This window comes from Quercus robur, chromosome 7 (genome assembly GCF_932294415.1).
Source record: "Quercus robur chromosome 7, dhQueRobu3.1, whole genome shotgun sequence".
Lineage (NCBI taxonomy): Eukaryota > Viridiplantae > Streptophyta > Magnoliopsida > Fagales > Fagaceae > Quercus > Quercus robur.
Window position 1 is genome coordinate 28,686,846 of NC_065540.1, and position 54,349 is coordinate 28,741,194.

Genomic DNA, 54,349 nt, shown 5'->3' on the forward strand with positions numbered 1-54,349 from the left:
TTTGATGTTAAGTATAATGGAATTTAACATTGAAAACCCAAATTATCCCTCATTCCAAACAAGATTAACACTATTACAAGCCGTTGGAGTTTTATTTTCTGTTACTCTATTCTAATCAGTTCTAACAGAGCATAATTTAGTTTGATCTAATCTAGCCTAGAGTGAGTGGAAATACCTGTATATGTACATCAGATCATTAGTGAAGAAAATACAATTTTTCTAATTCTTTTTCATCCATTGAATTCTCTCAAATCCACTAGTTTCTCATTGAATCTTTCATCGATTTCCTTTCATGGTATTAAAGCTAAATATGTCCTCCTTTTCATCAACCTCTACAACTCAGGCTAACAACTCAATCAATAATCCACCTACTCAAAACACCATTTTGTTAGTCTAAAGTGGCAAATGTGATCGATGGTCATCGCATAGGGGTAAATTGGTTTTTTAATATTAAATCCATTTAAACTTAACAGCAAAATTTATGGTAAGGTGTTAAGTGTAACATACTTTTTAAATTTCAGGGTTGATCGTGTGTTTCAATAGTTAATGGCAAACCTTGATGATTGTTGTGGCAACAACTTTTGTTACCTTTTCACTATAGTGAATTACTAATGTGTCATTGTAATTATATGTTGCAATAGTTACCCCTAGATTATTCAATTTGCATAGATGTTTTTTATTAAAAAAATATGTTCACTTTAAGAAAATGCATTAAAAATTTTGATGCGTGATAGGTTTCCAGAGGGGGGAAAATGTTATTGTCATTTTCCAGTGGATATTCTGGTACAATATAATTCTATGTCATGTCCAAATAATTTTAGGGAAGAAATTCATTAGTGGTTTTTTGAAAATTGATAATTATGTCGCTCTCTTTGAGGGGTTAAGATACTCATGCACGCTTTAGTCCATCACCTAGTCTTTTCTGATAAATTTATCCACTACTACCAACTTTTCTGGCAAACTATAATGATTAACATAATTAACATGAAAAGGTGCAATGTATTTTTAAGTCACATACATAAAAACATCATAATAATTAATAAATACTGAAATCTAAGTCACAAGAGTTTAAGATTATATCCTCTTTCATAAAATTAATTACAATTTTTCCCCCAAATAAGTTGGTCAAAACTATATCATGTTGTTTGCATTTTTACTTCTTTAATAATCTTCTATCAAAATTGCTAAGCAACTTAAAAACACAATTATAAAAATTAACGGAATTTTTTTTTTTTGGCATTTAATATTATTTTTGGAAAATTTTAGTTAGTTTTCAAGTTTGCAAAACTATCTAGTAAACTACCATCTTGATGCTCTGAATCTCGAGTTCAATGATGGAACTCGAATCTCTAAGACTCGAGTTGCAAGTGGTGGTAATTTGATGTAAAAGAAAAAATCCACATGGAAAAAAGCCAAATCTTCTCCTTATTCGCTCTATAGAACTCAAGTTTAAGAGACTTCAATTCCATGTGGATAAATTGTTCCACATCAGCTGTGTGCCAGCACTGGAACTCGAGTGTTAAAAGCTCGGGTTTTGTCACCGAACTCAAGTCTCAAAGACTTGAAATGCTAGTTTACAAAATAGTTTCAAAAACTTGAAAACTAATGAAATTGTTAGAAATTGATGCTAAATGCCAAAAAAAGCCCCAAAATTAACGTGCATGGGTGATTTTAATCAGGTACTTTTTGCTAGAATAATTCAGTAACTATATGTTTTTAAACATTGCTAGAGCTATGATTTCAATTGAGTGGCTAAAACATAAACACAAAAAATTCTTGAATATCCAAACTAGCATCCTTTTAATATTAACAAATGAAAAGAAAAATGATAGTTTCTTATTACATTACAATGCAATTACTATCAAAATGGAATTCAACGTTCTTAATATTGTGGTTGACTTACTCATAATCCACAAATCAAATAAAATTTGTGTTTGCAATCTAATCATATGTCCAATAATATTATAACAAAAAGACTAATTATTATTGCTAAGTAAAAAAGAAAACAATAAAATAAAATGTTTATGCTAACTAGATGGTAGAGTGAATGTCATTTTAGTCCTTAACCATTTAAATGTGCCATTTTAGTTCTTAACATTTTGTTTTGTGTCAAAATAGCCATTTCCATTAAGTAGCGGATGGAAAAGTTTGAGGTAACACATGAAAAGATTAAAACAATATGTTTATGTTGATTGGATGTCAAAGTGGATGACCCATGGAATTTATTAAAAAAAAAAGAAGCTAAAATTTGTTTAAAAATTTTCACTTGTATCCATGTGAGGGGATCAAAAAAATCACACTCTCAAAGCAACAAAACTAAAGAAAGTGTCATACAAGGATATCAAAGCAAAAATGGGGATTGAAAAATGTCCCACTGGATAACAAGGCAAATCGAATGAGAGATTTGCTCTCAAGCTTCTACTCTCTTGTTCCTTCAATGGCAATGACAGAGGCAGGAAAAGAAGCCATTTGGCCTAGTGGACTAATTAATGAGCTTGGTTTCAAGCAAAATAGCATGGTGCTATATTGTGATAGTTAGAGTGCAATTCATTTGGCGAAAAATCAGGTATATCGTGCAATAACAAAGCATATTGTTGTGTGGTATCATAAGATCAGAGAATGAGTTTCGTATAGTGATATTTCTTTGTCAAAGATTCACACTAGTGAGAATGTCTTTGATATATTGACAAAGCTAGTTCCAATAGATAAGTTCAAGCACTACTTGGACTTGATTGGGGTTTGCAGCTCGTGATAGCCCTTAGGGGCCAAGGTGGGGGCAATGGAGGTGTTTTACTCATGTAGCTTGATCAATTCAAGCCAAGGTGAAGATTTGTTAACGTGGGCCTGTGTGACTTAAATTGCCAAGCCTAGCCACATTAGTGATAAAATACAATTTGAAGAAGGAAACCCACACTAGCCGACTTAACATATATCTATATATGTTGTTATGTGCACCAATAAGTAGTATTCCAAAAACCTACAGCAGCCACGTAAAGAATAGAAAGGTAGCCACTAGTCTTGTGTCTTTGTGAGAAAGTGCTAGGGTGTATTTGGATTTTAGGTTTCTTGAGAGTGTTCATGTGCACTATTATATCTACCTATTTTTTATAGCAAAATTTTTCTCTATTGCCACTCATGGATGTAGGCAATTTGCCCAACCATGTGAATACTAGTGTTCTTATTATGTGTTGTTGTTATTAATTTCTAGTTTTACTGTTAATCTGTTATTGATTTGAGTTAAGGGGTGATACTTGCACAACGCTCTTCAATAAAGTTTTTTTATTCATTAAAAAATTAGAATATTTGAAAAAATTAAAATAATAAATAAATTTCATGGAGTTTTAAAAATATCAAGTTTAAATAAAAGATTTCTAAAAAAGAGTTCATTCAATTTACCTTACTATATAAGTCTTCCATATGGGAGGAAGATAAGAGAGTTGAGGTTGAATTATTTTTTGTTGTAAACATTGTGAGGTTCTCTTGAAAGAGTGAGAGATTCTCTAGTTAATTAGTGATCGGTATCCATAGTTAAATGAGTATTTAACTACGAGTTATTTTAGAATTACGACTAATTTCAAACCCATTTTCACAACTATTCTATATAGTAGATTGTCACTTTTAATGAACCCACCACTTTTTTTTTCTACCACTCACAATTAGCTTCAAATAATTGTGAAATTTTGTGTAAAATTGGTTGTAATCCTAGAATTTTTTCATCTAAGTAAATCATTAGAGAGTTGAGTAAACCCTTCCCCTCAAGTAAGCTATTCATTAAAGGCTATTTTGAATAGAATGGTGTAGGGCGCAAGAATTCAGATAAAGTACTTGTGCCACATGTCGTATCCATGGCCGAGAAACCCATTATCATGCCGAGGAGGCCACACGTTTGAACAGTAAGGCTGCGTCAATGGCACATTGCTAGAAGAGGTCCTGCTATTGAGAAAAAGCTTCGGAAAGGGAGTTAGCCTTGACATGACTGGAGGGATGGTGATTGCCCCCACATTCAATGCATCCCACCAAATCTCCTGACTACATTTATGTGGAGAAGACCCTTAAATAGTGTTGTCTTGGCCGCCGCAACTCACAAGGGGTTTGGGAAGGTGTCTGATGGGACAAGCACTCGAGTGGTTGACTGGACAATCAACAAATGGAGGGCTAAGATCGCCTGAAGGGAGCTATATAATGTGAGAGACCCTCCAAAGGGCAGGGGGACACAAAATCTGTAGAGAAAACACTATAGTATTAAGAAAAGTAACTGTAATCAAAACTAAGAGAAATATATTCAAGAACTACTCTCCTCAGACATTATCGAGGAAGAATTTTTGTGCACCACATTTGTCTATTTATTGTTTTTCTTTGCTCTCTTACCATCCTTAGCCCATTAAGGGCGTCGTCCACTTCGTTGAAAACTAGCTTTTTAGCCCACTCTCTACAAATTTATTGTATTGGGCTCTTTGGGCTTTACTCCATTCATCTTTTGGACCTAAGAGCTAAAGTCCGCCCTTATAATTGGCGCCGTGTGTGAGGAAGCTTGAGCTTCAGTGAGTTCGATGTCCAACCATGGCAGGATCAGGGCAAGATCGGGAGGAGTCTATTAGTTCCCAACATTAGGATCAGTTCTTCAACCTTGAACGGAAAAGGGATCGTGAGGCTAGTGTGCACACCACGCATACTAGCAAGAGCCAGTCTCGAGGGGGGAGTCACATTTCCCACGAGGAGTATACCAGAAGCTTGCAGCTGGAGATTGACCGTCTTCACAGGAGGCTGCACCACGAGCAACAAAGAAGGACTCCCTTAAATTCTAACCCTTCCTCTAAGGATGAGCAGGATGGTAGCTACAAGCCCCAGTCTAAGACTCCTTCCAGTGAGTCTTTTTCATACGATGAAGACAATCACTATGAGTGGAGGAGTAAGAGTCTGCCACACAAAGGTCTAGACAATGACACTATGACCAGGGCAGTTAATTAGATCTCCAAATCACCGTTTACGCGTAGAATTGAAAGGGGAAAACTTCCCTAGCATTTTACTCAGCCAACTTTCACCATGTATAATGGAAGAACGAATCCCATGGAGCATGTAAGCCACTTCAACCAGAGAATGGCTATGCACTCCAAGAGCGAGGCCCTAGTGTGTAAGGTGTTCCCATCCAGCTTGGGGCCTGTGGCAATAACATGGTTTGACGGCCTAAAGGAAGGCTCTATCAACTCCTTTAAAGAACTTACTCGGGAGTTCGGAGCCCATTTTATGACTTTCAGCAAGGTTCCTCGACCTTTGAACTCTTTGCTGTCCAGGGCAATGCGGGAGGGGGAGACCTTGAAAACGTACTCCAACAAGTACTTGGAGATTTTCAATGAAATAGATGGGGACTTTGATGAAATGGATATAAGAACCTTCAAGATCGGCCTGCCAACCGAGCATGATCTGAGAAAGTCTTTGATCAGGAAACCGGTCAAGAGTGTGCATAGGCTCATGGATCGCATTGATTAGTATAAGTGGGTCGAGGAGGACCAGCAACAAGGAAAGGGGAAGGCTAAAGTGGTCTCTCAAGACAAAAGGGATCTCAAGTCGAACAGGTACAATAACAGCCGACCTTGGAGAGATTTTGTGAGGCACTCTAGATCAAATACTACTCAGGTAGTCAGTACTGTGTTCTGAGAAACAGTACACCAAATCCTAAAAAAAAAAAAAAAAATCAAGAACGAACCATACTTTCAATGGCCAAACAGGGGGAGATCCCATAAAGCGCAACGAAAGTTTTCATTGCTAGTACCTCCAAGAACGAAGGCACACTACCGAGGATTGTAAGACTTTGTGGACCAACTTAGAGCAATTAGTTAAGGTGGGAAAGTTGAAGCAATTCCTACATCAGCCCAACAAACAAGGCAGTCAGGCAAGATCAGGGGCTCAGAGGGACGCTTTCACAAAGGTCGCCTTTGGGTACAATCAGTGTCATCCTGCCTGCCCCAGGAAGGACTGGTTCTCAACCATCCAGGATGATGTTTATGGCTCAGCAACCTGCCGATGGCTCATCCCCTAATCCGAAGAGGAGTAGAGTGGAGGTTCAACCAGCATTAAGCTTTTCTTACAAAGACAAAGTGGGGACCTTGCAGCCACACGATGATACCCTAGTAGTTACCCTCAGGATTGAAGGGTATGATGTGAAGAAGGTGCTGGCAGATCAAGGCAGCGGTGCAAAGATCATGTACCCTGACCTATTTAAGGGACTGAAGCTGAGGTCCGAGGACCTGACACGCTACGATTCCCCTCTAATAGGGTTTGACGGTAAGATCATCTTTCCAAAAGGCCAAATCTGACTACTTGTTCAAACAGGGACAGAGGTTGTGGAAGTGAACTTCATCGTAGTAGACACCTATTCCCCCTACACTGCCATTGTGGCAAGGCCTTTGCTTCACGCCATGGGAGTTGTACCTTTCACCCTGCACCTAAAGGTGAAATATCCGTCTAGAGGACAGGTTAAAGAACTGGTGGGGAGCCAATCCATGGCCAGGCAATGTATGGTGGCCACAATTAAACATCAGACCGGGGGAGAGTCCTCGGCATCCGCGACGAGGGACTTAAAGCAATCAAAGGTGCCGGAGTTTTCTACGGGGACAATGGCAAAAGGGGCTAAGTGTAAGCAACTGGAAAGAGTTGTTATTGGCAACAACGACCAGAAATTCTTCTAGGCTGGAGTTTAGCTACCTCCTTAGAAGAAGGAAGAGCTGATAGATTTTCTCAGAAAAAATATCGATGTATTTGCATGGAACGCTTACGAGGCCCCTAGGGTAGATCTGGACTTCATTTTTCACCATTTAAACATCAATCCCTCTATCCCTCTCCAAAAGGCAGCAACCTCGGCGCTCATCCAAAGAACATTTTGACGCTATTAGGGAAGAAGTGCTCAATCTTAAGCGGGCTGGGGCCATAAAGGAGGTGTTTTACCCAAAGTGGTTGGCCAACACGATGGTGGTGAAGAAGAAAAGTGGGAAATGACGGGTGTGTGTGGACTTCATGGATTTAAATAAGGCTTACCCAAAGGATCCTCTATCCCTGCCTCTGATAGATCAGTTGGTGGATACAACCGCAAGTCATCTTCGGATGAACTTCTTGGATGCTTTTCAGGGATATCACCAGATACCCTTAACTCTGGGTTATTAGGAGAAGACTTCCTTCGTTATGCCCACTGGGAATTATCATTACAAAGTGATGCCCTTTGGGCTGAAAAACGCGGGATCTACTTATCAGAGGATAATGACCAGGGTATTCGAACCACAACTGGACAAGAGCATTGAAGTCTACATAGATGATATGGTGGTAAAAAGTAAGGTGGGGTCCGAGCACATAAATGATCTCGGAAATATTTTCAAGATACTAAGGAGACACAAACTGCGCCTCAACGCCACTAAATGTTCTTTTGGAATGGGCTCTGGCAAGTTTCTAGGATATATGGTGACCCACCGCGAAATTGAAGTTAACCCAAATCAGATTAGGGAAATCCACAACTTGCAGCCTCCTCGGAATCCCAAAGAGGTCCAAAAATTAACAGGAATGATTGCCGCTTTAAATCGATTCATTTCTCGGTTAGCAGACAGGTGTAGGCCCTTGTTCCAGTTGCTGCATAAGTGGAAGGGATTCGAATGGACAGAGGAGTGTTCCTCGGCCTTCCAGCAATTGAAAGAATATCTTTCTCAGCCACCTATTATGTCCAAACCCGAGGAGGATGAGGTTTTATTCACTTACATTGCTATAGCCTCACATGCGTTGAGTTTGGTGCTGGTGCGATATAAGAATGGGGTGCAGAGGCTAGTTTATTACGTGAGCAAATCATTACATGAGGCAAAGGTTCGCTATTTACCACTAGAGAAGGCCATCCTAGCAGTAGTGCATGCTACTCGGAAGCTCCCGCATTACTTTCAGGCTCATATTGTTATGGTTCTAACCCAACTCCCTCTCCGATCACTGCTTCGAAAAGCTGACTACATGGGGAGGGTTGCAAAATGGGCAACAATCCTAGGAGCCTTTGATATTAAATACATGCCTCGCACCTCTATAAAGGGTCAGGTCCTCGCCAATTTAACGGCTGAGTTTGCTGAGCCTTCATTCAAAGAAAACGGTGGGGGCCGAGCATGGATGGAAAATCAGTTAGGTTGATCTCCTTACAGGAACCTATACCTTAAAAGGTGTATGTTGATGGCGTGGCAAACCAAAGGGGATCAGGAGTGGGGCTAATTGTGGTATCTCCTAAAATGATTATCATTGAGAAATCCTTAAGATTGGGCTTCTTGGCTACAAATAATGAAGCTGAGTACGAGACTTTATTGGTAGGAATGGCCATGGTTCAGAAAATGGGAGAAAGAACAGTAGAGATGTTCTCAGATTCGAGGTTAGTCATAGGCCAAGTAAAGGGAGAACTAGAGGGCAGGGATATGATAATGTAGGAGTATCTGAACTAGGCTAGGCACTTGTAGTCAAGATTTGACTCTTTTTCCTTACACCAAATCCCTAGAAGCAAAAACACACATGTTGATTCCCTTGCCACTCTTGCAACCTCCTCGGCGCAGAGCCTACCTCGGGTTATCTTGGTCGAGGATCTATACAACCCTGCCGAGGCAAAGAGGGAGAAGGTCCAGATTCATCAACTAAGGGTGGGGCCTAGTTGAATGGATCCTATTGTCCTATTCCTTAAGGATGATATCTTGCCCAAGGAGAAGGGGGAGGTTGACAAGGTGTGGAGAAAGGCTCCTTGATTTTGGCTGTCCGATGACTAAAAACTATACAAGCGCTCTTTCTCAAGGCCGTATTTGCTATGCATCCACCCCGAAGCAGTGGAGCTACTCCTGGAAGAGTTGCACGAAGAAATTTGTGGGAGCCATACAGGTGACAAATCCTTATCTCACTGGACCCTTACTCAGGGATATTAGTGGCCCAATATGCAAAGAAAGGCGCAAAAGTACGTGAAGAAGTATGACCAATGTCAGAGATTTGCTCCTAACATCCATCATCCCGGGCGCGTTCTTAACCCTCTATCTAGCCCATGGCCTTTTACTTAGTGGGGCTTGGACATTGTGGGGCCTTTCCCCAAAGCTAGGAATGGCAACGGGTCGGGTTCGGGCCAAGTTTTTTTATACCCGAACCCGACCAGCAAGCCTATACCCGTAACCCAAACCCGACCCGTTTAATAAACGGGTTTTTTTGTTAGATCCAAACCTGCCCCGTCAGAGCTTGCAGGGCCCGCAGGCCCTTGCCCAAAATCACAAACAAAGAAATCGATACAAACCCCAAATCACAAATTATCACAGAATAACATTTTCTTGGCATCCAAACGGATGCCAAGATCTAACAAACCAATCTATACAAAAAAATTCAACAAATCCCAAAAATTTTGCAAATCTAAAAATCCCACCAACAAAACACAAAAAAAAAACCCAACAAATTTGGCTCATAAAAAGAAAACCCAAACCCAAATTTTACTCACAAGACTTATTATTTGGTTTGTTTTTGTGTAGGCTTGGTTGTGCTAGGTTAGCTGGCTTGGTGTCTTTAGCTACTGTCGGTGGAGATGGAGGTTATGGTTGTGATGGTGATGGTGAGGTCCACGATGGGACTTAAGGAAGGTTGGGACTCTTCTAAGAATCGGAGAAGATGACTCGATTAAGATCAGACGGTGGAGAGCAATGAACACTAAGTCGACTCGAGCAAGTGGTGAACGGATCAACCACCATAGATTCCAAAATCAGCATTGTTCTTGGTTGCTTGAGGGAGGGCTTGCGTGGGGCTCGATCGCTTGAGTTGAGATTGAGAGTGAGAGTGGAAACTGGAAACTGAGTAAGGTTGAGGCATGAGTGGCAAAGAGGGGTAGCTGCTTACTACAAAGAGTGAGGGTAGAATGAGAGAAGACTGAAACTTAGGGTTAGATATAGGGTAATATATATAGTTAGGTTTTTTGGTAATTTTAGCTAAACTAAGCAGGTCGGGTCGAGTCGAGTCGGGTCTAGGTTCAGGCTAGGCTTTTTCCAAAACCCGGACCTGCTTTAGATTTTTTTTTTTAAACTCAAACCCGACCCTATTCTTTATCAGGATGGGTAAAATCCGACCCATTAAGGTCGGACCGGGCCGAGTACCCGCAAGTCGAGCAGAAATTGCCATCCCTACCCAAAGCAACAGAAAACAGGAGATGGCTTTTGGTCGGCACTAATTATTTTACCAAATGGGTTAAAGCTGAGACACTAGGAAACATCAGGGACGTGGATGCCAAAAGGTTTGTATGGAAGAACATTGTCACTTAGTTTAGGATCCCTCATACCCTCATCTCAGACAACGGACTTCAGTTTAATAGCAAGGCTTTCAGAAGGTACTATTGTGATATGGGTATTCCACTCTAGTCTACCCCCAGGGGAATGGACAGGCCGAGGCTATCAATAAGGTTATAGTGAACGGAGTCAAGAAGCAGTTGGATAATATGCAAAGGGCAAATGGGTGGACAAGCTTCCACATGTCCTCTGGACATATTGGACCATCTCTCGTAGGTCGACGGGGGAAACCCCCTTTTCAATGACCTATAGGGCCGAGGCTGTGATTCCTCTGGAGATTGGATTCCTAATGTTGAGGACTAGCTTATTCACTCCAGACAGTAATGATAACCTACTAGAAAAGAGCCTGGACCTATTGAGGAGTGAAGAAAAAATGACATGGTTCAATTAGCATATTATCAGCAAAAACTCAAACAAAGGTATGACTCCGGTGTGAAGTTAAGACCGTTGAACCAAGGGGACTTAGTATTGAGGAAGGTGGTGGGCACTTCGAAAAACTCAGCATGGGGGAAGTTAGGGCCCAATTGGGAAAGACCATACCATATCACCTCGGTAGCAGGCGTATGAGCATACTTCCTAGAAGATCTAGATGAAAAAGTCGTGTCGCGACCTTAGAATATAAATAACCTGTGAAGGTACTATTATTAATGAAAGGCAACTCTGCCATGTTTTTATTTATGACATTATGTGTTGTGTCTATTGCTTGTTTGAATATTAAACAGAATCTTAGTTATGCCTGGCTCCTTGGACCACATACCTTGGGTAAATTAGTATTCTTGGTTATCTCTCTAAGTATTAAACATAACCTTGGTTATGCCTAACTCCTCGTACCACATGCCTTGGGTAAATTAACACTCTTCATTATTTCTCATATCACATGCCTTGGGTAAATTAACACTCTCCATTATTTCTCTAAGTATTAAACAGAACCTTGATTATGTCTGGCTCCTCGAACTACGTGCCTTAGGTAAATTAATACTTCACATTATTTTTAAGTGTTAAACAGAACCTTGGCCATGCTTGGCTCCTCAGACCACATGCTTTGGGTAAATTAACACTCTCCATTATTTCTCTAAATATTAAACAGAACCTTAATTATGCCTGGCTCCTCGGATCATATGTCTTGGGTAAATTAATACTCCACATTACTTCTAAGTATTAAACAGAACATTAGCCATGCCTGGCTCCTCGGACCACATGCCTTGAGTAAATTAATACTTCACATTACTTCTCTAAGTATTAAACAAGAACCTTGGTTATGCTTGGCTCCTCGGACCACATGCCTTGGGTAAAGTAATACTTCCCATTATTTCTCTAAGTGTTATGTTTCTCTTAAAGAACTTAGACCCCCCCTGTTGATTGCACAGTTTTCAATACTAGCGCATAACCATTTTTCTCACTGTTTATTCGCGTCTAATACATTTGAATTAGCAACAAATCATTATTGTTATCTTTTGTTAAAGTCTAGGTATTCACCTTAAAGGCATCATCAATCTCAAGTCTCATTAGAGGGCAAAACGATAACTACACCAACCGTAAATAAATATTGCAAGGAAATAAAGATCCATAAAGCAAAAATTGATATCTTTTCATTGAACAAAAGAGGGGTACACTATACATAATGGCAAACCACCACAATAGAAGGAAAGGTACAAAAAACGGGGGAGTAGAGTAAAAAAAAAAGGATCCTAAAACTACGCCTTGGCTCGGGGAGGGTCATCTTTAGGATCAGCTGCCTTGGACCTGGGATCAGCTGCCTTAGACTTGGGCTCAGCATCCTTGGCCTTAGAAACGGCATTCTTGATCGTGAGAGCAGCCTCTGTACTCTTGGCCTCTGGTAGGGGCTTGACCACTTTGCCCTTGCCCTTGTCCTCAGGCCGAGGACCATCCTAGCTAGCCCCCTTGCCCTTGGCCGCCTCAACCTCCTAGCCTTGGTCACCAGCCTTACCAGGTGTAGACACCCCATTTTACAACTTGTATTTAACCAACCGGTAGATCTTCAGATTTGTGATACAGAACAAATCCTGATGCTCTAACGATCATAATGGTATGTCATAGGTTTTGATCAGACCACCTGATCAAAAGTTATCATACAAACAATTTTCAATGATCATGACTCATCTACACGATGGGCCTAATCACGTCCTATTCTAAATACTTAATTTTGATTGGTTCTCACAAGAATTAATTTAAAATTAATCAAGTGTGATTTTTGATTGGATTTCATTTTATTTCATTTTTTTTTTAAAGAAAATAATAAAAAAAATGTTTTTCTTTATGGCATCTTATCTGCTCTTTTGAAAAAATTCCGGAGATATGATCCATGAAAAATTCAAAAAAAAAAAAAAAAAAATTCTCAAAAAACGTCATTATCTTCAGCTGTAACTTGAATCACATTTTTGGTCAGAAAAACGTTGAAATTTGGATTTCTCTATTTCTATAAAAGTTGTAGAGAATTAAATTTCCTTTCAAAAAACATCAATCCCGAATCAATTGGAATTTTGAGCAGCAAGTTATGGCCAAAATACGAAACAGGTGCAGAAGACAACATAAATTCAGCATTATCTTCAATTTTCTCTCAAAATTCCAAATGAGTTCAACGTCAAATCTGTTCAAGCCTATCTAATAGACTTATCCTTTCCCTTTGCTTCAGAAGAAATATTTTTGAAAAATAAATTGGGTAAAGAAACAGATACAGCCTATGAAAAAATTCAAAAATGCTCAAAATACGTTACTATTTTCAGCAGCAATTTGAAAACACATTTTTGGCATGGATAACGTTGAAATTTGGCTTTCTCTATTTCTGAAGAAGTTGTAGATAATTGAATTTACTTTCAAAAAACACCCATCTTGAATCAATTGGAATTTTGAGCGGAAAATTGGAGCCAAAATACGAAGCAGGTGCAGCATCATTTCAAAATTTGAATGGGGATCAGCACCAAATCCGTCCCCAGCTCATTTAAACAGGTTATCTCCTCCCTTAGCTGCAGAAGAAAGCTAATAACTTAGCTTTAAAGCTAAGCCATCCCTTCCCCTACAAATAGAGAAGACCTCTTCCATTCTCTGGACCCCGAATTCCCTCTAGGGAGCTAGTGAGAAAGCAGAAAAGAAAAGCTGTTAAGCAACCATTGTTCTTACTTTGGTTGTAGTTTAGTAATTCCTTGCTTTCTCCCTAGCCCTTTAACTGATCACTTCCCCCCTTTTAATTTATGCTTGTAAGTAGTTAATTGTGTTTTTTTAATTCTTTATACATGCTAGAATAAATGCTTACAAATCATTATTCACTTCTTTTATGCTATGCTTGGATGAACATGCCTATATGTCTTATTGATTTTCTCTTACATGCTTAGATGAACATTTCTAGGTGATACACAATTTTCTCTTGAATGCTTAGATGAACACTTCTAGGCTAATACACAATTTTCTTTTGAATGCTTAGATGAGCACTTCTAGGCTAAGACACAACTTTCTCTTTAATACTTAGATGAACATGTCTAGGTAGTTGTTTTACTTTTTTTAAATGCTTGAACAAACATGTCAAAGTATTTTGATTTTGTCTAGATAAACATGTCTAGGGTTTTTCCTTTACTTCTCTTCATAATTGCTTGGATGATCAAATATGCTTAAAGGTTTTATTTTTATTTGTTTCTCTTTGCAATTATGTTGATGACAAATAACATGATAATTTTGTTTTTCCTTCACATGCTTAGATGAACATGTCTAGGCTAGGAATTCTTTATTTATATTGATCTCTTGGATGAACATGCCATTACCTTCATTTTTTTTAAATTATTATCTAACAAGTTTTATTTTTTATTTTTTATTTTTTTTGTTTCTCTTTATGTCAAATTCCCCTAACACGTATTTATTTACAATTCCTGCAAATCACATGTTTATATGACATATTCTTTGTATTTGTTTGACATGACATGATATTGGCCACCTTAACCTAGGAGACCGGTTTTACCGGGCGAGATGGGTGCTTAATCCCTTCCCATCTCGTAAATTAGCCTCCAAACCAAGATCAAGGGTTCTAGACAATTTTTTTGTATATACAATTTTACCCTTTTTAGAATGTAACTAGGAAATAAAGCAATGTAATTTACTTTTCTTAGATTGTACCTAGGACAAAAAGCATTGTAAATTTTTGTTACAAAATTCGATGTAAATTGTCATATACATTAATACAACAGAAGTATTTTTCATTAAAGGTTTTCTTGTTTTTCCTTTTTAAATTAAATAAGTGGCGACTCCATGTAAAACCCTCAATCTAGGGGGGAGCACATTTTTTACACCAGGCCCTTTGGAGACTTCAAAAGGAGGAAGAAAGGCCTAGGTGGTGGAGGGTTGTTCAGAGGAGGGTAGGGCAAGAGCAGCGGAAGGAGGGAGCACAGTTGGAACTTCACGGATGTCCTAGGGGTAGAAGATGTTCTCAACACTCCTCCATTCAGAGGCAGCAAGGACTCTTGCCCGGTTGAGCGCCTCTGCCCACACTTCTTTGTAGTAGTCCCTACAAACCTCCGCCAGCTCCTCTGCCAACCGGATCTCAGTTTCTTGCACCCCATAGTCATAGAATGCCTGCTCCAAAGCCTCTGCAGCTTCCTTAGCCGTCCAAGCAGCTTCCTTGGCTCTCTGCAGCTTTGCTTTCAGCTCTAGGACCTGCTATTTTGCTGTGGCCAGCTCTATCTCAGTGTGATAGAGCTTTTTGCGTTGATCCTCAACCTAGTCCTAGCATTTTGCAAACTGGCCTTAGCACTCTTCTGCGCCCTCTCCTCTACTGTCAGCTTCACCGTGAGCTCCTTGTTCTTTTGTTCAATAGCATCCAGGGCCTTGTTGGTCTCAGCGTGAAGGTTAGCCTCAACCCTAGCCTCATTCCTGGCATCCTTGACCCACTCCTCGACCACAAAAACCTCTTGGATAGCCTGCACATAAACAATAGAAGAATACATTAAAAAAAATAAAAATAAAAATAAAATAAAAAAAGAAGAAGAAGAAAGGAAAACACTCTCAGTGAAGCGTGCCAAGGAACTTACTAGGGCTAGATCCCTCTTCAAGGACAGGAAGAGGTCTGGCTGCCTCAGGTGCTTCAAAGCATCCATATCTTTAGGCAACAAGAGAGGACACTCCAGAGCCTCAACCACGTAATGGGCGTGGCCTCTCTTGAACTCCCTAATGGAGGAGCTCTAGGGTACCGCTGCCCTATCCAACTCCAACCGAGGATTCCAAGTTGGATGGCAAACGTCGACCAAGTGGTCAGCCTCCTTACTCTCCACCAAGGAGGCCCGCCCTTTGTCTTCGGCCATTTTCTGCTGCTTGGGCTCCTTTTGGGGGGACCACCTCCCCCTCCTCGGCTATCTCCTTCCTCTTCCTTTTCAAGTTGGGGATAGGGAGCAGGCTAACTGTAGGAAAAGAGGAGAGGGGGAGAGCAAGCAGAGGTTGGGACCCTAAGGTGCCATTATTCCTCTCCACGAGGAGCTCCTTCAGGCCTTTTTTCCTGTTCAATATCATTTCCTCTTCGTCCTCCGAGCTGTTGTCTATGCGAGCGATGACAAGACCAGGGGTGCGAACACCTGAAAATCTTTCAAGCTCGTCTTTTGAGACTGAGACTTGAACCACCAATTCTCCTGGCTCCTCTCCCTCTTCTTCGAGGCAGAATTGGTCTATCTCGGCCTCAAGTGACAGGCACGAGGAGGCTGTCTCTTCCCTTGGAGCCGCTACCTCACGAGGGGAACAGTGGAAGGGCAGCTCAACTGGCGGGAGATCTTCTCGGGCTAGAAAACCGGGCACTGAGATGTCTATCCGAGCTAGCCGAGGATCGCCTACTCTTATCGTGTGGCCCACGTCCTAGAACTTATCTGACAAGGGCTCGAAGTCGAGGATGAGGTAGACAACTCACAATTTCCTGTCTTCACTCACAAACACTTTAGACTTCAGCACCTTGTTAAGGCCCGCGACGTTGACGAGGTTGAGGCTAGGAGCTACGTGTCTTTTATCTACAAAAACATCTGAGAAGCAAAACCACGGTCAGGACAACGAAGCCATCCATCAAAAGTAAACAGAATACTAAAGAAAGAAGAAAGTGATGAAATCACAAAGCTAATGCCCATGTTCAAAAAAAAAAGGAGACCTAAACCTAAGGTACCCCACCTGGCTCTTCCTCCCAGACTGGGCAGTGAAGACCGTCATGCCATTCGCCCAAGGCTATCAGGAATTCATCCTTCATACCCTTATTGGATTTGGAGAGGCACGAAATGAGCCTAACAACCGAGGATCTAGACTTAAGATAATGCCCTGCGTCTCCAAGCAGGTGGCACTCGTACATTCAAACGACGTCGTGCCAGGTGAGGTTTAGGCCCATATGCTTGTTGAGAGCATACACACTACCCAGAATCCTAAAGAGGTTAGGCGCACACTGGTGGGGGCACAACCTATGGGCGATTAAGTAATCTCTGGTTACTCTATCCATGGGAAGTGTCAACCCCCCTTCTATGAAGGCGATCATGGGAATGACCACCTTCCCCTTATTCCTATGGGTAAGCACCTGATCCAGAGTATAGTACCGCAGGGATACTCCCTGGGGAATGTGGTACTTAGCCCTAAATCCCTCCATACCGGTGGGAGAGTCTACGAGGTGAGCAAATCTACCCATCTAAGCAAGCTAAGGTGAAGTAAAAGAAATTTTTAAGGAAAGGAAATAGAGAACAAAAGGCCGAGGAGATTGGCTAAGGAGAAAGAAACCTAAAGGTGAAAGAACTTACGAGAATAAGCACAAGAACTGCCTCCGGGACTTCTTAAAGGTTTGAAAACTTTTTCTTTGAAAGATCTGGAAGACTTAGAAATTTGGAAAGTCTTGAAGGTTTGAGAGTTTAGGAAGTCTAGAGAGCTCAAAGATTTGTAAAGTAGGGAAAATGACTCCCCCAGGCGCCTTATATAGAGGGTGGAACTGGGTGGGAGTTATCCCACCCAAAATTTGAGGAAAAATGCGAGCCATAGGATCTCCATCTCACTGTAGGATGTGGGAACAGAGTGCCGCCTGGAGCATTTAATGAGACGTTGCAGACTTCGAAGCGCCAGAACAGTTGCGAGACACGCGAAATGGCACTTTCACGTGTGGAAGTCAAAGAAACGTGTGTAATTAGGATGCCAAAGTCAAAACCCCATTTTTCTCCTCAAAAAAAAAAAAAAAAGGTTTTGAGGGGCTATTATTGTAACGGCCCCATCCCAACTGTGTAGATATTGTCCACTTTGGGGTCTATACCCCTCATGGTTTTGTTCTTCCCCAGGTTGCGCTGGAGAAAAGGCCTCTACACATTGAAGGGAGGTCATTCCTTATAAACACATTTTCAAGTGCTTCCCTAGGCGATGTGGGATTCCATGAATTGCAAGACCCCCCTTTTTGGGTCACTACAATCCACCCCCCTTACGGGCACACGCGTCCTCGCATGTGGGGCCCACACTTCCGACTAGGGCATGGCTCTGATACCATCTGTAACGGCCCCATCTCAACTGTGTAGATATTGTCCACTTTGGGGTCTATACCCCTCATGGTTTTGTTCTTCCCCAGGTTGCGCTGGAGAAAAGGCCTCTACACATTGAAGGGAGGTCATTCCTTATAAACACATTCTCAAGTGCTTCCCTAAGCGATGTGGGATTCCATGAATTGCAAGACCCCCCTTTTTGGGTCACTACAATTATAGGGCACAAGAATTCAAATAAAGTACATGTGCCACGTGTCATATCCATGGCCTAGAAGCTCATTATCGTGCCAAGGAGGCCACACACTCGAATAGTAAGGCTGCGTTAGTGGCACACTACCAGAGGAGGTCCTGATGTTGAGAAAAAATTTCGAAGAGGGGGTTAGCTCTGACATGACTAGAGGGATGGTGGTTGCCCCCACATTCAATACATCCCACCAAACTTCCTAGCTACATTTACGTGGAGAAGACCCCTGAACAGTACTGCTTTAGCCGCCGCAACTCACAAGGGGTTTGGAAAGGTGTCTGATGAGACAAGCACTCGAGTGACGGACTGAACAATCAACAAATGGAAGGCTAAGATCACCTGAAGGGAGCTATATAATGTGAGAGACCCTCCAAATGGCAGGGGGATACAAAATCTATAGAGAAAATACTGTAGTATTAAGAAAAGTAATTGTAATCATTTTAAGATAAATATATTCAAGAACTACTCTTCTCGAACATTGCCGAGGAAGAATTTATGTGCATCACATTTGTCTATTTATTGTTATTCCTTAATCTCTTACCATCCTTAGCCCATTAAGGGCGTCGTCCACTTCGTTGAAGCCTAGCTTTTTAGCCCACTCTGTATAAATTTATTGTATTGGGCTCTTTGGGTTTTAATCCATTCATCTTTTGGACCTAAGAGCTAAAGTTCGCCCTTACAAATGGAGTAGAGAATAGTAAAATAGAATTTGCTAGAAATTAACTGCAATTTTTTACTAACTATATTCTACTCCCCTCTATTTTATTCCCGTTTTATATTTCTTCTTTATAACTATTAATAGAATTTTGTATTTTATTTCCATCATTCTTCTTGTGTCAACCTTTATTCACTCATCTGATTCTATAATTGCAAATGAGGGGTCTGTTTAGGATCTGCTTATTTTGCTGAAACTGAAAATTTTTTGCTAAAAGTACTATAAATAAAAGTAAAAATTAGCTGAAATAGTACAGTAGGACTCAAGAATAGTACCAAAAAGTGCAGTAGGGTCCATGACTAATAGTAAAAATAAGTTGAACAGTAAAAAATTTGCAAGAGAACAAACGGCCCATGCTTTCTAGCCTAAGTTTGCCTTTTTTTTCTTTTTTTTGGTTTTCTTATTTACCGAAACGGAAAGGAAACTTTTGGAGGAAAACTTTTTCTTAGTTCGAAAAAGGAATGGATGGAGAGAAGAGTTTAGAAAACGAATTTGGACCAGTTAGTACTCCGGACTCTGGAGTCTGGACCTAGTATGTTCGTTCCTGTTTAACAACTTGGGAATCCCACAAATGAAAATGGTTGAGCATATATGCATGAAATAGACACCTTTGGCTCTTTGAAAAAGGTTATAGAAGAAAGAATGTGTCGAAATAAAGTAGCTTATCGATTGCTTGCGAAAAAAAGTTGGCACCATTATCGGTGATTCGGTAGTACTTATCAGGGAATTATTTCAGGAATACACATGAAATGGATGGTTTGGGAGGGGAAGGGAAGGGAAGGGTGACCTTTATGTACAAGCCCTCATTCTCGTAGGAACAAAAGTGAACCCAAACACCCAAAAACAGATCCTCAATAATTAAAATTTTTTGGATACTAAAAGTTATGTTTGGTTTGTGCTTCATGCTTCACCATTGTCTATAACATCAACATTCAAACTGAGTTCTCCATTTTGCTACCCTTTTTGGTCAAAGCGACATGCACCTGAGAGCACTAGCTACTAGAATGTACGTACAATTTCCACACCCTAACCCTGCTACCCACTAAACTAATCGGCCGGCCTATCACTTTTTCCTTTTTTTTTTAATGAGCTTAACGGTATCACTTTAATAGTTGGATTACAAGAGTTGCGTTAACTATTAGAGACTAGAGATATGTCAATTTTCAAGAATATAGAAAAATAAAATAAAGTAGAAAACACAAATAAACTTGAACAAAAATCATTTACAAATACAATTATTAGATTATAAAACCGTTCTGCTTGCAAACACAGCTTCTTCTTTTTTTAAGACCTATTATTCTAATGGCATCTCTTGGTGTGAGTATGTTCCAAACATTTTGATTTTTATTGTGAGTTACACATTGATTTGGAATGAGCCCCTTCTTGTATTTATAAGTCATTATAAACCTCTGTTTATATCTAAATATATGAGGTCTAGTGTGAACTTGAGCTATATTTATATCACACATGCACGCCCCACCCAATCTCATGCATGTAATTGTTAGTGTTTGTTGGAGATTAGCTTCCTTAATAAGGTAACTCATTATTTTATTATTATCTGACCAACTCAGTGACTTATTTAACACACTATCATAAAACCTATTCTTTAGGTTTTAATTTATTGCTCTCTCTCTCTCTCTCTCTCTCTGAACTATAGCACTATCATTTTCTTCTCCTGAAAGTGTTCTTCCTCCCTCATAATTTTATAGCACTGTGAGATTATTCCTAAACTCTTCTTTAGGCCGTATATAAAGACATGAATAGAAAAGAATGGAGAAAGAAAGAAATGGAATACCTTTTTTTAAAATTCTCAAATGAAAATATTGAAAAGAATATTCCTTAAAAATTCTTTTCTCTATATTCAATTCCCTCTAATCTCCTCTCTCAAATAAGAAAAATGATGAATTCGGTTTCAACCCAATGATTCCTCCTTTAGGGATGCATTTGACTTTCTAGGAAAAATTAGAATGGCCTTTTCTTTTCTTTCTTTTTTTAATAACAAACATATAACTCCTCTCTTATAAAATATGTAATTGATATGGGAAAGAGTAGTAGGTATTCTAACCTAATTCTAGCTATCGTCTCTATATGGTAGGCCCTAACTCATCCTTTTAAGGCCGAATCAAGCTTTTATAAGAACATGTTTTTTTTTATAAATCCTTGAATTTTATCGATAGCTAACAAGCATAACTTTGGATTAAAACGTTATAATTTGATACTTAAATCAAAAAGGGAAATTCTCAAAGTGGAAAAAATTTGAAGGAATATGGTCCACTTGAATTGCTTGCTTATAAGAGAAGACTAAAAGTCTAAAACAAATGAATTCATCATTTTTTTTTTTTTAAATGATGAAAGATGACATCAACAACGATGAAACTTTGCATCATCTAAATAACGCCATAACATAACACAAGAGTAGTAAACATCAATTCACACGAGTCCTACTAGGACTAAAAACAACTTCAATTCTAAGGATAACTTCATTATAAAGTTCTTAAAATCCCTATATCATTTCCTTTTCGAACGAGTGAATCATATTTTGTCATTTTATTAATTTTTAAACAAACAACAATAATATTATTTGGATATTCATTTAACTTATTGATGAAGTGGAAATATTTAATCCTCTCATTTAAAAATGAATGGATAAATTTTTTTAGAATTCCATAATTGAATATTATCCTAAGAACTTTAAAGAATCATAATACATCATTTTACATATCAAGAAAAACAAGTCATGCCAATATTATTATACATCAACTAAAGTAGTGAAGCTTAAGTCAATATGGGTTTACAACACATCTCCAGTAAAGTATACGCAATTTTCTCACCTAAAATATTGGAGAGTAAAAGTTATTTTTTCATTTTGCGTACTTACTTTTTCAAATACAATCTTTTAAAGACTTTCTATCTTTTTTATATCCCATTTAAATATTTATTTCTTATTTATTCTTTTTTAAAGATATTTTTGCTCATTCTTTCAAAAATACTTTTTCATTTTTTTTGTAACCAACCAAAATTATTTTGCTAATGGAACATTGACTCTTCGAACAAAGAGAACCACTATTCATGAGCAAAAAAAATTTCTCTATTTTAGAGAGATTTTTGGGCCTGCATTTTAAGGGTTTACTCTTTAAAATATAGAGAATTTTGGCTTTAGATTATCTATTAGAGATGCTGTTTGTTGCTAGTTCCACAATAGGCAATAGTTAGGCCAGGCCCCCAGTCGAACTATATTATCAAGTAAAAATTAAGTATTCATTAGAAAATGTTAAAAAATTATATAAAAAAACAGGAAAAAAAAATTATATATAATATATTTACCATTCAAGTTTGGGGTGGAGTGTCATTCCTCTAAACCTCAAGAGAGGGGAATGTAATTATCCTAAGCTAAATTCAATCTCATTTGTGATTTATCATATTTGTGTTTATTTGAACATCGACTTCATATATTTCAAGTAATTTAAGGATTTTATCATTACAAATTTTGGTGAAAAATGAAATAATTATACATTAAAGCTATCTTTATACAAGACATGCATAATCATGCATAAAGATAGCTCAATAATTAATATTTTATATTCATAAAAAATATTATAAATTTATGTAAGAATCTCTTTACAAAAGTTTAATCACAGTTAGCAAAAAATAACTGATAAATTTAGAATAAAAATACAAAATTTATCAAGCACCAAAACACTTAAAATAGAAAAGAAATCATAATTAATATTTTAAAATACACTTTATTTAAAAATTTTAAACAATGAATTTTAATTATGAAATACGATAGTTTTGCCCTTAAGCAAAGTGCAAGTTAGTACACAACATTTTTAATATTAATATAATAAATTTTGGTCAATTGGATGTTAAAGGAGAGAAGTGTTTTTTCCCTTCAAGTTTGGGGTGGAATGTAATTACCCCTTTAGCTTATTAAGGAAGAGGTCGGACCTTAGAGCAATGACAAATGCCCTCTGTTCAAGTAATATGTAGTTACAGATTTGAGCTTTGGAATTGTCTTTCCAAAAATTGACAATAGGTTGTCTACCAATTATCTCTTCTAGATCTCATGAAAGTTCTTTGCACTTGATACAACATTTTAACTTATTAAAGTGCCAAGAGTCTTGTAGTTTAACTAGTTGGCATCTCCTAATATTTTAGAAACATCCAAGGTTCAAATACTCTCTATCCTATTGTAATTATAGAATTTAAATTTTTTATTAAAAAAAAACCTTATTAAAGAAATAATTAATTACACTCCATTTGGGAGAAAGGAAAAGAACATAATGAAAAGAATCATTTTAGAATATTCCTTCTCCTTAAAATCTCAAATTTTCATTCCTCCAGAAATTAGGAGAAATAGGAAGGAATAGAATTGAGTTAAATAAACTTTTCAATAAAACTCCTAAACTTTTTTCAAACATTCAGTCATTTATTTTAAAATAGGGTTATAATAATAATATTGTTATAAAATGGTTCTACTACATTCCTTTTAGTTTACTCTCAAATAAAGTTACTTACTACACTCAATTCATTTTCATTCTTTTATTTTAAAACATCCAAACAGGATTACTTCATTCCATTCCATCACTTTCTTTTCCATTACATTCTATTACTTAAATATATTCCATTCATTTCTATTTCTTTATGATTTACTCATTTCATTCCTTTATAAACTCCTGAACGAAGTATAAGGAAAAATAGAAAGTAATTAGAAATATAACTTCTTTTTTTAAGAACTTAGAAATATAATTTGTTTTTTTAGAACAATTAGAAATATAACTTGAGTACATAGTTCACAAAAGAAAACATTGGGTTTAGCAGTTGCTGTAGGCAGGGGTTCATTGATCCAATCAAGTAGATGAGTGTGGGTCTAATAAGTACGTCCATATCTCATAATAATAATGAAGCCCAAGCGCCCTCTAAACATGGAAATATTCTGAAAGAATAACATTAAATTCGAGGGCACAGCCGTCATGATGAATGTTGAGAGGCATCTAACTAAATTAGCTAAAGGGGGAAAAGCTGGGTGGGAACAAAAGAACCCATTTTTTGTGGCTTTGGGTAGACGAGAATAACTAATTCTTGGCTTGAGAATATGACCTATTGGCTTTATTTTGAGTTAAGATTCTTAGATTCCTTATGGCCTATTCCAATGGAATCTATATAGAACTTTTTTTCTGCCCTCAACTTTTTTTTTTTTAATTTCACAAGGAATAGCATTCCGTGGTCATTTCTCACTTTCTAATGGAGCCACTGCCAACATGTGTGGTCAACAAGTCACAACCAATAAGCTTCTTAAGAGAGCTCTTGCTTATGATTTTTTTTTTTTTTTGGTAAACTGGAGCTCTTGCTTATGATTGACTAGTCCATAAATATGATTCTCATAAATGATGTGCTTCTCTTTTTGGGAGCTTCTTCAGGTCCTCTAAAGTAAATTTATATTAATAAAAAAAATCCATAAAAGGAAATGTAAGTACAAGAACAAAAACTTGTGCCTCTGCTCCAAAGAAGAGAATAAGTGAATAACATTTGGTGGTAACAGAAGTCAGATAACAATAGTTAAAAAGCATACTACTTGCTTATACTGCTCAAAAGTAATTTTTTTTTTTTTTTAAAAAGACACAGATTTGAAGGACGCAAGGGCATTTTGGCAACATCAGGGAAAGGTGAGTACTGAGTACTTTACATGTACTACTATTAGAAAGATCATTGGGTCCTCAAGAGACATGAAATGAAAGAGTTTTAGCACTATGTTTATTCTATTTTCGGTTGGTTCCACATTAAAACATCCCATTGATCACCAATCTCTCCAAACAAGAAGTCAAAAAATTTTAATCTCCCTTTCCATTATTGTACTAAATATTTATTGCACTCATATTGTTTGGGAGAGTTTTTTTTCATTGGTTTATTGGACTTAAAAAATGCAGTTATACCTTAAATAAGAAAAAATAATTAAAAAAAAAAAAAAAAATAGCTTTAATTAAGGAACATCTCATCTAATACTATTCTACTCATAATGGAAAATATTGTTTAACACTCACTGACGTATAATCTATACATACAAAACAATGTTCATACTTTCACAATTGGTGTGTACATTAACACGTGATATTATGGTAAATACAAAGTGTACGTTAATAAGTGTAGGATAATCAATGCCCTCTTCATAGTTCGTTGGCTTTCTTTCTCACACAGCCCTAAAACATGGTTTCATGTAACTTTTGACATCTCTCAATTACCAACTTGCCCTTGAACCTTATTTTCATGACAAATATTTTGTTTTCTTAATGGCTACTATTACAGTCATATACAACATCTTTGAAGCTCTGCCAATGTATACTATCCAATTCTGAACATAACACAATTAAATTTTAAATTTGTCATATTCCGTACGCTACCACACCATTATAATTTTTTTTTTTTTAAATCTAAAAATGCAATAAAATGGCAACCAATGAAATGCAATATTTATTGTGTGAACAATATTCATGAGAATCTCTGCCTAGGTGATGAGACATAGAGTTCATATACTGGGAGCAATTTAAAGCTGTATCTGGCACAGTACCAAATCCAGCCTCTTGTGCAATTTATTCCTATCCACATGCCAGCAAACTATTTAGGAATTTTTGCTTTAGCACTTCACCTAGAGTCTTTTATAGATTCTCTCCAACTGCATTAAATATACTGTTAAATCAGAATCAACGATCTTTCTAAGAAAGACCAGTTGGAGCTAATCTGAAGATATTGTTCAAGGAATAGGAATTTTTATCTTTCCCTTTCTTTTTTTCCTTTTTTCTTTTTTTTTTTTTTTCCCCTCTCTAATGAGCTCTTACAATTTCTGTGTTAATTAGCAATTGCTCATTTAAGTCATATCTGGGTGCTTGTTAAGTAGGTATCTGCATATCGGCTATCTCCTCATTCATGAATAAGTTTGTAAAATCTGTTTAGTATTTGATGGTGATTTAGCTGATCTGGTAGAAATAAGTTATATACGAATTTATTCCACATTAGCTGTTGATCATAGAGATATTATTCTTTGTTTTTTAAATAGGTCTAGTATAAATCCTGATTATCAACATAAAAGACCAGATCCTTCAATGCACTAAGACAGCATTAGAATAATGCACTTGCAGTTGACACATGCAAGGCATATGGAATGCAAATCAAGAAGAACAATACATATTTTTCACATTTTGCTCAAATGTTGCAGTTGACATAGCATTTTCTATGCAAGAAAAGTCTTTAAACTAGATGCTGAGACAAGTATGTTTATCATATGCATATATGAATGTATCCGAGCATGCAGACAGGATAGCATAACAAATTGTGAGGGAGTTTGAACTTTTAGATGTATAAGTAAATGTCTCTTTGTATGTATGTATATCTTCCACGCATTGTATGCACAAATTTATGTAAAAAAAAAAATGTAAAACTTAATAAGCTTGATCATTTATCTATTTGTACATTCTTCCAGTTAATTTAAACCTTTTACAAACACATACATGCCTAAGAAGCTTATATTAACAAGTGCAATACATACAGCAAGAAAAGTTCATAAATTCATACAAGAGAATCTCCTAGCCAAGGCAGGAGTCAAGGCCAAGGCAAGTGGTCCTCTTCAGGCCATGACTTGTCATAGTTATCATCAAATACAAGTATGGAAGCAAGTACAATTCTTCTTTTTATTTTTATTTTTACCGGGTCCCAGTTGCTTAGGATTCGTCAGTGCGGGACCGGATGTCTTATGCCAATTCAAGAATGAAAAAGTTTGGCCCCTCTTCCTTAAATATTATAATTTGCGGGCTGAATAAGTACCAAACTTACTGAAGGAGACAAAATGGAATGTATTCCTTATTCCATTCCTTGCCTCCAGACAATCTTCACGGAGCATCTTTCCATCAAAACTTTTTTCTTATGTATCTAATTCCATAGCTTGAAGGTGCTCCAGTCAACAGAATCTTCTTCTACATTCACCAAAAAAACCAGATATGTGTCTCCATCTGCATCCTTTAATACCAATAACATTCAACTAAAACCGATTTACAAGAGAACTAATTTACTATGTACATTGACATGAAAAAGGCTTTCTAACACCAAGGTGAGAAACAAAGATATAATAGTTCTAAGAATCTTCCATGAGTAGAAGGTGAAAGGTGGGCTTTGAAGGTCTCAAGACAACAACAATCGTGGATTCCCTGATCCAAGTTATAAAATTCCCCTCTTAATTCTCAGAATAAGATTCTTGCCTTTGCCAGACGGACTAATACGAATGCACAACAAAAAAAAACTTTGGTGCATCAGTGCTGGTACCTAATGCAAGGTGTGAGGTGTAACATAAAGTCATACTCCGGAGGAATTCAAATGGGTAGCAATATCTGAGAATGGAAAGTGGAGATAGAGAACAGGGCCCACATTTAGCAAAGTAGGAAGGACAATATCTCTTTTCAAGTCACTGTGAATATTGAATTGAAGCGGTATTCCATTGGCTATCTCTGTCCAAGATTCTATGCTTCACAACCTCAATTGCCTGGCCCCCAGCCCCCACGCACAATTCTCTTTTATAAAAGGCCATGCTTGGGCATACCTTTGGTTTGTGAGGAGTAGGTGAAGGAGAAAGCAGATAAGCAAGAGCAATCGTAAGTAGTTCTATTTATCCAAGTATCAAGACATCAGCTTGTACCAGAAGAATATAGTATCATCAAGTTCCAAATTTCAAGGGCCAGCAATTTGGATCAGGGGGAAAAAAAGAAAGCACACATCAGGTAAAAACAGAACTGATCTTAAGCACAAAAGTTTGATAGTTAGCTCCCCTAAATCAGGATAAACTTATGCCAAGTTTTTGTTTTAAGAACAGAAGATGTACCATCATCACCAACATCAAGGAAAGAACGTCCACTCTTCTTCAAGAATGTCAATTCCTCCTGAGAGGCATTTATTCCTGCAAGGTGGGAATGGTCCTGGAGATTCGGGACTTGTTCTCTCAACTGATGCTAAGCCTAGACTTAAATGGACACCAGATCTTCACGAGCGGTTCATAGAAGCAGTTAATCAGCTAGGAGGAGCAGACAGTGAGTGTTGTATACAATAATATAAGGATCGTGAAATACAGGAATTATAGATTATCAAACTTCATCTAATTCCCATATCATTCTTTCAACGCAGAGGCTACTCCAAAAACAGTCATGAAACTTATGGGGATTCCAGGACTCACCTTGTACCACCTAAAGAGTCATCTTCAGGTAAGATATCTATAGTAACCAATGATTGTTATAGAAGTTTAAATGACTACTGGAGTTAGGTCATCTTACGTCTCCAGTTCATTAGACAACGGTTACAGTAACACACAAGTTTCCCTAGTTCACCTTCTCTTTAAAAAAGAAAAGGTGTGACTATATAACTTTATTTATGACAGAAGTTTCAAATCTTGTCATCTTGTGTCATTCTGTAACTGATAACCAAAGGAGGCCTAGGTAGGAGAAGAGTCAAATGTGCAAATACAAGTTAGACAGACACTTTAACCAATTTGGGGGGGGGGGTGGTTCTTCAGGGCTAAGGGATGAAGTTAGTTATAAACTAAAACCACTTATACTAATTTCTAACTCTACCTTGTGGCAAGCAGAAGTACAGGCTCAGTAAGAATTTGCATGGACAAGCTAATAGTGGGGTCACCAAAACCGGTAAGACAAGAATCTCATAAGATTCTTTCTAAACACTAGCAAGTATTTACAGGCAATTACTTATCAAAAAAAAAAAAGTATTTACAGGCAATTATATATGTGATGTAAAAAATTTTATTTAAGCATCTGATGTGAAGAATAAAATTAGAATCATTGCATATAGGTATAGCTGGACTGGGGTGTGACAGAGTATCTGAAGCAAATGGAACTACTTTAGACAATTTAAGCATTGGACCCCAGACAAACAAGTATGAAACCTGATAGCCTGTCATGTTCTTTCCATTCACTTATTTATATATCTATTGATTTAAATCAGCTTTACTTTCCACATCTCATGCTAACATAAAACTCCTAATTCCAGAAACTTACACATGAATGAAGCACTACAGATGCAACTTGAAGTGCAGAGAAGGCTACATGAGCAACTTGAGGTAGACGATACTTGAAATTTCTGTATATATACATCTGATTGAAATTTCTTTCCAGAAAATGAAAGCACCATCAACAGCTATTTACATGTCCAAAATTATGTTAACAACACAATGATGAACAGGATTTTTTATTTATTTAAATGACAGCTGAATTCCTCACTTCTTCCACAAACATTATTACAGGGGGAAAGGAAAAAAAAAAAGGAAGAAGAAAGAAAGGGAAAAGAAAAAGCATATTATACAGCAAACAAATTGAATTATGCATGCATCAAGTTTTCCATATACTGCTGCAATATTTGCTTTTAGTACCAATAAAGTAAATGTTTTCTGAAACAAACATACTGGAAAAGAACCAGGCACTATATTATGAACATTAAACTTTGGTCAAGAGATGTCAAAAACTCACAACTGACTTTTGGAAGTTCATGTGCACAAATATTGAATCACATTCCTTAGAACAACTGATGGATAACAAATTTTCAAAAAAAACACTACTTTTTACATGATTAATGTTCTGGAAATATGTGCATACATGGTCAGGATCTAATATCTTTAATTTGGTTGTTAGTTGGAAAAGGCGCACAGTTATATTGCTAAGATCATCTTGTAAAAGGAAGAATTAGCAGAATTCTGACTATGGATTGTGAATTAAACCAGGTGCAGAGACACTTACAGCTCCGGATTGAGGCTCAAGGAAAATACCTGCAGTCAGTGCTGGAAAAAGCCCAGGAGACACTGGGAAGACAGAACATAGGTACTGTGGGGCTCGAAGCTGCCAAAATGCAGATCTCTGAATTGATGTCCAAAGTATCCAATCAATGCCTGAATTCAGCATTTTCAGAGCAGAAAGAATTACAGGGGTTGTGCCCCCAACAGCAAACACAAGCAAACCAGCCCAATGATTGTTCAATGGATAGCTGCCTGACATCCTGTGAAGGATCTCAGAGGGATCAAGAAATACACAACAGGGGGATGGGGATGGGGATGGGACCTTATTCTGGAGGTGCACCCTTGGAGCAAAAAGAGATATGTGAGGACCCCATGCTCCAAAAGACAGAACTCAGGTGGTCAGATGACCTGAAAGACAGGATGTTTCACTCCTCAATAGGTAAAGATGCGGAAAGAAGAATGTTCCCTGTAGAAAGAAACTCCAGCAACTTATCCATGAGCATAGGACTTGTAGGAGAAAAAGGGAACGGCAGCAACAGCTTTTCTGCAACAAGATTTAAAGGAAGGGACTCAGATGACAGCAACAACAGGGCAGAATCAGTTAAACTTGAAAATGAGAAAATTAATCAAGGATTCAGAATACCATACTTTTCAGCCAAACTGGACCTAAATGCACATGATGAAAATGATGCTGCTGCCAGTTGCAAACAATTCGACTTGAATGGTTTCAGCTGGAGCTGAAAGGATCTGAAGCCAGCGAGTGTGACAAGTAGATGTGACACAGATGGTGATACAAAGTCACCATTAAATTTGCATCGGAAGGGTGTGGCTAGCAACATATCTGCTGCTCTCTTGTTCAGGCCAGCTTGCCTGGAAAAATCAATTGAACAAATTCCAATAAGTTGCACTGACAATATAGATCAAATTCGTAACTATATGACTTTGATAGCTCCAGCACAATTTACTTCTATTGTCTCATATTTCAACGAGAGTTCATAGAACACAAGCAAAATGCCTTCGTCGCTCTTGTTCAAGATTAGGAATGGCAAAGGTGTAGGCATTCCCAGTCCCAAAACCCTTAAATAGTTTACCATGTTTTTGAAAAAAAAAATCCATAATTTTTATATATCAAAAAAAAAAAATTCCATATTTTTTGTGTTTGGTATAGCAAAAAATGGAAGTTAACGAAAAATGTTTTTTATTGTCAACAGAAAACAATTATAAGAGGTGGAAAACGTTTTCCACTTCTAAGCCTCACCCCTTTATTCCTTTGTATTACAACATCAATGTCAACACCCACCACCACCCTCACCCGACCTCTAGCACAACCACCACCACCACAACCACCTTTGTCACCACTACTAAAAAATTTCTATGCAAGCCAAACAACATATGATATTTCTAGGATCGTTTTCATTGGAGCAACCAAATATAGGAAAACAACTCATTAATCAAACAAACAAAAAATGTTTTCCATAGAAAACATTTTCCGCCAAAACAAACAAAGTACATTTTCCAAACCCATCTCAAAAATCTTACTAACTTTTTGGAATTCCACCCATTCAATTTATATATATATATATATATATATTTTTTTTTTTTTTAAATCCAAATCCATCTATTTGTCTTACCATGCCTCATTTTGAACCAATCAAATCGAGCCAGGTGGATAAAAAATCAAACATCTAAAATATTACTAAAAGAAATTTAAGCATTAGTAAACATGTTTATCTAAAACATTATCAAAAGATATTCAAGTATTAGTAAACATTTTTGCTCATAGATATTCTTCAAATTTCTTAGAGAGAAATAACATACATATACTTATAGTAAGAAACCCTAGTTTTCTTTTTGAGTAAATTATAAAATCACACCAACTTCCATTAAGTTTTCACGAAATAGAACTCTACCATACCATAGATGAAACCATACTATGGATGAAATGACACTCTCCCAAGTTTTGTATAATGGCAACAAATAAGTCCATATCCTCTCACAACTTCCCTAGGAGATATTCTAATTCTAAAAACATATTCCTACTTAAAATAATGTTTTTCATGGTACTCTAACCAAAAAAAACTCTAACTGGTTTTTTTTTTTTTACAAAATATTCAGCTTTTGAAAATTATTTTGTTAAAAAGCCTTTATCGTTTATGTACTCTTTTTAGAGTTTGACTTTCTCAAAATTGAGTTCAAAGAACTCAAATTCGCCAAAGTTGAGTTTTATGCAATGTAATTCAGTAATATGTGGCAAACGTGAAAATTGATTTTCTCACAAGTTCCACTTAATTGCATAGAATTTGATTTTGGCAAAATCGAGTTCCTGTTGAACCTCAACTTTTCAAAAATCGAGTTTTAAAAAGAGTTTACATAACTAAATAAGTTGCTATGGGGCAAAATTTGCCAAATAGCACGTTTTTAGAAGGAAAAAAACAGAAGGAGAATAGCACCCAGATAAAGTTATTTATTTATGTAGCACATTTTTTAGAACTCAAGTTTGAACTAAAACTCAAGTTGGACAAACTCGAGTCGAGTTCCAATCAATATGGGTGCATACTGCTTGGAATTGTGCTACATAACTAAATAACTTGGTGAGTGTGCTATTCTCGTAAAATTGTGCTATAGAGCAAATTTTGCCTTACTAGAGACATGGTAACAAAATAATTTATAAAAAAAAGTCCACTCTAACTCTTACCCTTGACTAACTTTATTAGATTACTGACGAAATTCCTAAAGAAAATATCTCAAATAACAATATTGATGAACTCAATCTCCAAAACTCTACGCCTAGCTAAAAGGAAATCAGAAATACCTACTTGTCCCCAATCCAACGTGAATGTGCTCATGGATTGTTACTCTCCTCTCCTCCTTCATTCAGGAAAAGAGAGAGTCCTCGAATCTCCAAAGAGCTTCCATTGAATTTTTATTTTTTCCCATTTGAGTAAAAGCCACACAGGCGGTGTTCTTCAATTATCGAGGGGCGAGTTGGCCTGATGATATAATAAATAATCGAAAACACTATTCATTCTCGTACATGTGTAGAAAACCAGGTTGGGTTGAAGACTAGGGAAGCTATAATAATTAATAAGCCACATTGGGAAGAGTCCAACCCAACCAAACAAAGGTTAAAGTATGAGGAAAACCAAATTGGTGGCGACAATTGCCAGACGAGTCGGGTGAAACGGGCAAAATTTGCCAAACAGTGAAAATTCTGAAAAATTTTAGCCGGACAGCACGCGTTCAAACTTATTTAGTTAGTTAGACTGTTTTTGAAAGTCCAGTTTGGCTCGACTTTGGGCTGGAATACAGACACAATAGTGGCGTTTTTTTTAGTGGCGTTTGTCAAAAACGCCACTATAGGTTCCCTATAGTGGCGTTTTCTATAAACACTGCTATAGCCATTAAAAAAAATGCCACTATAGTGTCTGTTTTCCAGCCCAAAGTCGAGTTTGCCAAACTCGACTTTCAAAAACAGTCTAATTTACTAAATAACTTTGAACATGTGCCACGCGCCTAATTTTTTCCCAGGAATAGTCTGTTTGGCAATTTTTTCCGGTGAAACGGGTCAAAACTTATCATCAGACTATAACCGCAACGGGATGTTGTTTACTTCTTTTTTTTCTTTTTTGTTTAGACGAGTTTGCTTGTTTTTTAAGACTAGTTACAGAGGCACGGGCAAGTCGCTGCCCCTTGTATTTAGAGGGTTTTTTTTTTTAATAAAAAATATTTTTAAACATAATGCAAATGGTTATTTTACTTATTTTAGCATCTTTTGCATATTCAAAGACTTTTCTTTTATATTAATTTAAAAATAGAATAAATAGAATAAATGATAAAAAGTTATCGACTAAAAATTATAAAATGGTTTATTTAAATATAAAAGTGGCCAAGGAGAAGTATATATATATATATATATATATATTTTTTTTTTTTTTTTTTTTTTTGCATGTTCCCGAAGTGCATCTTAAAAGATTTGCTCTTTGCACCCAATCCTAGTTATCTACTCACTCTCAAGAATATTTGCAACCTATAAATATTACACCAACTACAAAGTTTTAGTTTCAAATTTTGGGATCAGCTATAAATCATCAACATATTAGTTTAGGCTAGCCACATGATGTAAATTGGAGGATGTAGATCCCTAAAACCTTTTAAAGAAATTGAGAGGCACCTTGACATCCCTTTACATAATTCTATTTTGTTTCCATTATTATTGATAGCGATCAAGGAATCAGTTAGTTGAACAGCACGAATCACGATGATGTTGAGGGCATGAAAGATAAGAAATAAGAGATCAAAGGAGACCGGGGTTAGCCGGTCAAAAATCCTCCGATGATGAAGTTAGCAATTCTCCTCTTAAAGAAATATATTGTCTGGAAAGAATAAATACTTAGCATTTTCATGTCGGAGATTCATCCCCTTTTATAGGTTTAGGAAATGGTTATCCGTTGGATAACTTCCCCCTATTTCACGGAGTCCGGAGCGTACAACCTGATAACCGCTACAGCGGTTATCTTTTCATGTCAAAACTGCCTTGGTCTCGTCCTAAGTGCTGTTGGACGAGAAATGGTACATCAGTCAATAGACGTCATCCAGAGGTTTCTGTGGACGATAGGCTGGTACTTTATGCCTTGTGAACTAAGGACGACTTACCTTTTCTATGGACGACATCTATGGACAAATAAGGAGTTGGCTATTTTTTTAGACACCATCAGTTGCCCCCTTGTCCATGGGTCGTCTTAAGGATAATTTAGGCAATTTTCAAAATGTGTACTTTATGCCACGTGTCAAAATCTAACTGATGAACTGATGCGTCTGGTTATTTTTTCGAGGACTATGCCACGTGTCGCACTTTGGTTAGCTGCGTCGTTTCGCATCCCAAAGTTTACAGCCTATAAATAGTAGAATTCCTCCAATGCCCTTCACATTTTTGAGATTTCCTTCCCTGAGCATCCTCGTCTTAGCGCCTCCTCTAGAAGTATTCTCTCGTCCTTAGTTTCCTCGTCTAGATTTCAGGTATTTCTTTACTCCTCATTCTCAGATTTTAAGTTTTGCTAAAAATGTCTGAGACCGCTCTTTCCTCTTCTAGTAATAGTTTGGGCAAAACCATAGACGAGTATCATGACCCAAGTAGTTTTAGTGGCTCTAGTGATAGTAGTAATAGCAGTACTAGTAGTGGAGGAAACACCATGGACGAGTATGTGTCCGGAGTCCCTGGGGTACCTTTAGAGGTTTTCCAAGGACTTAAGACGAGGAGCGAGTCTGGATCCCAGGCTGGTACAAGTGCCCCCTCGTCCACAGTTCAGGACGAGGTTGAGGTAGTGTATAATTGTGCTATAGGAATAGAATCCAAGACGGATGATAGGAGATTAGATTTGCTTTAAAATGGTACCAAATCTCAGACGACCTCAAACCTAGGTTAGCAGTTCGTGGGGAGTGGTGTTGTCAGCCACATTTTGGGATAGGTATTTACGAAGCCTATTTCTTAGGTGGACTTAGGTTACCTTTAAACACTTTTCCCAGAGAATTACTTACTAGGTTAGGTATAGGTGTTTGTCAACTTAACCCCAATGCATGGAGGTTAATTGTCTCCATGCAAGTTTTGTGGAGGGAGGTATTTAAGGGGAACCGTCCTCTGACTGTGGACGAGTTCCTTTACTGTTACAAGCCTTCTGAGATCAATCAATCCCTTGGCTTTTATCAATTCACGACCAGAGGGGAGGATTATAGATTGATTAAGTCCATAGTTTCCTCGGATAGGAACTGGAAGACGGAGTTCTTCTTCGTCTCAGGTTTCTGGGCTGGACGCCTTCTCGAGGTTTCTTAAGACCCATTTCCTCCCTACACAGGAGAATTAGGGAACCTTCGTCCTGAAGGTATGCTTATGGTTGTCATTTTGCTGTGTTGTACTTACCTTTGTAGACGGCTATCTAAATTTAATTATTATTATTATTTTTTTTTTTTTGCAGGTGCTAGACGACCTCACTTAGGCAGGTTTTATATTGAAGGAATTCAAAAGGTTCGTCTACACACTGACAGGGCTTTCCATTCTTTGGTTAGTCTCCAACGTCTTGCCACTTGGGGTTTGGGTCCCAACCCGTCCGCTGAAGCCCTTGCACACGAGCTTACCATTCGTGGACGCAAGCTCGCCCAATTGTTTCCCCTTACCTCTCTTTTTTCTTTTTGTTTTATTTTTAATACTTTTCTTTTCAGGAATAGCTACAATGAAGGAAAACAAGGGCAAAGAAGTTGTGAATGAGGCTGCTATAGCTGGGCAGGACGCACCACCCCAGTCTCATCCGTCCGTAGGTGACAAGAGAAAGAACCTATCGCTACGGGTTGACTTGGGGAATCTTCCAAGCAGTCGTAGGGAGAAAAAGGTTAAGCACAAGTCGTCCAAGCCTAAGGACGTTCACTCCACACCTATTCCTGTTCATGAGCCTGAAGACGTCCAGATCCTTGATTTAGAGCCCAAGGATTCTCCTATGCAAGCCTCGTACACAGTTAAGGCGCCTTCCTCGTCTTGACCTTCTCACTAAGCACCTCAACACCTCATTGGGAACAAGGATCTTGCTTGGGAAAGATTTAGGACGGCTATGACTGATGCAGACGTGTCTACCTGCTATAACATGTCTTTGAAGGACTTCGAGCATTATGGGGTTCATGATCTTTTCAAGGTATGTATTTTTATTTTTATTTTTATTTTATTTTATGTCTCGTCCTCTTTGACAAGCTTTCTAACTAAACCATGATTTAGGCCATGTCCAAGTTCATTGCTGCGTCCAGGCAAGCAACTGATCTGGACAAGACGAGGGTCTTGTTAGAGAAGAGAATCAAGGAGGTGAAGGACGAGAGCAAACGATGGGCTGAGGCAGCTGCTAAAGCTAATGAAGGGGCAAAGGAGCTGCAAAATCAGATTGAAGAGCTGAAGACTGATGTTGTGGAGAAGGAAACTCGTCTTGATCCCTTGCAAAAGAAGAATGACGAGCTGAATGATCTTCTCAAGAAGGCCAAGGAAGACGCGGTTGCAGAGTTTAAGGTGTCCAAGCAGTTTACAGATCTGCTGGATACCAACTATGCAGCTGGGTTTGAGGACTTCAGGATGGACGCCGTGGAGAAGTTCCCCAACATTGATTTCAGCTCCATCAAGCTCAATCTTAGTGGTGCTCCTACCAGTTCCTTCCTCCAGACGAGCTCAGAAGATGTTAATGTAGAGGACGATGCTACAACCCAGCCACTCCAGGACGAGCAGAACACAGACGCCCCCCAGCCTGATTATGCTTTTTTTACTCTTTTTTTTATTTTTTTTTATTTTTAAGACTGTTGTTGTAACTTTCTATTAATCTCGTCCTTAGCTTTTAGACGAGTTATCAAGTTTAACTTCAGGGTGTTTGGACGTTGGTCGTCCACCCTTAAAACAATTGTGTTTCTTTTTATTATATCAAGGACGAAAGTTATATTTTTGTTTTAAAGTTTATACTCATCCATGAAGGTGATACCTTATAAAGTGGTTGGAACTTTAAGTACTCTTGGTGAAATACTCATCTTGGTGAAATCCTAAATATCAACATCACCCGTCTTGAGACTTCGCCTTTTCTTTTTTCTTTTTTCTTTTTTTTCTTTTTTATTTCTCCAATGCAAATGACTTTGCATCCGTCCATAAGCTTAATTGCTTTAGAACATTCTTGGTTGATAAACCAGAACATCGTCTTTGCATGTATCCGTCCATGTGTGGACGTGTAATTCTCATCCTGTGTTTCAAGAGTTTTGTGGACGTAGTATTATTCGTCCGTGTGTGGATGTACTATGTTCCATCCCGTCTATTTCAGCGACGGATGTTTTGTGGACGTGCCATTTCAAGGGAAATTTTTCTCGTCTACACTTGGGCGTGCATGCATTTCCCTTGTTTGTTGAAGTTATATCCCCGCGTCCAGAGAGTTTCCTCGTCTTGGGCTTTTCAGCCTTGTGGTGGGTTAGTTCAAACGAAAATAGCATAGAGACTAGAAATTTACACAATACTTTGTACATAACATAAATATTGTTTACAGATAAGGCATATACATATATTTATGCATTTCTTTTTATTAAGTACAAGCTCCATAACTTCATCCATAAACACCACAACATAAATAGTAAAGCCTTAACTTCGTCCACAAACACCACAACATAAATAGTAAAGTAGTAGTTCCAAACACAAACAACATTAAACACAAGTAGAATCATAAGTCTACAGACAAGGTCCAGGCTCATCCATGGCCATACTTCCGTCTAGGCTGACTTTTACTGATAATACCTCCTCAAGTGCTCTAGTTTCCTCCCATCCAGGGCCTCCAAGTAGTAGGATCCTTGCCTTTTACAGTTGATAACTCTATAGGGTCCTTCCCAATTCGGGCCCAATTTCCCATGTGCTGGGTTTTTGGTTGCCAAAGAGACCTTTCTCAGGACGAGATCTCTTATGTTGAAACGCCTTGGCTTCACCATTGCATCATATTGCCTAGCCATGAGGTTCTTGTACTTTGCTGTCCTGTATTCTGCGTCTGCCCTTACCTCGTCTACTAGATCAAGGTTCAGACGAAGCTGCTCCTTATTGTCCTTATCTTGATACATCATCACCCTGTGATTGACCATATGTACTTCTGCAGGTATGACTGCTTCGCTTCCATAAGCTAGCTTGAAAGGAGTTTCCCCCGTAGGGGTTCTCACTGTCGTCCTGTAGGCCCATAGAACACTAGGCAACTCATCTAGCCATACCCCCTTTGCCCCCTCAAGTCGGGTCTTGATGATTTTCAACAAGGATCGATTTGCCACTTCAGCTTGGTCATTTGCTTGAGGATGAGCGGGTGAGGAATAGTGATTCCGTATTCCAAAATGTGTGCAAAAGTCCCTAAAGAGCGCATTGTCAAATTGTCGTCCGTTATCAGATACCAATACCTTAGGCACGCCAAATCTACACACAATGTTCTTCCACACGAAATTTTTAACATTTTGTTGTGTGATTGTTGCAAACAGTTCAGCTTCCACCCATTTGGTGAAGTAATTGATGCCCACAACTAGAAATTTCATCTGCCTTATGCCCTGAGGAAAGGGACCCAAAATGTTTAGTCCCCATTGTGCGAAGGGCCACGGTGCCATCATCGGGGTGAGGTACTCTGACGGTTGTCTGGGGACGTTACTAAACCGTTGACACTGGTCGCAGACCTTAACGTATGCTTTAGCATCAACTTGCATGTTTGGTCAGTAATACCCTGCACGAACGACCTTGTGGATAAGGGACCTGGCTCCTGAGTGATTGCCACACGCTCCTTCATGAACTTCCCTCAGTACATAGTTTGCTTTGTCCGAAGCCAAGCACTCCGAAGCCAAGCACCTAAGATAAGGTTGAGAAAATCCCCTCTTGTATAGCACTTCGTTCATAAGTACGTATCTAGCCGATCTCACCCTCAACTTCCTTGCTTCGTCTTTCTCTTCTGGTAGCTGTCCATCTTTCAAGTATGATATAATCGGGGTCATCCAATTTTCTCTATTCTCCACCTGTTGTACTTCTGGAATATCTATGCTTGGCATGTATTGAATTTCATCAGACTCGTCCACAGATTCATTTGCTGAGGCTTCTTTTGTTATAATATCAGCTTCACGTTTTCCTCCCTTGGGATTTGAATGAATTCAGCTTTTTCAAATCTTTTCATAAGGCGCATCACTCTACTAAGGTATTTCCTCATCCGTTCCTCCTTTGCTTCATACATTCCATTTACTTGCCCCATGACCAACTGAGAATCCCCCAGGACGAGTATAGACTTGACTTCTACAGACTTAGCCAATTCTAGCCCTTTGAGAATAGCTTCATACTCGACTTTATTATTAGTTGCTTGGTACTATAAACGAATCTTATGTTTCAATTTGTCTCCTTCTGGGGATTGTAAAACCACACCAATTCCACCTGCATGTTTTGTAGATGATCCATCCACATGGACAACCCATCTCTTACTACCTTTTGTCTCATCATGACTTGGGGTAAATTCCGCAATGAAATCCGCTAATGCTTGAGCTTTTATGGCATGTCTTGGTTGATATCTGATGTCAAATTCACTGAGCTCGACGGCCCACTGAATCAAGCGTCCTGTAGCTTCCAGTCTATTCATCACCTTCTTGAGCGAATGATCTGTCATGACATTAATGACATGGGCCTGGAAATAATGCCTCAGCTTCCTGGAAACGGTGATCAATGCGAAGGCTAACTTCTCCATTTGTGGGTACCATCCTTCCGCTCCCCTCAATGCCTTACTCGTATAGTACACGGGTCTTTGCACTTTATCTTCTTCTCTTATCAGTGCTAAGCTCACAATATGTGGGGTTACTGCAAGATATAAATATAACTCCTCTCCTACTACAGACGGACTCAGCAATGGGGCCATGGTAAGGTATGTCTTCAGATCGTTGAAAGCTTTCTAACACTCATCGGTCCATTCGAATGCCTTTCTAAGAACTTTAAAAAATGGCAAACACTTGTCAGTGGCTTTAAAGACAAACATGTTGAGTGCAGCAACTCGTCCAGTAAGGGATTGGATTTCTTTGGTATTCTGCGGGGGCTTCATGTCTAAAATTGCTTGAATTTTATCAGGATTCGCTTCAATTCCCCTGTGGGAGACCATAAAACCAAGGAATTTCCCTGATGATACTCCGAAAGCACATTTGCTAAGATTCAGCTTCATGTGATATTGTCTGAGTGTGTCAAATGTCTCCTACAGGTCGTCTAGATGTCTTCCTTCGTCCTGACTCTTCACCAGCATGTCATCTACGTAGACTTCCAAATTCCGCCCAATTTGTGGACGGAACATGTGGTTGACCAATCTCTGATATGTTGCCCCTGCGTTCTTTAAGCCAAATGGCATCACCTTATAACAGAATAAGCCCTGGCTAGTGACGAATGATGTTTTCTCTTGGTCTGTCTCGTCCATCCTTATCTGATTGTATCCAGAAAAAGCATCCATGAAACTAAGCAACTTGTGGCCTGCAGTTGAGTCTACCAGCTGGTTAATGCGCGGCAACAAATAACTATCTTTGGGGCAAGCCTTGTTCAAGTCAGTGAAATCTATGCACATTCTCCACTTGCCGTTCGCCTTTTTGACCATTACTATATTGGCCAACCAATCCGGGTAATACACTTCTCGAATAAACCTCGCCACCATCAACTTTTGAACCTCGTCTTTGATAGCGCCGTCCCTCTCAGGGGAAAACACCCTTTTCTTTTGCCGCACTGGCTTGGAGGAAGGACATACATTCAGACGGTGGGTGATGACACTAGGATCTATACCCGGCATGTCCTCATGACTCCACGCAAACACATCAATATTTTTCTTCAAAAACTGGACGAGGTCCTTCTTAATCTCCTCTTCTAGATCAGCTCCAACCCTGGTACACTTCTCAGGGTTATCTTCATCCAGGTAAATATCTTCCAATGCTTTTGTAGGCTCTGCTACCATTCTCCTTTCTTCAATATTCATGGTTTGAACTTGTTCATCCATGGCCAGCATGGCCAAGTAACATTCTCTTGCTACCAGTTGGTCCCCTTGTACCTGTCCTACTCCGTGTTCTGTTGGAAACTTGACTGATAGGTGGTAAGTAGAGGTAACAGCCTTCCAACTATTCAAAGTTGGTCTTCCGATTATGGCGTTATAGGAGGACGGACAATCTACCACAAGGAAGTTCACATTCTTGGTGATTTGTCGTGGGTATGCCCCTACTACCACTGATAAGGAAATAGTCCCCACGGGTTGTACCTTCATTCCACCAAAACCTACAAGGGAGAGTTTACTAGACGGAGCTGGTCTCGTCCTAACCTCATTTGCTGAAAAGCAGGATAATACAGAATGTCCGCCGAGCTTCCGTTGTCCACCAGCACTCTTCTAGTTGTGTAGTCAGCAATCATTAAGGTGATGACAAAAGCATAATCATGGAGGTGATGAATTCTCTCAGCATCTTCGTCCGTGAAGGTGATCGCTGGTTCGTCCGTGTACCTTGCTCTCGGAGATCGTCCAGAAAGCTGGACGCTCTGCACTACCTTCAAGTATGCTTTCTTGGACTTGGATGAATGGCCTGTCAAACTTCCCCCTATAATTACTCTTATTTCTCCGAGCGGTGGTCGTGACGACTCTTCCATCTTCCCTTTCATTTTCTCGTCCAAGGAAATTCCTCAACTTCCCTTGCCTTATGAGATTTTCGATTTGCTGCTTTAAATCGAAACACTCGTTTGTATCGTGGCCATGATCCCTATGGAAGCGACAATACTTGTTCCTATTGCGCTTATTGGGATCTCCCCTCATTTTCTCCAACCACTTTAAGGAATTATCATCCTTGATCTGCATAAGGACCTACTCAAGTGAGACGTTCAAAGGGGTATACTGCTGGTTCCGTGCTGTAGAGCCCGGCTTCTTAGTGTCTCGGTCTTTCCTTTCTTCCATTCGTCCCTTCTTTGGACGAGGGCCTTGCTCCGAATGGCGACTGGGATTTGCGTCTACCCTCTCAAACCTCTTCCTCTTCTTGGCAATGATTGCATCTTCTGCATTCATAAAATTTTGGGCCGAATGGACAAGTTCAGCCATGGACTGGGGCTCTTTTTCATAGAGCTTATGTATAAACAAATTTGAATTCACTCCATTATGGAAAGCCGCCAATAAGAGCTTATCATCTGCCTCGTCCACACTCAGGGCTTCTCTGTTGAAGCGGGTGATGAACGACCGTAGACTCTCGTTCTCTCCTTGCTCTGTGATCAATAAACTGGACGAGGAATGCTTGTGTCTTTGTCCTCCTATGAAGTTATTAACAAACAACTTGCTCAACTCTTCAAAAGAACTCACGGAATTCGGGGCTATTTTGCTGAACCAAACCCGTGCTGGGCCCTTGAGGGTAGTAGGGAAGGCTCTACACATTATTTCGTCGGGAACCCCTTGAAGATGCATAGTGGTCTTAAAGGTAGCAATGTGATTAAACGAGTCACGTGTTCCATCGTACGAATCCAAAGAAGGCATCTTAAACTTTGACGGTAGAGGGTGACTGTTGATGGAAGCCGTAAAGGGGGAATCAGTTCGGTGGACCAGGTCCTCTATAAGATTTGTCCTTCTCATATTCTCTTTTATTTCCTCCATGACTTTTTTCATCTGGTCCATCTCTTCCTTCAAATGTGGTACTGCTCGTGAAGTGGTACCTCTTAATTGACTTCCAATCTCAGTGTTCTCTCTGTCATCATGACTCTGCGTTTGTCCTCCTCCTTCACGTTCTTCACGTGTCTGCCTCCTTAGATTAATTTCCATTCTTAACTCTTGGTTTTGGATAGTCAACTCCGCCATTGCGGCCGCCATGGATTGTACGTGTTGGACAGATGAAGTCTACATGACCAGTGCAGATTGGCGGTCGCGGTGAGGGTTGCTCGAAGCATCTCTGCTTCCCTGACGGCCTGGGCTGATAGCCCTCGATCTGGTCCGTACCATCAACTTTTTGTCAAGGAGAAGAAAGTTGTAAAACAATATTTTCCCACAGACGGCGCCAACTGATAGCGATCAAGGAATCAGTTAGTTGAACAGCACGGATCACGATGATGTTGAGGGCATGAAAGATAAGAAATAAGAGATCAGAGGAGACCGGGGTTGGCCGGTCAAAAATCCTCCGATGATGAAGTTAGCAATTCTCCTCTTAAAGAAATATATTGTCTGGAAAGAAGAAATACTTAGCCTTTTCTTGTCGAAGATTCATCTCCTTTTATAGGTTTAGGAAACGGTTATCCGTTGGATAACTTCCCCCTATTTCACGGAGTCCGGAGCGTACAACTTGATAACCGCTACAACGGTTATCTTTTCATGTCAAAACTGCCTTGGTCTCGTCCTATGTGTTGTTGGACGAGAAATGGTACATCAGTTAGTAGACGTCGTCCAGAGGTTTTTGTGGACGACAGGCAGGTAGTCTATGCCTTGTGAACTAAGGACGACTTACCTTTTCTATGGACGACATCTATGGACGAATAAGGAGTTGGCTATTTTTTTAGACACCATCAATTATTATTATGGATAACTTTAATGAGAATGAGTGAGGGGCATAATAAGTCCAACCATTGAACAAATGGATCAATCCACAAAAGTGTAACACCCCAAACACATTTCAAGGATTTAGATGCACGACCTATCTTATAAATAATCAATAGTAATATAATGGAACAGAGCATAGTTAAATATCCACAAATAAACTCCAAACCATCAAACTCTTTCCTATAAAATCCATAAAAACACAAAAACTTTAACAATAAAGTCTTCAAATACAATCTCAAAGAGTTTCACAAATGCCAAACTCACTATTCTAAGAAAATATAATAAAATAGTCCATCAACTAACATAGTTCCAAAAGAAGTCTTCAATCTATGGCTTTACTAATCTACCACCAAAAGACATTCCACTGCTCTAATTTGAAAGGGTGGAGAAAGGGGGGTGAGTTAGAAGCTCAATAAGAGATTACATATGTTACGACTAATGCCCTTAAATCTTATTGTATGATGCTATGAATGACTTAATGTTATAATTAATGAAATTGTTTAATTATTATCTAAAATAATGGTAACCTGAATATTTGGACATTATCATATAGCCCATGAGATACATAGTATGTGATTTATGTGATTTAGTCATAAAAGATATAAATCACAAGTTCTTTGTAAACTCAGAATTTTAATTCATAGTCGATGATTAAATTGGACATTTCATCTGCGAATACTATAACATATCAACTAAGATGATTTGTTTTGATCATAGAAGTGAAGACTTCTAGTTGATATGTTTTAAGAGTTAAGATATATTGAACTAAACCGCTATGGGATTTATTATTCTCCTAATGACTGTCAAATGAATAATAAATCTCACGACTTCTATTTACATGAACTTTTAATCCTAGGAGAATAATGGACCTAATCATAAAGTGTAAGTTGCTTTGATATATCAGGAGTGAGATCTAAAGTCACGATCAAAGCCTCAGTATGTTAGGCAGCCACATTTAGTGTTGATGGAACATATATTCTCAATATGGAATTCATAATCTCTTAATGGAGATATAAAATATTCACTTGAGATAAGTTTAATGGGTTTGGTTATTCAGAATGTTAAGCCTAACTACTTTAGTAAGGAGTTACTAAAGTATATATTTATGAAATTAGATTTCATAAATATATGATGAATAACTTAAATGATTAAACCGGGTACTTAAGAATTAAGATGTAGTAATCTTCAAAGTGGCAATCTACATGCATGACTTTGTATTAATTATATTTTATAAAGGGGTTGCATGTATGAATTAAGATGTATGAATATTTTATAAAGGGGTTGCATGTATAATAAAGTTTTGAGATATAATTTATTAATAAGGTCTAAAGTGCAATTATATTTATATAGTAGTATTAATTATATTTAATGATAACTTTAGACTTGTCAAGAGTTAATAGAAAAACTCAAAGCCCATTGGAGCTAGATGGTGAGTTTGGTTCAGCTTTTTGTAAAAGTGCATAATGAAAAAATGAAGTTTTCAAAAAATGCATAATGAAAAAGTGCATTTTCAAAAAACTGAGTGTTTGATAAAAACTGTTAAAAAGTGCTTTTTGAAAAAGTTGAGTGTTTGGCTAGTACTTATAAAAGTGGCAGTTTGAGGGATAAATTACCAAAAAGGACAATGTATATATAAAGGAGTTTATTTCATACTTTTTTTTTTTATGTGAGTTTGGTTCATACTTAAATCAACTACTTCATCATACTTAAATCAATTTTTCTCTTTCTAAAAAATTATTTTTTTCTCACCAATATTAGCTAATAATAACCTATCACTTAAAATTTATTGTGAAAGTATTGTGAAAATATTGTGATAAAAATTGATACTGATTTTAATTTTAACATGCTATTAAAATTATTTTTTCCTCTTTCTAAAAAAATTATTTTTTTCTCACCAATATTAGCTAATAATAACCTACCACTTAAGATTTATTGTGAAAGTATTGTGAAAATATTGTGATACAAATTGATACTGATTTTAATTTTAACATGCTATTAAAATTATTTTTTTCTCTTTCTAAAAAAATTATTTTTTTCTCACCAATATTAGCTAATAATAACCTACCACTTAAGATTTATTGTGAAAATATTGTGATAAAAATTGATACTGGTTTTAATTTGAACGTGCTATTAAAATTATTTTACTCTTTCTAAAAAAATTATTTTTTTTCACACCAATATTAGCTAATAATAACATACCACTTAAAATTTATTGTGAAAATATTGTGATTCCATTTCTTTTTCTTTTTTTTTTCCTTTTTTTCCCTATTTTTTTATCCTCCACACACGTACCGCATTTCTTTTTCTTTTTTCCCTTTTCCCTTTGTTTTTTCTCCTCCACACACATACCCTTCCACTTTTCTTTTTTTACTTCTTTCCTCTTTTGCAATCTACTACTTCCTCCAAACTCAAAACGTTCCAGCTCTCCTTCTTCCTTTTTTTCTTTTATTTTTTTTTTCTCTTAGCACTTCCTTTCTTCCTTTACTAAAAATATACCTTTACTCTTTTCTTTTTTTCCTTTACTCTTTTTTGCTCTTTGTTTTTCCCAGAACATTCTACAGACTCACAGAGCTCTCCTTCAGTCATTCTTCCTCTTTTCTTTTTTTCTTTTTTTTTTTCCCCCCTTTTCTCTTAGCACATCGTCTGTAACACCCATACAAGGGATTGATTTTTTTTTTTTCCTTAGTTGATTTGGGAATTTGTTATAGATTTTTTTGTGTTTGGATTTGGAAATTTGTTATTGAGAGGGCAGAGCAGAGAGATGAGATGAGAGGAATGAGGACCGCATGAGAACTGAAGCCATTTATCAAGGGTAATTTGGTATTTTTCTGCAGAGCCCAACGGATACCATTCAAATGCGCATTCGACTTTTTGTTTATGGACCTCCAAAGGTCCATAACTGTCTTGCGCGTTTATGCCTTCGTCCAAAATGCAACTTTTATATAAAAGTTGCGTTTCTACTTCACCAAACGCATATTTCCGTCCAGCTTTTAGACAAACGCGTGTGTCAACCCCTAAAAGCTGAAACAAACGGGCACAGAGTCTTATTTGTTCCTTTTTTATCCCGCTCCAAACCACATACTAAAACCCAATTAGAATGGTCCAAAAGGCTAATCCAATTAGATAATCAGTTAAATATAAGGAAAGAAACATACAGAATTTCATAAGAGTTTTTCATAAGGAATGAAATGGAGTGTATGTGAGTGTAAGCCACTCTCTTATTCTCCCCTTGGAAACTGATTGAGAGAGCACACTTATTAGGCATAAAGTAGAATTGGAGTGAAGATTAAAAGTGTTCTCAAGTACTTCTAATCTTTGGTTTTAAATTTCACCACACCAAGGTAGGCTCACTTGTTCTTGAATTCTGAAATTTGCATAATACATGTTATCAATTGCGAATAGAGTAGATCCGTTAATTTTCCGCTACATATGTCTTGTATGCTATACGAACATGTATTTTTCCAACAACATAACATTAGGATGTCTCTCGAAACAAAAATAATAGTATCATTGACAAAATATAAGCTTTACAAAACATTAGCCAAAATAAAATAAGACATTTGAGTATTACACTGTAATCATTAAATAAAATAATAATCACTTTAATTGGCCAAAATACACTAAATAGGTAGAAACAATATATTATAGTAATAAACAATTTTTCTACTAATAAAGGCCAATAACAATAAAACAATAATTTGATATGGAAAACATTAAACATTAGCTAGACAAAGGCATAAACTGCTAACACTTGGTGGGTGATTCCTATGGGAAACAATAACACTGACCTCAAAGAAGCAACATTGGCTCCAAAGAGCAAACAATAACACTGGCTTCAAAGAACAAACGATAACACTGCACACCACAATAACATTACTTCGCTCGAAGACCAACAGTTAATCCTGTGTTGGCAAAGGTTGTAGATTGTTTAGCTGACCATTTGAAAACATTCTTACCTTATCACATTATTTTCAATACAAATCATATATCATATAATGAATACTTTCTCAAAAATATAGTTTTTGAGTCAGTCTTAACATATACAATTTCAAAATAACACACAAGAAATAATAAAATTCAGGTATGTGTATAAAGCATTGATAATGGTATAAGTTTTTGAAACTTCACTTTTGCAAATATGTATATAAATAATTATACACATCTTGAGCGACGTTATGTTTTAAAGTCCACTTACCTCTAGTTGCTAAACCAAGCTTTACTTCAACTATCTGAATCAATGTCAACTAGAACCTAAATAAGGACAAGACAACTCAATAAGAATGGATAATCTAAGGCAGCAATGAAAATATAAATTTTACTCTTAAAATTTGTATCCCACAACTTATTCTGAAACTACAACTTATTTAGTACTCAATTGCTTTATCAAATTTTCCAAAATCAATACCTAGTAAACAACTCTAATGAGCCGAATATGTAGATATCTATGTCATTTAGAAATTTTCCCAGTACCAGATTGACTTCCAAATAAGCTTATGCTTGTAGATCATATTAACCCTAATTATATATATATATATATATATATATATATATATAGTATCCAAGGATTTTCCTACCCGTAAGACAGAAAGAAAACTATAGGTATACAAAGAAATTTTTACCTATAGGACCTAGTAGCCTGAACCATGTATTGACAAAAGTTTAGAAACTTGACCATGATATAGATTACATGATTCATTAGACCAGCCCCACTACCAATGTGTAAGCTCTAGCAACTAATCACTCAAAAGCTTATCACCTAATTCAAGAGTTCATATGGAATATTAAAGCAAATCTATTAAACTACTCTAGCATTGTAGGTTATTTCCATGAATGTTTGAGAGAGAGATATACCTGACCACATGACCACACGGATGCATAATTTTGTTTCATGTAATTTTACACTCTCTCTCTCTCTCTCTCTCTCTCTCTCTCTCTCTCTCTCTCTCTCTCTCTCTCTCTCTCTCTCTCTCTCTCTCTCTCTCTCTCTCTCTCTCTCTCTCTCTACGATTCACAAATTAAACACTAATTTACCTTTCAGCTTTACACATTAAAACTGTTTCCTACTTGGGCAGGAATTTAAAACCTACTAAAACTTATCTCTTTACCATTTAAGAAGCTTATAAAACTTAAATAAGCTTCCAAGACTTTAATTCCCACTTAAACTCATATTAAGGTTGTTTAGATAGGCTAAAACTCTAAAGAATTCCAATAACACTTAAACTCCTAATCCAAATAGGTTTTAATCTCTTATCATTTCCTTAACTGATAAGGAGATTAAAAGTTAAAATATGAATAACCCACAAAAATAACTCTTCACGTTACTTCTTCTTTTATTTATTTTCTTTATAGAAATCATAAAATAAAATAATATCACTTTCAAAATAAATTAAATATCTCATCAATTCCACTCAAGAAGTAATTAAATTCAATTCAATCCACAAAGGTATCTAATTAGTATAACTGTTTAAATGGAAAATTTTGAGTGGTATGGAAGCTCAGTGTAGGCCAAAAAAAAAAAACCTACTACAATAACTAAAGGCTTTATATGCTCCAAAAGCTCTCATATACACAATAACCATTTATAAAATATTCATCATAAAGTTTCTATACTCCTAAAAAATCAAATTAATGAAAAGTCTCTATTGGGGGGGGGGGGTGGGGGGGGGGGGATTTTCATGCACAAGATCTACTTTAAAGGGGTTTAACTAATTCTTTTGGTCTTGCACTATAACTCAAATTCCTGATAAACTTTACTGGATTATGCTTTATTGTTGATATTTTAATTTTATTCATTCAATAACCTTATACATGCAATTGAGATGTGATTACAACGATAATTCTCACTTGAACCACCATCTTTTCATAGACATACGCAAACTCGTTCTCATACCAGCAAGAACATTGACAATTCTAGTATCTATGTTAGCAAGAAATTTTGGTACTGGTCAGCTCAAACAGCTTGGAATAGAACCAAATATTAATTTTCATTCGATACATTGTGTAGACATATTTGGTCATGTTAATAAAGAGAATTGAACATAGAATTATATATCAGTCATAAGATAAGAGAATCTTTGATTGCGAGGCTGAAGATTATTTATGAATGGAGTAATTAAGAAAAATATATTTAACAAATGGGGAAAATATTTACTTTGGTCCTCGAGAAAGAGCTCTGGAAATTTTTAAGCCAAATGCGATACAAAAGGCCTTAAAAAATTCTGATTTGTGGCTTAAACCAAACTTATCCAAAAAGCTGAACAAGACTTAGAAATCCTATTTAACTTACAACAAATCCTTCCATTATTAGTGATGAGTTAAGTCACATTATATATAGGAAAATTTTATAACAAAACATAATTCAAATTTAGTTGAATTTGAAAAGTTTGTAGTAGAATTTTTGGAGTCTTTTCTCCCCTTTAAAGGATATCCAAGAAGTTCTCATGTATGGGTAGATTGAGATGATAGTAATCTTGATTATTATTATTATTATTTTTTGGGGAAAATTTATACTACATGGGAAATGGGAAAATTACTTACTGGTTCAATGTTATTAATTAACGAGAAATGCTATATCTACAACATTTTCACAACATTTTTACAACAAATCCTAAGTGGCAGGTTGTTACGGGTTATTATTGTTGGGGCAAAAAAGTAATCTCAATGATAAATTCAAATTTGAACCAATAACAACTAGTCACTTATGATTTGTTGTGGATGTTGTGGATGTAGCATCTCTCTTAATTAACCCACACACAAAAGGCCTAACTCATGTGTGTGAATGGTTATGCTCATACACATAAGTGACAATAAGCATTGAACAATCTTCCTAGTATCTCTCAAAATGCTTTCTTGCTGGGCAACTCTTCATGTTGCTGCATTATAATACTCTCAACAAACCAAAGCATTCTTGATCAGATTACATATATTTTAAAAGAAAATCTATAGGTTAATATTCTTCGTAAGTCTGATAGCAGGATCAATAATTTAATAGAGTGAATTAATACAAATCTTGGCAAGTGACTTTTTCCTTTTTCTTGGCCAAATTTCCTTTCTCTCTCTCTCTCTCTCTCTCTCTCTCTTTTGTTTTTTTTTTTGGCAAAGGCCAAATTACAATCATATAATCTGATTTGATTAAATGATAAAAATACAACTAAAAACCTCTAAAATGACCAAGTATGCCTAACAATTTTAGGAATTGCCTCCAAACATTTTTTTTAAAGATTGCATTAAAACAATTTTTAAGTGTGCTTTTGGAGTTTCAAGTGTTTTTGATTATGTGTGTGAATGTGTAAACTTAGTTGATAGTTTTTGTTAATTGTTTTATTTATTTTATTTTATATTTAGATTATGTTTGATGATGTACAGAAAATTAGTGGGCTGAATGCTCCGGGCTTCAATGGGCTTGTGGTTGCTTGGAAGGCCTGAAAAGAAAGAAGCACAAGATCAAAGGTGACCGGGGTGAACATGCCAAGAACCCTCAGATGCTAAAGTTAGTTTTTCTCTTAAACTCAAGAATTCTAATTTTATGAGTGGTGAAAACTTCCCTTAGTTTGATATGGCAGAGTCCTTTTATAATGAGCTTTAGAGTAGTTACTTGTTTAGTAACTTTTTCAATGTGGATGGAAGTTAGAAGGTTCAGACTTAACTTCTACAACTGCTATCAGAAAGTAAGAACTTAGTGGGAAGTTAGAGTGATGAATAAGGATTTTACTCATACTTCAGAATAGTAGAATGTGGTCTGAAATATAAGCTTTTGGATATAGATTCACTTTGAAAATCTCTAAGTGTTGGGCGGTCGTCCAGGTGACTTCACGCTAGACGACCCTCTTGCACTTAGACGACCTTTCTGGTCTTGGACGACACTATGGACGAACTGGAGACCATCTAATTTTTTTTGCTTCACCGTCAGTTGCCCCATTGTCCAGGGGTCATCCTGGATACCGTAGCAGAATTTTGATTCATTGTTTTACTTTTGACACGTTTCGATGCTCCAATGGTCAATTGATGTGGCACATGGTGTTCTTTTTTTTGGCTGAATTTTGTCGTCTCAAATTACGCCACGTGTCACAATCTTATTGATTAACCTGTTATGTTGATTTGTTTTTCAAGGGGACGTGCCACGTGTCAATTTCTGGTTGGTCCACGTTGTTTCATTGACCTACCCATAGGGCCTATAAATATGTACATTCTCTCTCTTACCCTCTCACTTTTCTGATATTTTCCCTTCTGTCATCTCGTCTAAGAGCCTAGTTTAGTTGTCCTTGTCCTTAGTCTCACGTCAGGTACTCTCTTTTCTTCATTCTTAGGTTTTTGTCTTTAGGAAATTCTATATATTCTTATAAATATGTCTGCGTTTTGTGGTAGTATTGAAAAAGCGATAGACAAGTATCAAGTTCAATCAAATAATAGTAGTGGTAGTTATGAAAGTAGTAGCGACAGTAGTTCCCAAGAAGAGTATTATTTCTCTGAGGTCCCTAGATTTCCTTTAAAGGACTTCTAGGAGGAGATGCAACATAGGGCAGCTTCTGGGACTGAGGCTAGCTCATCTAGAAGAGGTAAGTCATCTAGTCCCCCTTAAGATGAGGAGGAAGATGCTAAAGTTATCTATAGCTATGCTCCAGAAGTTGCGTCCATCTTAGATGTGAATAGATTAACAACCTTTGTAGGTAGATACCAAATTCCTTTTAAGTTCAAACCTCACCTACCTAAGAGTGGAGAATGTTGTTATTCTCCTCTTTTTGGTTTTGGTGTATATGCCTCTTATTTATTAGCAGGTCTTAGATTTCCCTTTAACTCTTTTTGTAGAGGCCTCTTCCATAGGTTGGGTATTGGACCAAATCGACTTAACCCTAATAGATGGAGGACGATAGTGGTCATGCAAGTGCTATGGCATGAAGTGTTTGAGGGGAACTGTCCAATCACAGTGGACGAGTTCCTCTTTTGCTATAAACCCTCAAAAATCAAACAATTTGCTGATTTTTACCAGTTCTCGTCTAGGGGCCCCCAATTTAGTGTGATTAGGGGTCGTAGTTCTTCAAATAGGTCTTGGAAGAAAGAATTTTTCTTCATTTCTGGAAATTGGGCTAGGGACCCATATGATGTAAATATTACCCCATTTCCTCCTTTTACCAGTGCCCTAGGTTGTCTTCGTCCTAAGGGTATGTCTTTCATCCTTTACTTCGTCTATTTTATTTATTTCTTTCCTTGTCTAACCATGTTATTCATTTGTGCAGCCATTACTCGTCCAAGCTTGGACAAGTTTTACTTGGAGTGTATTATTGATAGGGCTCATGCTCATCCTGAGAGGTCTTTCCATAGCTTGGTGACTTTACGTTGTCTTGCTGTTTGGAGGCTTGGTCCTGAGCCTACTTAGGAGAACCTTGCACACGAGGAGACTACTTGTCGAAGTAAGTGTCGCCCATCTTCTTTTACACTTTTTTTTTCTTTTATCTTTCTTCATCCCAGGGCTAGCCACCATGAAGGAGAATAAAGGCAAGAATGTGGCTAGTGGCACTGAAGAAGAAGAAGAAGAAGACGTCTAGGTTCAAGACGAGCCAACTCCATTAACCGTCCAAAAGTCTGCTATTCAAGCTACTACTGGGAAGAGGAAAAGTGTTTCAAGCAATATAGACCTTGGAAACCTTCCAAGATGCCGTAGTCATAAGAAGCAAAAATCTGACAAGACCCCTTCTCCCAAAGTTTCAAAGCCTCATGACACGCTGGTAGACCTGGACGACCAGGCAGTGAACCTGATGCCCCCTTAAACTTCTCCTTCAGTTGTCCAACCTGAAAATCCTACTCCCTTTTAGCCAAAGTTCCTCATAAAGTTCATCCTTCAATTCTAACCAAACGTCCTCCTAACTTGTTATTGGACGAAGATCATGCCTAGAAGACGTTTAAAGGGATCATCTTTGAAAGAGAGGTGAGTGCATGTTATGACATGTCAGTAAGAGACTTTGAATGCTTTGCCATCCACGATCTTTTCAAGGTATGTATTTTTCTCATTACTCTTATTTCATTTCTCTAAGAAATTTAAGGAAAATTTATAACTCTCCTTCATCCATCTATTTTTTAGGCCATGGCAAAGTTTTACATTGCGTCCAGCTAAGCCAAGAAGCTCTGTGACGAGGCTAAGGCCGTTAGGACGAAGAACAAAGAATTGAAGGACGAGCTTCTTTTGAAGAAGGGGAAACGAATCAGGCTAACCGAGGAGCTCACTCATCTTCAGGGAATAGAGAAGGAATTAAGGAATCAAGTAGAAGAGCTCAAGACAGACTCCATTGAGAAGGAGACTCGTATCAATCACCTTGAAGTGAAATGTCAAGGGTTCACTTCGTCCTTGGAGAATACCAAGAAAGAAGCCATTGCAACTTTCATGAAGTCAAACGACTTCACCAATCGTCTAGATCAACATTATGTTGCTGGCTATGAAGATTTTCGCTCTGATGCAAATGAGGCCTACCCTGAGATGGACTTTGACTTCTTCAAAGTTCCTATTGCAACAGAAAGTTCCTTAGTTTAGACGAGCTTCGAAGACGTCAACATCGTGGACTATACTTCAACTGAGCTTGTCAAAGACAATGCTGAGCTCGCCAAGGATGACACAAAGTCTGGGGAGAATGCCCTTAGTCGTTTATCTTAGTAATTTTCATATTTTCTTTAAATTTATTTTCTTATTTCATTGGGAACGCCCATTGTTTTGGGCTTTTATTTTAAAACTTATTCAAGGACAATTCTCTCGTCCAAGTTT

The 54,349-nt window shown here is 37.7% G+C and overlaps 2 protein-coding genes across 4 annotated transcripts; both read left to right on the top strand.

The window, feature by feature from the left end:
• Nucleotides 1–5,043: 5,043 nt before the first annotated feature.
• Nucleotides 5,044–5,487, top strand: LOC126691249 (uncharacterized). The gene has a single exon (XM_050386309.1). It carries the CDS (start codon nt 5,044–5,046, stop codon nt 5,485–5,487), a length of 444 nt encoding a protein of 147 aa, XP_050242266.1.
• A 21,161-nt stretch (nt 5,488–26,648) lies between these two features.
• On the top strand, nt 26,649–30,459 carry LOC126693029 (myb-related protein 2-like). Of its 3 annotated transcripts, none has more exons than XM_050388885.1 (7): nt 26,649–27,509; nt 27,597–27,815; nt 27,910–27,986; nt 28,367–28,424; nt 28,573–28,672; nt 28,786–28,855; nt 29,513–30,459. In XM_050388885.1, exons 2-7 carry the CDS (start codon nt 27,605–27,607, stop codon nt 30,263–30,265), a joined length of 1,269 nt encoding a protein of 422 aa, XP_050244842.1. In that variant the 5' UTR covers nt 26,649–27,509; nt 27,597–27,604; the 3' UTR covers nt 30,266–30,459. The 3 variants fall into 3 exon arrangements, with proteins under 3 accessions (XP_050244842.1, XP_050244841.1, XP_050244843.1); XM_050388884.1 differs by having other exon boundaries at nt 26,652–27,509; nt 27,602–27,815; XM_050388886.1 differs by having other exon boundaries at nt 26,655–27,509; nt 27,602–27,815; nt 28,588–28,672.
• The last annotated feature ends 23,890 nt before the right edge of the window (nt 30,460–54,349 follow it).

What these genes read in the sequence shown, in the direction of transcription:
- LOC126691249 (XM_050386309.1), top strand. Translation starts at nt 5,044, where the DNA reads ATGTATAATGGAAGAACGAATCCCATGGAGCATGTAAGCCACTTCAAC.
- LOC126693029 (XM_050388885.1), top strand. Translation starts at nt 27,605, where the DNA reads ATGTACCATCATCACCAACATCAAGGAAAGAACGTCCACTCTTCTTCA. An exon ending in TCAGCTAGGAGGAGCAGACA is followed by an intron (nt 27,816 to 27,909) that starts GTGAGTGTTGTA and finishes CTTTCAACGCAG; the next exon opens with AGGCTACTCCAAAAACAGTC. An exon ending in GGCTACATGAGCAACTTGAG is followed by an intron (nt 28,856 to 29,512) that starts GTAGACGATACT and finishes GAATTAAACCAG; the next exon opens with GTGCAGAGACACTTACAGCT.